Source organism: Trachypithecus francoisi, unplaced genomic scaffold (assembly GCF_009764315.1).
Source record: "Trachypithecus francoisi isolate TF-2019V2 unplaced genomic scaffold, Tfra_2.0 Lachesis_group0, whole genome shotgun sequence".
Lineage (NCBI taxonomy): Eukaryota > Metazoa > Chordata > Mammalia > Primates > Cercopithecidae > Trachypithecus > Trachypithecus francoisi.
Window position 1 is genome coordinate 1,819,282 of NW_022681453.1, and position 72,089 is coordinate 1,891,370.

The 72,089-nt window shown below is 37.6% G+C and overlaps 1 pseudogene across 1 annotated transcript; it reads left to right on the top strand.

Annotated features, from left to right (window-relative positions):
- The first annotated feature begins 19,537 nt into the window (after positions 1-19,537).
- Positions 19,538-38,873, top strand: LOC117084537 (annotated as a pseudogene). The gene is made up of 3 exons (XR_004437486.1): positions 19,538-19,946; positions 20,049-20,561; positions 38,802-38,873. The product of XR_004437486.1 is annotated as an actin, cytoplasmic 1-like (transcript).
- Positions 38,874-72,089: the final 33,216 nt, after the last annotated feature.

A 72,089-nucleotide genomic window follows, 5' to 3' on the forward strand; every position in this document is an offset into this window, starting at 1 on the left:
TTTCGCAATTTAAGCTGTATATTTAAGGAGAAAAAAAAGAAAAAGAAAAAACCAAGTACTGAAAATTGAAATCTTCTCATGAACAGTCATTCTGTTTGAAAAATTAGAGACTTGTCAAAGAACAGCCATAAGATTTACAGAAATGTAGGGACAGAGCAAATTAAATGACAAAACCTGTGAGAAGTTTTTTGGTCCTTCTTACTAAGTGGAATAGACATACAAATTTGCTGTCATATATTTTTTAAATTGAAGACTTGCTTAAAGAGATTTAACTCGAAGTCCAAATATCTGTGTGAATGAATTAATAGGAACTCTCATATAATAGGCTTGTACCATCTTTGGAAATAGGTAACAACAAGAGCATTTATAATCTGTTGATGATTGTACCTTTCCAACCCTTTCTACCTGCATTTGTACTCTCTGTAGAATTAAAAGTGTTTGGCAGTATAACTATATCACAGGCAGTCAGCTGCCAGGTAGTAATATAATGGGAAGAAATTATAAATGAAAGTTCATAAAATACATACACATATACACATATGTATATGTTTAAACCAGATAAACATAAATCTTATTTTAAAACTGATACTTAGCTAAGAACACTAATAGAATTTTAATTGTCCTCATCTACAACCTATTACAAATATGAAATATCAGAGGTTAAAATGACACTGGTGTCAAAAAGTAAAGCAATCAGGTGGCGAATAAAAACAACTTTGTGATGAGTTTCTCCTGTGAAGCAATAAAAAGCCTGTGCAATGGGAGGCTTAAACCTTGGAAAGAAAATGTCAAGTTGAGAAATGCTTTGACATAAAGATAATGCACAAATAAAAGGAAAGAATACTTGAGGAGAGGAAACAATTGAAAGAAAAACAATTTATATGTAATATAGAAGCTTCTGTACACATTTAAGGCATAACAGGGCTGGTAAAAGTTTCAGAAAATGATGAAATATTTTGTTGATTTTATAGAAAAAAAGAAAGTCACGCTAAAAAATCACCATTCAGAATGCCAGATTCAAACCATCTTCAAACTTTTATGTTACACAAAACTTTTTATAAACATTTCAGTCTACAGTGTGATGGGCAGAATGGTGCCCCCAACACACACAGAGAAGGCCATGTTCTAATGCCTAGAACCAGTGAATAGGTTACCTTACATGGTGAAAGGGATTTTGCAGATGGGATTAAAGTAAGGATGTTGATATAGAAAAATAAAAATGATTCTGGATTATCTGAGTAAGCTCAGCTAATCGCGTGGAGGTTTAAAAGTGGAGGACCTTTAACAACTGGAGTCAAATGGGACGTGTGACCCCAGAAGAAGAGTCAGACTCAAATTTCTCAGATTGCTGGCTTTGAGGATGGAGAAAGGGGACTAGGTGCCAAGGAATTTGAGTGTCCTCTGGAAGCTGGAAAAGGCAAGGAAATGAGTTTCTTCTCAAGTCCCTGAAAAGGAGCACGTCCCTGCCAACACCTTGGCCTTTGCCCACCAAAATCTAAGTCAGACTTCTTTTTTTTTTTTTTGAGACAGAGTCTTGCTCTGCCGCCCAGGCTGGAGTGCGGTGGCCGGCTCTCAGCTCACTGCAAGCTCCGCCTCCCGGGTTCACGCCATTCTCCTGTCTCAGCCTCCCGAGTAGCTGGGACTACAGGCGCCCGCCTCGTCGCCCGGCTAGTTTTTTGTATTTTTTAGTAGAGACGGGGTTTCACCGTATTAGCCAGGATGGTCTCGATCTCCTGACCTCGTGATCCGCCCGTCTCGGCCTCCCAAAGTGCTGGGATTACAGGCTTGAGCCACCGCGCCCGGCCCTAAGTCAGACTTCTAACCTACAGAACTGTAAGAGAACAACTATGTGTTAAGCTGCTATGTTTGTGGTAATTTGTCACCACATAAATTGAAAAGTAATACACACAGGAAATCCCAAAACATACATTTTTTGAATCATAGTACTTTCAAATTTTATATTAAAAAACAAGCAAAAAGGATTTTTAAATAACTTTTAATTGCACAGTAGAGTGGTCTATGATATTGCATATAAAATATGGGATAAAAAGCTTTTAAGAATATCTGAGCAAACTTAAACATCTTTGTAAAAGTAGTCTGGCTTCTTATCTCCTCTTTGATGGAAAGCCTGGTAAAAATGCTTTACTATGAAAAAGCTGCCTTAATTTTATTTGATGGCTAAGATATTAAATTTGATTATGTCAGTCCCTACATAAAAGCCTCCATGATGTCTTATTTTATTTGTAATTAAATGCAAACTCCATACCACAGCCTATCAAGCCCTCTATGATCTGACCACTATGATATGATACCTATGATGACAGTTTCTCTTCCTTTCTCACTTCTCACTAAGCCGAACCCACACTGGCATTTTTTACTACCTTTAGACATGAAAATCTTATTCCCAGCCCACTCCAGGGCCTGCAAAGGTTGTTTTTCTCCCTGGAATATGCAGAAAAGCATTTCATGAGGTTCAGGAGTACAGTCTCAACACTCAGAGAGACAAGTACATTAGTTATGCAAAGGGCCAGAAAGAAACTTGCATGATCATCAGAACACCTGGATACTAGCAAAAGTATGCAGACCCCAGCGTTCCAACCAAACCTGCTGAATTAACTTTGTGCAGATTTCAGAGTTGTTGTATTTTAAATATACTCAGGGAAGGGAGACAATAAGCACCATTATCTTTTTGAGATAAGAGCAATGTAAGGAACATTTAGTCAGACCCAGCAAAGACAATTGCACTATAGGATGATGCGATACCTCCTTTTACATCTAACTCCCAAGATGGCATAAGTAATACTAATTGTCAAATGTAATGATAACTCTGAAAAACCATATAGTATAATATAGTAGTTATGAGCAAAGAGTCTGACACCAGACACTGGGATTTATAATCCCATCTCTCCACTCACTATCTGCCACACTTGGGCAAGTGATCTAATCCCACTGAGCCTCAGTATCCTCATTTGTAGACTGACGAGGTTTAATGTTGGGGTCTGCGTGTTTCCTAAACAAAGGAATGAACACACAAGACAACACAAGACAAGACAAACATGGTGGCCGCCTCGAACGACATGCTCCGCTTTATTTTATACAGTCGTTTGTGGAATATTACCAAGTCACAAGACACATTGTTGTTTTTCTGACCTTTCCCGACTTTCTGGATTTTCAAGATGTTTACACATAAACAAGCCCCCAGGGTCTGCCGTTTGCAGCTGGCTCCTTTGTCCTCCCTGCAAACAGGGAAGGAACACCCTGCTTTGTTTACAAGAGCAGGACTGATCGGGAACGCCCTGCTTCCTTTGCAAGAGCAGGACGTCTCGTTTGGGAGCACGTAGTCCTCTACATTTAATAGCAAAGCTACCATACAGAGTTGTGAGGATTAAATCATTTAATAAGCATGAAATACTAAGGACAGTGCTTGTCCAATAATAAATGCTCACTAAATGTAGCCGTGATTTGTAAAAGGCGTCATTCTGCTCAGCCAGCCATCCTTTCATTGAGGTATTGCCATGGTTTGAATGTCTCCCTCAAAGTTCATGTGATGTCAGCTTAATCCCCAATGCAACAGTGTTGGTAGGTGAGGCCTATTAAGAAATGATTAGGTCATAAGGTCTCTGACCCCATGAACGAATTAATGTTGTTAACTCAAGAGTAGGCTTGCTATTGCAAGAGTAGGTTTGTTATAAAACCTAGTTTGGCCCCCTCTTGCTTTCTTGCTCTTGCCCTCTCTTGTCCTCTTTTCACCATGGGATGACACAGCATGAAAAGCCTCACCAGATAATAGCACAGTGCTCTTGGACTGCCCAGCCTCCCAAACTGTGAGCCAAATAATTTTCTGTTAATTATAAAAGACCCTGTCTGTGGCTTTCTGTCATAGCAGCATAAAACAGATGTTGACAGGCATGATCCACTTTTAATGTTGTTTTTGCTAGTGTTTTAAAAATGCTCCCAGATGTCTAAACATACCTATTTTTTACCTTTCAAAGTATTACATGAAATAAAGTGAAAATTTCTACATTCTTTCCATTGGCTTCCAAACTGCTTGATCAATGACTGGTATTAAGTATGCAAACCATAAAGTCTTTACAATTGTCTAAAATGGTTACTGTTTCTCCACCAATACATACTAGGTTATCCAAAGCTGCAGGAAAACAAGAAGACAAAATATCAGTAAAAATCTTATTTTTTATTTTCTTGGGCTCCCTGCTGAGTTCCCCTTTCCTTTGGTGGCAAAACTAAAAGGGCATAGATCACTGTAGAAACTGCTTTCTACAAAACAAAAATGATAATAATAATAACACTTACTCCAAAATACCTAAGTTCAAATAGGACTTTACCATTTGGTGTTAGCCCCTAAATCCAGGAAAGATGTAAATAAATCAGTACTAATCTTTTAGCCTTTGCCAGTCTTTGAGGATTTGCAGATAAATAGATGTTTGAGCCTAGAGTTTGGACAAGGAAGGTGCTTGTCCTCACCCAATATAGGGTGGCAGTCAACTAGTCTAGGCATGAAACTTCAGAGACCTGAAGACCAAGTGTTTGGAAATTTCACTGACCTCTTTGTTCCTATAGGATTTGGCTAAGGAACAGCACCCACAGATGCCCTTTGGTACTGGACACTAAGAAAGGAGAATCCTAGATTAATGGCAGGGTGACATAGTTAAACAGAGAGAGTTAAGAAAATAAAGTATCTCTGCACTGTCTGGTTCTGGTATCTCTCTCTTTCAAGGGTGAAAAGGATTCAGCAGGGTGTGCGTGTGTGTCCAGAGAATCCTCTTCAAAAGGTAACAGGGAGTATGAATGATAGAAGTCCTCAACCCCACAAGATTACAAAAGAATCATAAACATTGGCTGTGGTATGGATATTTTTCTAGAAGCATAAAGAACAAGAGCAGTGAGACATTCCATAATTAATTAATGTGACTAATGAACAGAGTAACCAAAAGACTTAACTTCTAAGACACTGGTGGTAACATATGGTCTGTCCCCGAAATCAAGTCAAGATTTGGACAAGCACATCCAGCCCAATTCTCCACTGCAGGACCCTTACTATAGATATCATTAATGTTATGGGAGAATGAGGAAGGAGGAAGAGAAGCTCAGAGAGACACACAGAGAGAAGGAGGTGGGAGGAAAGAGGCAGGGGGAGACCTCTCAACTAAACAGTGTTGGAAACAAAACAATGACTGAGCCAACTATAAAAAAAAGTACTTGAATCTGAGGGACCTAAGAAAAACTAAGTTTTAAACTGGAAGTGATTGGAATACATACAAATAAAAATCCTTAAATTATCTTCTGATGAGCAATAACGAAGATTCAAAGAGGAAAATAATTTATTAGAAAAGAAATTCTACTTTGTTGAGTTCTATTTTACACATACCTGATATGAAACTATTGAACGCATACGTATCACACCATTAAATTCTAAAGTTGTTTTTTCTCAGGTTAAATCTTCATTTTCCAAACAATAGGCCACAATTTGAAGGAAATTCACATATGATATTTTCATTTTGATCAAATTTAACCATCAGTGTTTTCCACCTGAAATAAGTATCTTCCACTTTATAACCTTGGTCAAGTCATGGCTTCAGTTTTCTCGTGTGTAAAATAAAAAAGGTGGACCTACTTGTCTAGAAACTCTTTCAACTCAATAATTTAACGACAAAGTAGAACGTTTCTCTCAGGTCTTTACTTAGAATCAAGTGCACAATTAAAACACTTAAGAAATATGGGACTAGCTTCCCTCTGGGAAGTTTAACTGTCCCAGGGTCAGAAATGTTCAAACACTTTAATATTTTACTTAAAGGGGTTTGTGGAAAATTATTCCATAAGTTGATATAGGTTTTCCTACCAATTTTTATTTAATCCAGGGTTAATTCATAAATCAGACAATGATAAATCAGCCCTCATCAATGGGCTCTTTTATTAACAAAATAATTAAACCGTAGCATGTCATTAAATAGCTTCTTAAATTGAATGGAATGTTAAAGCAAGTTTTATATCTTACATAATACTTTCCTTCTAGAAGTTAAAGTTTCCCTCTGGAAAGGTAAAAGGTGCCATTTATTTTGCTTAATGAAGACTTTATAGAATAGTAGCATTTCCAGTATTAGCAAATTTGAAAACTCTGTAAATCCCCAGAGCTGCTCAGCTTTAAGTCTTTTAAATCAGGAGATTTTAAGTTTCTTTTAAATCTCACAGAAGGTGATTCCTGGTGATTTACTATTAATCACAATGCAGCTAGAAAGTGTTAATGCATTTTGTTCGATGAGAATTTCTTATGAATGCACAGCTGTCATGTTTTCCGATATATGATTCTGTTCACATCTGCTGTAGGGTTCAGAGGAGTGGCAGGCGTTGGCAATATCGTAAAGTGTTCTTGAAGCAATAGAAAAGCAAAAAAAAAGTCATAATTTTCTATGGGGATAACTTCTATGCCACACTGACACTTTCAAAGGTTTTCAATAGTGTTGATTTATTGGAAAGCTTAGAAAGGTAGTGCTGAGAACCAGCTTTCCCCATAAAATCTCAGTGACAGAGAATAACTTTTACATCTTTCAAACGGTCCATTGTGAAAGATTTTTTCATTACAATGAAGGTGTTTAGAGGTTTTTGATTTAATGTAGAATGATAACTCCCTTGAGTCTCAGAGTTCTGGAAAGAACAAACAATGAAACGTAACCATCCCCGGAGTGAGTTCAATAATGGAATACCTTTGACTATCCATGGCAACAAAGTACTTCCCTGACTTGCTTAAGCTCTGTAATATGAAATTCTGGTTCTCACAAATTAAAATTTATTTATAAATATATTGCTTTGACCTTGTGTTTTCAAAATAAGAGAAGCTGTAGCTTCTATGAATAGAAAATGTGTGGGAAAAAAATCACAATAGATCACTGTTATTGTGATTTATTTGGGCAGTTTCCCCTTTTAATTCTTAGAGTTAGCAAACACAAGGCAGCCCAGGAAGTTTAACAGTCTGTAGGGTGCTTTGATAAACCTAACTTTGGGTTGCTCATCATGTTTTAAAACCATGAAAGTCAAAAGTTGAGGATATACACTAGGAATGCTAGGATACCTTAGAGACGGTTGTTTTAGTTACATATTTTTTACAGTTAAATTAGGGAGTTGCTCAAATATAATTAAAAATAGAGGAGTTTCTTTAAAATACCAATTTATAATTATTTTCCCACCACTCTTACATCCCCTTCTGAGAGAAGCTTCCAGGTACCCTTATCTGAACACCTGCTCCCACAGGCCCTACTGTGTAGAAATTAAACCCAGGATAAGTCGTCAGCTATCTTTGTTTTTTCTGGACTCAGAGGTTTCCTGGGATGCCAGACTTAAAAGTGCTAAAACCAGAAGGGAAACCCAGATGGGCTGGTCACCCTTCAGAGTTTCCCAAGTTTAGTGTGCCTCAGATCTACCTGATGAGCTTATTAAAACTCAGATTTCTGGGCCCCAACTCCATAATTTTTATTCAGAAGATCTGGGGTAAGGCTCAAGAAATTGCATTTCTAACAGATTCCCTGATGCTGCTGATGCTGCTCGTCCAAAAGCCACACTTTGAGAAGCCACTGCCAGACGTCAGCACTCTCCTAGACTTGATTAGCTCAGGGATACAAAGTGGATCCAGACTGATTTTATCAGAATACCTCAATAAAAATTTGACACTGGAGCTCAAGGTCTTATATCAAGTACCTTGGTTGGGTAAAGGGTTTTACATTTGACACCAGGTACATGGAGAAAAGGAGATGTGGGAGGATCGCCTTGGTACTCCATATAGTTACAGTTCCTGATTTCAGTCCTTCAGTGAGGCTCAGCTTCACTCGTGCCCCTCTAGTTCCACGAGCTTCTCTCATTGCCTACTGATAAATTACCATTTTTGACTTCAGGTACTTGGGATGGCATATGTTATGTGAGCCAACATAACTCTGATTAAAACCAAAATGAAATGGTAGCAACAAACAGAGAAAAAAAATCTAAGCCTAATAAAATACTATATTGGTTCTGAGCAATTTTCATCTCTTTTATAACTTTTTAAACTGTCAGAAGGACTATTCTACTTATTCATATTATGACAGAACTTGAAAATTTGATGCATTTTTATATGAATGACTCAATTAAGTAAGGAAAAAGCTGCAAAGAGAAAAGTCAAAGGAAAAATTACCAACTCAGGTTGATTAAGGATATCCAAAGAGGGAATTTTATCACAATGCCCTTTGAAATCTCATGATACCTAGAATTTGTTAGTAAATGGTGGATTAGACTAAATGGATTTGCATTCCATGGAATTTTATAGGCAAATATCACAGAGAAAATTGAGATTTTTATGTTTTTTTAGTCAGAAAGAAAACTATGTTTTAAAGAGAGAATTGAAGATGTACAGAGCCCATTACAGCCTGGGTCATTACTCTACCTCTCTTTAATAACACAACAAAATTACCATCTTGTTTTTAAAGTCACTTAAAGAGGATGATTTCATACTTTTCCCCAGTAAAGCTTTTCTAATACTTACAGAATTTACTGCCTGGAAAATGCCTTTATGACTTTTTTTAAACCTCTTACACTCCATTTCAGTTTGTTTCTTTTAACCTAGGGAACAACTGAGCAGGAGTGGCAGAAACATGTTGAAGACTGTTGTTAATTTTGCCTTTTTTTCACATTCCCTTTGATCCTGAACTATTGCAGTCCTCTGAAACTACCTCAGGTGCTGTGTTTGGTGTTCAATCCAAACCTACCACTTTCTGAATTTCTTCATTTATTAGATAGCACTCAGTGATCTACTCTCCTAAATACAATATTTTCTGTTACAGGCCCCTGATTACTTTTAGTCTCCTTTGCGTATTAAATATCTTTTAAAAAATGCTTCTCCTTTAGTGTGAGCACTGGGTTCATCACTTTTAAACCATTCTACTTGCTGCTAACCACACTCATGGAAGTGTGCACTTTCATTCATCTGAGTGATTTTTGAATCCATATTCTGTCATCTAACTGGCTGCCTACTATCTCCTCATTCTCACTCCTGAGTCATCTAAAAACTTAACAGTTATGTTTTCTTTCTCATATTTTAGGTAAATATAGTCTAATTTTCGAAAGTTCTGGACATAGAATTGGTCCTTAAAATTTGACTTGTGACTCACACACAACGCAGGATGTCAGGGCTCCTAGACAATAGTATGTAAACGCAGTATTTGCTATCAGATACACGTACAGTGCAGAGAATGATTACACTGCTTCACCAGGTAAACTATGCTCTCTGCCTTAGCCCCCCGTTTCACCATTTTAGTAGTATTTATCAGAGTAATCTTCATCCAGTTTCATTATGTTCTCGTTAGTACTGTCTGTTATCTCCTTGCTGCCAAATCAAGAATACAGGTTCTTTTTGTTTGATGATCCCTGTGGGCAAATGTCATTCTTGACTGAACACATCAAGTGCCTATAAGGTTCTAATAGTCGAAGTACTTAAAACACCTGCCATCCATCAAGGTTTATGATGTGGTTACCATAGCTACCAAAACCCCATGCATTCATGATCACATGGGATCCCTCCTGTAAAAAGAGAGAGAAAAACAGAGAGAGAGTGAGAGAGAGATCTGCTAGGAGATTATTCACATGAATTTAGATCTAATTAAACAATTAAAATCCATCAAGAAATTACTTCAAAACATAAGCAAAGCACAACACACCCAGGGCAGTTAAGATGAGCTGAGGCTAAATCAAGGCCATACTTGCCTAAAATAGATGGACAGAAATGAGTCCATATCACTTATCCTTTCTACTGCATCATGCCAGCAGTTGGCAAGGTATACAATTTTCAAGACTTCCTTGGAGATCGCCTTTGGAAAAAAAGTACTGGAGTACATCACTTTTAATCAAAAGTTACTGTGGAAGCCTTTTTTACTTTCCACAAAGAAAGTTTGCTTTTAAATAACAATACTAGAGTTGTTTTTTATACCAATCCTTTCATCCAAGAGTCACATAATGCTATATAAATGTATTAATCCTCACAACCTTCCTGTAAAGCACAGAGGTAGTAGACTCCCCAGATGTGCATATTGAATTTTTAAAAAGCAGTTTAGTTGAATCAATAGTCTATTCAGAAAGGAAGGTTAAAAAGGCAGGCCTTGCATTGTGTCTTAATAATCAAAAGTCCACTAGGAATTTATTAGATTACGATAAAAAGAAAAGAAAGAAAAAAAACCCTAAAGCTTTTATACATTGCCTATTTGGCTTATATTAAATGCTATCTTCTACACTTTCAATGACATTGGAAGATAAAAGGTAATTTAATATTACTAACTTCAGCATGTTGCTGTGTGAGTTTACAAATAGAAACTGAACATTATCCAACCTTAAAATAACTCTCCTATAGGAAAACTGCAAGGAATCTGTGATTTCACTGTTATTGTTTTAAAAACAAAAAATTATAAAAATTTATGTTGGACTATTAGAAACATCAGGAAATATTCTGATATGTATTTGGGCAATATGTAACAGGAATCTTTAAAATGTTTATGCTGTTTATCCCTGTAATTTCACTTCTGAAGATTATTCTTATTTCAGGAAAGAATGCAAGATTCAAATAAAGATTTATGATATGTTTTATAGCATTAGGTATAAACAGTAAATTGGAAATATTTAAAATACTAAACAAAAAGATTAAGTATTATCAGTTCAACCCTTTGTTCATTTATGACTTATTGTATATCAGCTATGTTCCAGGCACAAAAAATACAAAATACAAAAACAAGTAAGTCATATTTTTATAAATATGATTCCTGCTTTATAGTGGGTTATAGTCTAATGCAGAAAAAAATACATGTAACTATATATGAGTATAAGTACCCTGAGAAGGGATGTGCATGGTACAGTGGAGTCACAAGGGAAAGAGTGTTCAACTTTACAATGGGGGGATGAAAGTCAGGAAAGTTTTTATAAGCTTAACTTTTCATCTAAGTCGTACAATTTGAGCACTATTAGGCAGACAGATTGAAGATCACTACCAGCAGTGAATAAGAGGAGCAGAGTAGTGGGAGCCAGTACTCAAGGTAACAATATCATAGGACTGAATTGAGGTAGCAGCTTTGGAGAGGAGAGGAGGCAGCCGTGGGTGGTACAAGAGAGGTTGTCTTTCAGGACTTTTTGACATTCTAACAGAGATGAAGGAATTACGATGAAGCAGTGAAGAGGTTTCTCAAAATTCCGATTTTGGAAAACGGAGAATGAAAGAGGGAATCCAGTAGAAGCAAAGCAGAGAGAAGAAAGAATAGTGGCATTTAGACATAAAGAGTTGGAACTGTCTGAGGAGCATCTAAGGGATCATAGCCAATGGAGAGTTGGGTCTGAAGGGTGTACTTCTGAGTGATGGACACACGGATTGTGGCAGCAGTCACTGGAGAGGATGAGAGTGCAAAGATTGAAAAGAGGAGCAAGGATTGAGTCCTAGAAGACACCAGCACACTAAGCAGTAGGCAGAGAAAATGTAGCCCTCCAAAAACTGGTTACACAGAAATGTCAAAGTAAAACTGCAAAGAGGCCAGTGGATTGAGTGCCCCAGCTGTCATTGGCACCAATATCCAGAGCTCATTGTGCTACAGGTTGTTGGAGGCAGAAGTCTAAATAGAATGGTTTCAAAAGTGAAAGACTGACCTCTTTCAAGAAGGAGGAGAAAGGGCAAGAATTAGAATGAGACATATGGTTAGAAAATATGTTTATAATGAGAGAAACTCCTACATACTTTCAGATGATAGAGACTGAAGTGATTGAGAGGAAAAGATTAAGGTTATAAAAGAGAAAAGGGAATAAATACTAAAACGAGGCAGCAGCCTTTCCTAAGCTTTTGACAAATGATATACTTTTGTGGGGAAAAATAATCTACATGACATTTTAGGGTGTTTATTTGTTTGTTTGTGACGGAGTCTCGCTCTGTCACCCAGGCAGGAGTGCAGTGGTGCAATCTCGGCTCACTGCAACCTCCACTTCCTGGTTTCAAGTGATTCTCCTGCCTCAGCCTCCCAAGTAGCTGTAACTACAGGTGCCCGCAACCACATCTGGCTATTTTGTGTGTGTGTGTATTTTTAGTAAAGATGGGGTTTCAGCGTGTTAAACAGGATGGTCTCTATCTCCTGACCTGGTGATCTGCCTGCCTCGGCCTCCCAAAGTGCTGGGATTACAGGTGTGAGTCACCGCACCTGGCCCATTTTAGAGTTTTTAGTAAGACAATAAGGTACTTAACATAAGTAAAAAGAGAGAAGGATATACAATTGAATGTATATTAGTATGTCAGCTTTGTAAAACAAAATTATTTGCTAAAGGAAAGATTGAAGGGAAATATATAAAATGGCTAATGATGGGTAATTTTGAGGAAAGCAATTTTTATCTAACACTTTTCCATTTTATTTAAATTTCCAAAATAAGCAGGAATTAATTCTGTAAAAATGGGTACAAAAATACAGTTAGATAGAAGAAATACTAAGAAATACTATCTAACTGACCTCTGTAAGTGTAAAAAGGGTTCTTTTAAATGCCCAAAAGAAAGATGTTGCATTGTCACAAGTGATGATACTTAAAACTACCTTGAAAATGTTTACCTTTTATTCAGGGTGATATTATACAATGTGAATGAAAAATTCCACACTCTGGGAAATAATAATAAGAACTTCTATTGTTGGAAAAGAAAAATTTGGACAGTGTAACATTTACAAATAAAAATGCTATTAACTATAAACTTTAGCTGAAGTAAAATGTAATACTCATGAATAAAATAAATTAAAAAACTAAATTGGATTTGGGCATTTTTTCCAGAGACTTTAAAAAAATCTACCAATACATTCATGCAGTTGACATTTGGCAAACCAAGAAAATTAGAAGTCATTGATGCAACCATATCATTACATATTGATCAGCATGTTCTATACCAGAGGTTTCTTAAAAGAAAAAGAAAGAAAGAAAGAAAGAAAGAAAGAAAGAAAGAAAGAAGAAAGAAAGAAAGAAAAGAATTCTTTGACAGAAACACAGCCAAGCCAAATAGTCATTTCCCAAAAGACTTTCCTGTTGAGCCTATAAATAGAAAAAGCATCCCCAACAAACTGTAGCAGAAACAAGGCTTCTTTATATGTGATAGAGCCAATTGCAGCTCTGTTGCACTACTGAGTTATAAAAATATATTTCATTTTTATTATTTAGCTCTGCAGCACAATGGGAACTTGAAACTACAATCAGCATCATTTAATTTTTCTTGAGAACATTTAAAACTGGAATAAGAAAAGCACATTCAACTTAATATTTCAACATTTGCTTCAACTGTTTTCATTTTTCCTTTAGGGAAGAAGAGAAGAAAAGTTATATATTGAATAATTGCAGCAATATCTCTAAAAGTGGAATCATTGAAACAAAGCTGTTTATCATTCTGTTCAATGATTTAAGTTATGAAGCTTTCTTGATATATAGAGGCATGTCTTTTTCTATTAAGCGCTGGACTTGCATGTATGTTCCTAATCAATTTGACCATGTATTAGGTCCTAAGTGGGAAAAATTTTAAAGAAATATACATATGTTTACTGTACGACTGCTGCAGGTAAAAGAACAGCTGAGGTTGAAACTGATTTAATTAGAATAGATTTGGTTTAAACATAAAGCAAGACTACAGAACATTTGTTTACAACCAGACTATTTAAATTTATCTTAGTACTTAAAGAAATCCTCCACAAAAAAATGCCCTGACCTATTGCATTTTAATAAATATTACAGTACAAATTTATTAAGAATTTCAGTTCCACGGTGGAGAAGTTCCGAACTTCTTCAAATTGACATTAAAAAAATAAGAAAATCCTCCTCTTGGGACTTAGACAGGATTTCAACTCACAGTGGAAAAGCCTATAAATAAATGAATAATAAAGTCTGTTGTTAAATCCAGTACCCCATGTAATACTGCTTAATATAAAAAGTGGTTTCTCTATGCAATCAATAAGAAACATAAATCTTTTCAAATTCAGTGCCAGAATTTTGCCCACATCCAAAAAATAAAAAGAAATTTATATCTTAATAACTAAATTGACTTTTATTCTCCAAAAAAAAGTAGGTTTGTAATATATAGAAAATAATTCTAGATATGATTATTTGGGACATGCATTGGATGGGGAGAAAAGAAAAACTGGTTTAAATAAATGAACAGGCCAATAATTATTTTATCTTACTTAAATAAAAACCTGGTATTGTCATCCACTAAATTTTTTTGGAAGCATGGTCAAGCTGGGCCTCCACAGCAAAAATTTTTTCCTGACATAAATTTTCTTAGCAAACTAAAACCAATTTTAAAGTTTACTTTTTCAAGGAAATGTTTAAATTCAAATATCTTGATGATAGATATTTGAATCAGGCACATTTTAGATAATGGAAGAATACCTTCTCTCTCTGATTCCTCATTATACCTTCTGAAACTAGCTGACACTAATTCTAAATGTCTTTCTACTTCTAAAAGGCTCATGCCTTTATTTGTCCTTAAACACCACACTGATGCTTACCTTAACTTAATATAGCATTTTTTTGCATGCTTTTTCTTTCACCTTACCTTATAATCTACAGACACCATTAAGAGCGGCATGTTCTCACTTATAAGTGGGAGCTAAATAATGAGAACACATGGACACAAAGGGAAACAGCAGACACTGGGGCCTACTTAGGAATGGCGGCTAGGAGGAAAGTGAGCATCAGAAAAAATACCTATCAGTCAAACACAGGTGACCAAATAATCTGTACACCAAACACCCATGACACAAGTTTACCTATATAACAGACCTACACATGTACCCCGAACCTAAACTAAAGGTTAAAAGAAAAAAAAAGAGCCAAACTAAGTTTGCTTTCCTTTATACAATTTTCAAGGCAACATTCATTCTCACTTCTCCTGACCTCCTCCAGCAATAATTCTTTTTACCACGTATATTGAGCAATATATTATACTGTCTTACACTCTTCTCTAATTGAAAAGTGAAAACTTTGTCTCCTTAGAAGAGTTTCAGTTTTTTGAAAGCAAATCCTCTCTTATATGTATCTTTTAGAGGTGCATGTTTTGATGCTGCCTTTTGCAAAGTGAAGCATTACAAAGTAAATGATTACAATTTACTTTAAAATAATATATATTTTTTTATTTTAAAGGGGGCACATACTTATAAGAGATTTAGGAAACTTCTAAAGTTTAAAGGAGGAAAATATCCTGTAATCTTATCTCACTGAGTGAACTACATTTTTAAAAAATTGTTTATCTTTTCAGACTCCTTTCCATGTATATTTTTAATGTGACAATATTATATTTGCTGCTTGTTTATTTTTCACTAGATAATAGATCATGGACAAGAACACAAATTCATGTGATAGCACTTCGTTGTATAAATATGCCATTTAATGAATCCCTTCTTGGTGGATAAATAGGTTATTTCCTATTTAGAAAAGCAAAATGTTTCTGTGGGACTTTTACACATTTGTCCACTTATTTTCTTAGAATGAAATCCCAAAAGTAAGCATTAAATATGATGAAGTATATAAATGTCTTATAAAGTACTTGGCATATAGTAAGAGCTCAATAAAGTTTAGCCGGAGTCATATAGCTGAAATTGTTGGACCCAAGCAATTTTATATTTTATTAATTGTTTTAAATTACCATCTATAAAATTGAACCAATTCATACATGCCATCAGTGTACAAAGACTCTTTCCTCACAACTCTGCCAACCTTCTTAATACTTGATAATTGTAAATATTACTATGGCTCGCCAATATTTTCAATTCTCTTCTCCTTTTACGTACAGTGAGGATCACATTTCTCCAATCTCTTGAAGTTAGCTGTAGCCAGGTGACCTGCTTTGGCCAATATCTATAAGCAAAAATGACTTTGACACTTCAGATCAAAGCATTTCAGAGATGGTGCACAACTCTACCCCACTCTCCCCTGCCACACTGTCTAAGGAAGCCACATCTTCCAGATGATACTTCTACAAGATGATGGATTCATTATGTTTCAGCATAAAGAACAGTCACCCCAGAGACTTTTCCAGATCTGCAGAGAACTTCAAGCCAAGAAAAAAAAAATTTGTTGTACTGAGCCTCTAAGATTTAGGGATTATTTGTTGCCTCAGCATAATCTAGCCTATCGTCAATGATAGCATTGTCTTGAAGGTGAGAAGTTTTGCCATCCGACTACTTTAGTTACTAACAATGTTGCACATCCTTTCATATTAATTTAAAGTGGGGAGGGGGACTGTCTATATATGTTTTATGGGAAAGTGTGTGATTTTTAGCCATTAACTTTTAGCAATTGTATATTAACCCATTTCTCACCTCATCCAAGACCCTCAGGAATTTTGTGAAACTTGAGAACAGAAAAAATATCAGGGATCTCTGAGGCATCTATGACTGCTCAAAAATATAAGGACAAAATGCTACATTTTTGTCTTGACATAACTATTTGAATGGCACATAATACGTGCATCTAGGGTGATGGTTAAGAGAAAAAGGAGAGATATTATAGCTTTATGATGTGGTCTTCTGCAAAGTCTCCCAGTGAGTCCCTCTGGCTCACTTCCAGTCCAATCAGCAGCTAGGGGACACTTTTAAAAACATGTATCTGACTGTCATGTGTCTGCAGAGTATCCAGGAGGCTGTATGGAGACAGTACTTTTAGGCTACTAAGATTCTCAGGGTTGGGGGACCCAGGTGCAGCAGGTGAGGAGTTAGAAGTCATCATAGAGAGGCAAGGTCCACGAAAAAGCTGTTTCTCAGAGAAATGAGTGGCAACCAGAGAAAATAGCTCCCCTTGGGACTGAAAGTAGCTGGAAGGTAGGACAGGAGACAGAAGAAGCAAGAGTCCAGGAAGTACCTGCCTAAAAGGGATTGCCCAGAACTTAAGAATTGATTGCAGCCTGGAGCAGCACTCAAAGAGACGCTTTGATGTCAGCCTTGACCTGGGTTTCTAGCTGAGCTCCTCCATTCCCAAGGAAGCCACTTTCCTCATCTGTCAACTCAGGTGATTAAATGAGGAGTCAAAGAGATGGCATTTGCAAAAAATCCTGATATGATCCATAAATGATTTTAAACTATAAAAAAATGCATGCATATATGTTCTCCATAGCATTTAGCACATGATGTATTAACTAATGGTTACTCAGTAACAGTTAAAACAAGATTTTTGGTAAGCTGAAAACTAAAAGAGGCCTTACAGATTTTGAACTTCACTTGTCTTATTTTACAGGTTAGAAAACTGAAATGCCAATGGTGAGAATAGCATGACCCCCATAAGAATGGAGCCATCACAAATCACCCACAACACTGCAAGGGAAATGTTCCAAAAGCAAGCTCTGATGTTAGTATGAGCAAATTACATAATGAGCTCAAAATGCTGTGTTTGTTAGACCATCCTTGAATACTTCAATACAATTGTACAGTTTACTATTTTTAAAATGAAAGCAAGAATGAAAAACTCAAACTCACTTTTGTTCTCTAGCCAGCAAGCCTTCCATGGGATTACAGAATTACTGGGCAGACTACACCAAATCATCTTATTTCAGAAGAGATGATTAATCACAAACAGCAAGAGTTAAGCCAATTACAAGTACTTCCCCCTAAGGTGATTGCCTTACCGTAACTACAGATAAAACCCACCAGCTTCAGGCGCATTTTATGAGGCCAGTTCTCATCTAGGTGTGACAGAGTGAATCTTTGAACATCATCATTAAAATCAATGGGAGCTGTAACAGAGGCAGAAGTGTGGAATTGGGTGCACTAGCTCTGAAACTGCTGATGTTCATTTAAGCCCACTGCTCATTTTGCAAGCAAAAAGATTTATCCTATCTGACAGAGCAATCCAAAGAATCCCTCCAGTCCATACTACAAGGCACTGAGCTGAAAATTACAAAAGGCTGATAACTGCATGTTAAATTACGTTTTCCCGCACTTGTCTACTACCTTCTATGTGAGAGTCGCTAGTCTTAGCCATATTGGGGAATAGGGATTCATTATCAAGAAATAACCCCAGTGTATCCTGAATATGGGTTCCTACAGAAGGAGAAAGCACTTATTGGTTACAGAAAGAGCAGATAACCACATGGATTAGATTGTTGCTGAACTGCCCACTCTGAATTGCCCCAGCAGCTAAAGAAGATGCCACAGTCAGTCTGAAACAGCAAGCTGCTTGCTGTTCTATCCCAGTCTTTTGGAGAATCACATTGCAGGATTAAGATTAGCCAACAGGTGGACAGAGAATGTACTTGTGGACCAGAGAAGCAGAGAAATAACAAACCATCTGGAAATAATTTTGTGTTATTTCAAAACAATGTATTTTAAAATTCAAAGAGATTTTTTTAATTGTGAATACTGTGAATAATAGTATTAATGTTTTCAGAGCTTGAGTCCTCTAAGGCAGTGATTCTCAACAACCAGTGATGAAGAAAGAGCTTTGTTATTATTTTTCCTATCCATCAGGACAGATATCATTGTAAATTCAGTACAAATTACTAAAAAAAAAATATTTAAAATAGAGACATATAAAATACAAGCCCCAATTTTTGTTTCATTATTAGATTCAAGAAACGTAAAATTGCTCAGCTAAACCACTACAAATGTTTCCAAACTGATTCTCACTGCATACCAGTGCTGGCTGCTGAGGGCCACCCTTCGAATAAGATAGCTCTAAAGAACTTCACTGGGCTTTGGCCCAGAATGATTACAGCAAGGTGTTTAAAAAAAAAAAAAAATACTTTATTAACCTGATTTCCCTACTAGTAGGATTTAAATCCCAAATCACTAACTTTAGTTTTATTTTTCCCAGAATACACTCGAATAGCAAAGTGTCTTTGCTAAACATGCTTGGTGCCTCATTTACCTAGTAATTCTTCCCTTCATTCAACAAACATTTATAGAACAGTTCTTTGATGGTTCAAAATTCTATCTTCAAAGCTCTAGAAACTGAGCCCTGAAAACACAGGGTTAAGAAAGGCTTCTAACCATACTATCATTTTAAAGTTTGTTTTTGCAAGAGAAGAACCGAGTAAAATCCTAAAAGTAGTCTTTATTTTTAAGTCCAGTATATTGTCTAAAGCCTAAAATACAAGCACTAACACACTGGCTTTTTATACCTAATTAACAGAAGAATAAAATAGAGAGTAAAAAGCTAAATTGTACCCCTACAAAATCAGAAAGTCTCCAGATAATTTTATTTCTACCATAAATTTATCTTCAACATAGATCATTTCAGGAACTTATTTTTCCTTTAATTCCGTTTTAATTGTGGCTCGCTTTAATCTCCATTCAAATAGCTATCCTGACTGCTTTTATGCTACAAATAAATCCAACCATAAATAATCATTCCTGCATCAACTGATAATGCATTATTCCCAAAAATGCTAGTGACCTCATTAATGTCCCATTCATGATTTGCATTACTTCATTTAACTTAAAACAAGCTCACGACCGCCGAGACCGCGTCCACCCCGCGAGCACAGAGCCTCGCCTTCGCCACTCCGCCGCGCGTTCACATCCGCCGCCAGCTCACCATGAATGATGATATCGCCGTGCTCGTTGTGGACAAAGGCTCCGGCATGTGCAAGGCCGGCTTCGCGGGCAACGATGCCCCCCGGGCCGTCTTCCCCTCTGTCGTGTCGTGGGGCGCCCCAGGCACCAGGGAGTGATGGTGGGCATGGGTCAGAAGGATTCATATCTGGGCCAGAGCAAGAGAGGCATCCTCACCCTGAAGTACCCCATCGAGCATGGCATCGTCACCAGCTGGGACGACATGGAGAAGATCTGGCACCACACCTTCTACAATGAGCTGCGTGTGGCTCTTGAGGAGCACCCCGTGCTGCTGACTGAGGCCCCCCAAACCCCAAGGCCAACCACAAGAAGATGACCCCGATCATGTGTGAGACCTTCAACACCCCAGCCATGTACGTGGCCATCCAGGCTGTGCTGTCCCTGTACGCCTCTGGCCGTACCACTGGCATCGTGATGGACTCCGGTGACGGGGTCACCCACACTGTGCTCATCTACGAGGGGTATGCCCTCCCCCACGCTATCCTGCGTCTGGACCTGGCTGGCCGGGACCTGACTGACTACCTCATGAAGATCCTCACTGAGCGCGGCTACAGCTTCACCACTACGGCCAAGCGGGAAATCGTGCGTGACATCAAGGAGAAGCTGTGCTATGTCGCCCTGGACTTCCAGCAGGAGATGGCCACAGTGGCTTCCAGCTCCTCCCTGGAGAAGAGCTAGGAGCTGCCCGATGGCCAGGTCATCACCATTGGCAACGAGCAGTTCCGCTGCCCTGAGGCTCTCTTCCAGCCTTCCTTCCTGGGCATGGAGTCCTGTGGCATCCACGAAACTACTTTCAACTCCATCATGAAGTGTGACGTGGACATCCGTAAAGACCTGTACGCCAACACAGTGCTGTCTGGTGGCACCACCATGTACCCTGGCATTGCCGACAGGATGCAGAAGGAGATTACTGCCCTGGCGCCCAGCACGATGAAGATCAAGATCATTGCTCCAGCTGAGCGCAAGTACTCTGTGTGGATGGGTGGCTGGCTCCATCCTGGCCTCGCTGTCCAGCTTCCAGCAGATGTGGATCATCAAGCAGGCGTGTGACGAGTCTGGCCCCTCCATCGTCCACTGCAAATGCTTCTGGGGGACTGTGACTTAGTTGCGTTACACCCTTTCTTGACAAAACCTAACTTGCGCAGAAAACAAGATGAGATTGGCATGGCTTTATTTGTTTTGTTTTGTTTTGTTTTGTTTTGTTTTGTTTTGTTTTGTTTTGGCTTGACTCAGGATTTAAAAACCGGAATGGTGAAGGTGACAGCAGTAGGTTGGAGCAAGCATCCCCCAAAGTTCCACAATGTGGCCGAGGACTTTGATTGTATATTGTTCTTTTTTTAATAGTCATTCCAAATATGAGATGCATTGTTACAGGAAGTCCCTCGCCCTCCTAAAAGCCACCCCACTTCTCTCTAAGGAGAATGGCCCAGTCCTCTCCCGAGTCCACACAGGGGAGGTGATAGCATTGCTTTCGTGTAAATTATGTAATGCAAATTTTTTTAATCTTCACCTTAATACTTTTTTATTTTGTTTTATTTTGAATGATGAGCCTTCGTGCCCCCCCTTTTTTGTCCCCCAACTTGAGATATCTGAAGGCTTTTGGTCTCCCTGGGAGTGGGTGGAGGCAGCCAGGGCTTACCTGTACACTGACTTGAGACCAGTTGAATAAAAGTGCACACCTTACAAATGAGGAAAAAAAAAAAAAAAAGCAAGCTCACAAATATTTTTCTTTGTTGAAGTTACATATACATAGCATATATTTCATCAAGTTTAGTCACAAGTCTAATGAGATGCCCAAGATTTATAAGAAGTGAAATGTGATGATCAAATCATTGCAAATTTGCTACTTCTCTATAAGTCCAATAAGTCATTCAGTATTTTGAAATGAATCTAAGCAGAAATCTTGTATGTTAACATTTTACGGTCATGTAGATCTGGAAGTTCAGAGTGTCTGCAACAAATAGGCCTACAGAATGCTTGTTTCCCTTTCACAAGGAAAGCAGAAGGGCCCTTATATTTTCATTTATTTTTTTCTTCACACTGACACTTTATGAAAATATCTTTTATCATCTCCAAACCCAAAAACATCCTTTGTATTGCATACTATGACAAACTACATCTGCCAAAATATACACACCCTCTATGTTTTTTTGTTATAAATTAAAAATTAAAAGATAGATGGGATCACAAATTTCTCTCTATTTTCTCTTTCTGACATTGTAGTTCCATTTTAAATTTTCTTATTATGCTTGGGCTACAACCATGAGGAATATTTCCTACTGCTTCTCCAGATCTAATTAATCTATATCACCTTTTTATTTACTAGTTTTTATTAATTAAACTAAGCCTGGAATCTTCTGTTGAGAAAACTTGACATAGCTCAGGTTAAAATTAAAATTCAAGATCTAGTACCACTTCTACTAAACCAGACTATATTTAATAATACCTGTGGCTGATTACATTAGTCTATCCTCACATTGCTGCAAAGATACTACCTTACTGGGCAATTTATAAAGGAAAGAGGTTTAATGGACTCACAGTTCCACATGGCTGGGGAGGTCTTGCGATCATGGCAGAAGACAAAGGAAGAACAAAGACACTTCCTACATGGTGGCAAGCAGGAGAGCTTGTGAAGGGGAAATCCTATTTATAAAACCATCAGATCTCGTGAGACTTATTCACCATCATGAGAACAGCACTGGAAAGACCCACCCCCATGATTAAATTACCTCCTACTGGGTCCCTCCCACAGCATGTGGGAATTATTCCAATTTAAGGTGAAATTTTAGTGGGGACACAGAGCCAAACCACGTCACTGATATTTATTGGAGAATAACCGAATGCATCCAAAAAGACCTAAACTGTTTTCGGGTAGAGATCTGCTCCTAGAGTAAAACTATATTATTGACAATAATTATGATTGCTTATACGAGACAGATATTCTTTCAAGACAGTTTGGTTTCAAGGGGGATAGTTTTTCTCATGTTTTATGACTCAGAATTTTGTGTCTATTAACGCTTATGTTGTAGTACCCTGTCTTTGTCTCACTGTGTTCAGCCATGAGTTAGCAGACATCTTCTTTATTGTATACCATATAGTGAATTTTAGGAAAAGAAAAACACACAGTAAACATTCCTTATGGAAAAAAAAAAAAAAAACTAAATTTGCTCTTATGGTTAGCTTAGAGCAGACAATCTCAAATGTGGTTATTCAGATAGTGCTATATGATTCTTAGCCACTTCCACAAACCATCATCATATCTCCAGTGGGGAGTTCTCATTATGTCAAGGTAGTAAAGTTTACAGGAATTCTAGGGCACTCATTTTTTCTTCCCTTCATTGAAAAAACACACCAAATCAGTTTTTTGTCTCATAAGTTAATAGTTATATGAGATGGCATGGCGTGGCATGGCATTGGAAATAATACTGATCTTTCAATGTGACCACAGACACATTGCCTGCTTTGAAAAGTTAGTAAATAAATTTGCTATCCCTTCAGTATATATTTTAAAAGTTACATTTTATATATTTTTTGTTTATAAATTCAAGGAAACAACATATACAAATACATTCCTTTAACTATGACAAAGAAATAAATACCCCTATCTGAATATTTAGCATAGCAAAGCCAACATATCAGGGCTACCAGCAATCAGAGATCTTTTCCTCATTGGCTATTATCTTTTGCAATAAAATGTCTTATTATGATTTTCATATTCCCATCACATTTTCAGGAAGAAAAAGTTTAACATCATATTTTCTCCTGTTCCTAATTTTACATATAAATATGCAAATCCTTCAGAGAAATCAAGAGCATTATTCCAGAATGTCAAGAAGTATGTCACCACCATATCTTTGGCCTTATTTTTGTGGTGTCTGTCTGTACCCAACAGGCCACCAGGCACTTTCCACAGCTACTCTTTTATCTTTTTGAAGGTGCTCATCAGAGCATCACCTATACAGTCCACGTGGACTCACAAAACTCTTCCCATGTACAGAGCAAGAATTATATTCCAGGGCCTTAGAAATATATTCAGGAGCCTAGAGTTACTTTCTAAGCTTCATCAGTGTGATCACAGACTGAGAAAATACCAGTTTTCCCCAGGCAAAATCCTAATCCTCTTTTTGAGGAAATCCTATTCATTTTTATATCAAACCTTAAATTGTCAACTCTAAAACCACTGTCATGTCCTAATGCAACTTGCAGTCATTCTGATGTGAAAATTAGCCATGATGCAAATAAACAATTAAGAAGTAAATAAAACTAGAAATAAAAATGGAAAATTAAGCAGAGCATTATTTAATTAGCTCTTCGCTTCTTTGGGTCATTGGTGTTCACTATTATTTCATGAACATCTGGAATATAAAAATAAAAGTTATAGTGTACATGAAAGCATTTTATACATTGCAAAATCATCATCTGGGGCTTTGTAAAGTGCCTTGGACTTACTTGAACTAATAAATTTGTGGTTTATAAAAGAAGGAAAAAGTAAAACTAAGATTTCTTTTATATTTTACATATAACAATCAAAAGCTGCAATAAAGCATCTATTCCTAGTCATCACAGAGCCTCATTTTTAAGTTAGCCACCATTTTGTTTAAACACAAAAATAGGAATATCTAGAGCACCATTTTGGCAATCTATTTACTTTGATAAAGTATGAGGACACTCAGGCCAACCTTAGGAGCCAGTCCAAGATTTCACTGTTATATAATAGATCCAGTATAAATTTTACTTGCCAAGCTTAATATTAATTTCTGGGCTTATTTCAGAGAAAAACTGTCAAAGGTATCGAGTGAAAAAGGCATTGTCAAAGTATTGGGTAAAAAAAGGCCACCAAAATTCAACTGTCATGCAAATGGGAAGTAGTTTTCCTGATAACAGTATAACTAGGCAACAATTTTTTCTACAGAATATTTGCATATTTTTTAACATTACAAAGATATTGATTACATGATTTTTTCCTTCTCAGAGACACTCATTGCTGTTTTATGTAACTCAAGAACTCAAAAATGTATTATTCTAGTGAAGTATAGGTTTATAAGGTGAGTTTTAGAAACTAGGATATTTTGTATATCACTGAAGTTTTGTGGAGTAACTTAAAAATTCTTTTTAGGATACTCAACAAATGCACTTTATTTGCCAATCATGAGATTTGTTGTACATCAAAGAACATGGATGGATATATGGAATATTAGAAGACAAGTATGAATTCACCAGCCATTGTTAATACAACTTTACTATTCTTGCTCTTCTGTTCTTCCATGGTTATCAGATAAAGAGCAGAAGTAAGCAGACCCCATTCAGGCACAGTTTCATTTTAGTTCACTGTAATTCTTACAAAGCTCATCTCTATTTAATTGCTACTTCTAATTATAAAGTAAACCCTGGGTTGACTCTTATTTTCCCTACTACCAACATTCTGTCTACATTTAATTTTTTCCTCTTTTAAGTGCAATTTACCTTTAAACTTTCATTTTTAAATTAAAAAAAATAATGCCCTGGAAACCTCTTTAAGACTGCATATATGACATATTATAGTCAAGCTCAAATGTCATCTATCTAGCTACCTCACTTTTTCTACAATGAGGACTTTACTCAGAAGATCAGTCTTTGTCTTCACGGATTAACCAAATGTCAATGGCCCAGCAGTGTTCTTTAACAATTGAAGAACAAGGAAGTTCATGCATCATAAGAATGTTAAGATAACCAAATCTTGAACAAGTGAGACATCCAGGGCTGCTGCTCCTTCTCAAACATGCTGGTGTCTGCAATACTGTGCCCTAGTCTCTGAAAATTAGCAGATTTACAAATGTTAATAAAATGAAGGTGGATGGAGATGCGAAGGAACAGTCTTATTACCTAGTTTGGTGTCCCTCCACTGCTGCATTCATAAAATGAATACCAATGCTTCAGTAGACGTGGAGAACAGATCAGCCTACCTCCCACCCATGTACCAAAGGTCCCTGTGGGGATACTTGTATTTGGAAGCTGCAGGAACATCCACGTTAGAATTCCACAGAATTGAATTTAAATCCTGTCTCTGAGATGAAACTTTTCTTATCCTCAATAAAATGTCACTAGTGTATCTACTTCACAGTGTTGTGAAGATTAAATGAAGTAAAGCATCTGCAAGCACTTAACACATGGCAAATGTTTGATTAGATAGACGGATAGATAGACAGATAGATTTTTTTCAAGTGCAAAAGGCTCAGCTTACTTCTAGGGGATAGCTATTATGTAGGTCAACAGGAGCGCACAGCAGGACACTTGAGTCTTATGGGATAACTTGGCTTGTCCTATCTGCAAGAACTCTCACCACGGAAGTGTAGAGAACTTAACTGGAAGAAAGCAAAATCAAGCAATTAATATTTTCTGTAGTAGACATTTCATAATCATAGTGTAGCATAAAAATCTGTAGTGAACATTTCAGCAAAAGAACCACAACACTCCCAGCATCTCTCAAAATTTTACAAAACCATTAGCTGCCTTGTCAGAAACTATCTGCTGCCATTATAGCACTGGAAAACTGATTTTACCTTCAAGCTCTGAGTTCATGGGTCTTTGAGGCTGCTCCAAAAATTACCGTAAAGTCCAGTCCTATCGCCTAGAAGTTATACACTGCTTCCAGGCACACAGAGAGGAAGGCCTCAGCATCCCTTTTCATACCACCTCCCATTTCGGCTCTCCTCAGTAATTTCTAATGGCTCTTCCTTCTCTGAGGCAGACATGAAAACAGATTGGAACAGACTCCAAAACTCAGGCTGCCTTTCCTGCTACTCACCATATAGCTGTGTGGGCAATACTGACAGCACAGAGAGCCAGGCCCACTGTGGACCCTTACTGTTTGTTGAATGAATGTGCATCACTATGGTCACTGGGACCAGACCCAACCAGTTGTGAATCATGGCCTAGCCCTTTACCTTCTTGGAATTCTGTCAAAGAGGGACTCTAATCTAATTAGGGAATCAATACCTAGAAAATATCAGAGCTGTTTCAGCCATGCTTTTTTGTTCAAGGTTATTATTCTGTGGCATTTTAATGCCTTCAAATGACATATAAACAATAGTAATGTAATGAAACAACCTAAAATTAATGAACAGATTGATGTGACTTAATACATGATACACAGACTCAGAAAGTAACATAAGACAAATTTGGAAAGTTACTAGTGTTTTTTGTTTTTTGATTTTTTTCAAACAATAAACTAACATAAAAGAGACAGAAAGACCTTTAGAAAGGACAAGTACATTTAATATAATTTTGAAAATCTTCTTTCTGAGACACTTATTTTTAAAATAATAAAGTTTAAGTTAAATATAACAACATCAAAACAACTTGCAAAGTTAATGTCTTAATTGGGGCAAAATCAAATTTAGTTATCTTGGACCCTGATGGGCTCCTCCATCTCTCCCTGTAGGGAGTGGAGAATGAAATGATGCATGCCAAATCAATCTCCCTAATTGCTTTGGTCACTATCACATGCAATTTGGACAAGTCTTGCTAAATAACATCCAAAGGCCAAAAAAGATATGACATTGAGAGTAACCCAGCTCCATGGCTTCCCTCATGCTAGTGTGATTTGAAGGACAATGGTCTGTTTCGCAAATGCTGAAGGTGTAGAAGTACCACAATGTATGAAAATATTCACAAACGTCTGGAATGTCAGAGCTGGAAGCGACCTTAGAAGATTAATAATCCTATCTTCCTTCTGTAGACAAGGAAAGTATTCGGTTTGACTCCCTCTCTGTGTACCTGTAACAAGAGATTTTTATCTTTGTAGCAGTAATCATTGACTTACTGTGATATATATATGTAATGTAGATAGTGTAAATTAATGAGATGTGTGTATCTATATGCTGCATATTATAGTATCATCAACACCTCTTTTCTGTCCTTTTCTCTGCCTCCCCTGACTCACAAACACAATCAACCCTTGTTTGAAATTTTTGACCATTTTATTCAGATATGTGATTCTGAACTTGTCAGGAGCTCAATCTGACTTCATTGAATTAAATTACAGAAGAAGGTTCAAATAATCCCCATATTTTGAATTCACAGCAGTCTCAGTGATTCTTTGGAATTCTGCTTGGACTCTTCATTCGGTCTGTGTCCAGGCTCTAATTTTAGGGGTGCGGATCTTGTAGCGCTGCCTGGAGAGCATGTGTAGGAATTTTCGTTGTCTCCACCAGGCTGGCTCAGTAGCATCTGCAGAGCAACACTGCCATCTGCTGTGAAAACCTTCAAAGCAACTAAGAAAAATCTGCCAAGTACTTGTATTTGCGATGCCTTTGTTCTTCAAAACGCAAATCAAACTGCAATTAATCAACATTTATTAAAATTAACACATTCATTCACTTTTAAGGGAATTACAAGGCATGTGGCATCACTGAATGTCTACATGAAGTGTTCTCTCCAGGAGAGAGAACAACACTAATAGGATGGGAGGCTCTGAATCGGGGGACCCCAGATGCTAAAGTGCTGGGTTGCTTACACACACAAAAAAATTCTTAATGTGCCTTTTAGTGAGGTCTGTAGAAGCCTTAGACTGAAACCACACATTATGTGTCAAATGTGCTTATCCTACCGCAGTCTACAAATCGTGTTACCCCAACCTTTCCCGGAAAAAGACATTCTGACCAAGACTCATAATTTAAGAGATCTGAGATGTCATTGAAGAATGTGTCCTCAGAGAGCAGGAAGTCAGAGTATTGATGAGTTATGTCTCTGTGCCAGCTTAATCTTATCTATTGAAAAACTGATAAATATATGTTTAAACTTCCTCAAGGGATTAACCTCCATAGTATCCTCAATACCTTATGAAACAAGAACCAAACTTCAGACTTTCTCCCTCCCACATATGGAAATCTATTTTTGTAGACCTACAGAAAGATTTGTATTTCTCTTTCTTCTACGAAGTAAAATATTCAAAGATCTGAACATAAAAGAATAAACTGCTGGAGGTGGACAGAGCAGGAATAGGAAGAACAAGGTGGCTTTTCACTGGTTTGGGGTTTTTTATTTGGCTTTTGCAAGCATCAGAAGTTATACAACAGCGCCACTCTAGGGTTTTATGTGGAATAACAGGCAGCTTTCGCCAGTGCGATTTTCCTCTTGGGGCCTGTTTTTTAACAGAAAATTATGCAAAAAGTTAACCTGGCACAAAATGTAATAGCATTTTTGGTTTTGCCTGTTTCATTTCGTTTTTAAGGTGCAAAGAGTCTTAAAACCTTATGTTGAGATATCAGAACTTACTATTTTATGAGTCAGAAGATGATGACTAATCTTTTAGATGGCCTGAGTCAACTACTAATCATGCCTGTGTTCTTGGGCAAATTCCAGTAGCCTCCCTGGGTCTCACTTTCCCATCTGTAAAATGAATGGGTTGGTCTATAAATCTGCACCATTCCATATGGTGGCCAGTTGTCGCAAGTGGCTATTTAAAATTAAATTTAGTTTAATTAAAAGTAAATAAGATGAAAAATTCACTTCCTAAGTCACATTAGTCAAATTTCAAATGCTCAATAGCCCCATGTAGCTAGTGGCTACTGAATTGGACAGCACAGATGCAGAATATTTGCATCACAGCTGAAAGTTCTATTAGCACTGACATAGCTAAAATGTATGTTTCTTACCAAACATCATTTACATGCTTATATCAAAAATATTTTAGGAACCAATTTAATCAAGGTGAACCATACAAACAACAACCATTTGAAAAGCAAAATAGAAGAGAAAGAAAGGGACAGAGAAAGAAAATGAAGTCCGGATTCTAGGCTTCCTGCCACATTCATTGCTGCTATCTGATAAGCGATTCGTGTTTTAATTCCAGTCTTCAAACCAACTCATCTGCAAAATGAGGAGAAATCAAGTGCCTGCATTCATAGTCAGCATTACAAACAAGGGAGGACCTAATGTGCAGCATAAATTTTCAATGGTGACATCTCAGGAAAGAATTTGCTGACAATTCTGTGTTCGCTTGTGGAGCACAGCCCACACAGCAGGCTGCCTGGTTTTCTTAAGGGCATTTAGGTGATTTTCTACCATTATACACTGAAGGTGCTCCTAACACATCAGTTATGGCTTGGATATTACAGCAACTCCAGCACAACCTGGACTGTCACAGTGGACCTTGGCCACACTCCAGAGAGCAATGTACTTGGGAACTGACAGCACGCTGCAGAGGTCTTGCTGATGGTATGTGCATATCCTCTGATTGGAGCCACAGCATGACACCTGGGTTGCACAAGTCTGCATCACAAAACCACTCTGCTGGTTCTAGAGCCACAAATGCTTGGCTCCATCCAGCACATGTCTCTGCCAAGGATCTGGCCAGCAGTCAAATCTGCGGCAGTTAGCTTTCTCCAATGTTCTCTTCTGTAAGAGCAGGAGGTGTGGGAAGGGGGCAATCATGAGTGTGATATGATGAAAATCTGGGGCTCATTCCTCAGTATTCAATACCCTGAGGGAAGCCTGATGTAGATGTCTAGATCATTTCTAGTTCCCTGCTGAAAATGCCATAAGGACTCCCATGGCTTTGAGCATGATGGCCTTAAAAGGATGGGGTGAAGTCAATATTATTCACTTTCTCCATGCCATCAAGCCATCATCTGTAACGTGATATAGAATGCAGACATCAACAAGGTGTTGTCCCCCTTGCCCCTTCCCCAGGAAATCCCTCTTAACCTTTCTGGATTACAGCCAGGCTGAACACGATGTTTCCTACAACCCAGCAGGGCTGAATTTGGCAAGTGTGAAGAATGGGGCCTTGCCAGGGGTCAGGTGAGGTGAGTGGAGCAGGGGCAGATGGGAGGAAAGAAGATGTGCTTTAAGGACCCTTGAGACACAACATCAATAACGTTGGGTAGAACAACCCTGTGAGGAAGAATCGAAGGGAGTAGGGGAGAGAGAGGCTCTTTCTGAGCAAAGGGAGCTGGCAAATTATATTTGCATACACAAGGAGAACACAGACATGACCACACTCCGTGAATAATAGCTCCCTTACACTGGGCTCTGCTCTGGGTGGAGTGTACCTGTCAGTCTCCTTAGACACACAAACACAGCAGAGAGTGATTGGGTCTATTTGCATTGTCTCAAACACAAAAGACAACGATAACCATTTAGACCTTTAAAATTCTTTTCCTTCTGACATTTTCTTTTTGGCATAGCTGAAAAAAACAAACCACTGAATCTGACAGCAAGTTCTTTGCAGGTTTGATGCTCATCCCTTATGTTACCCAGATATTCTAAATTATCCTCATAGCAAAAATGACAACAGTACCCTGTTCCCTGTAGAAGAGATGGGGAGAGCAGAGAATTGCAAAGAAAAAATACATAAATGAACTCTGCAGACTGTTAGGGTTCACAGGACCAGGGAAAGGATGAATGTATTCCTTAAGGTTGGAGATCAAGTGGATGTTCCATCCAGAGCTGTGCTTTCTTCACAGCCACAAGCTGATCTACCTTTTCCTGCCCCACAAAGGAAGGTACATGGCCATAGTACTAGGATAGATAGAAACACAGCTATGTCACAGATTCTGAAGCAAAGGCTATCCACAGCATTTTTTCATATCCTGTCATCAAGGACTCAGTGTTTCAGTTTTTAAAAAACAAACAAAAAAAAAGGTGGAGTGTGAGTTAGGAGAATGCATACAGAGACAAACATGCACAAAATCGCACGCGCTCTTAATGACAAGAATGACGCCCTGCCTCAGAGGCGATATGAGTATGGGGATTAAAGCAGTGCAAGTCATGGCCAAGGATCAAGAGATAAAGGCCTAACGACCACATTTGTCCAGACCACAAATGAATTTCTCTGCCATGCCTGGGCCTTGACATAGTGGGCAACGTAGACATCGCACTGCTGAAAGGTCATACAAATAGCCTTTGCCCACGGCTCTGTTTTCTAATTCAGTGAGAGGAAGATAATACAGGGATGTTTCAAAAGGCTTCATCACTCACTTCTACAACTACTTTTGACAGAAAATTCTCCTGCAGCCCACCAGATCATTGAACTCGATGAGATTAAAACAGAACAGATAAACATTGATTTTATATAGCCATCAATCATCTGCTTTTGCTGCTCTTTTTTTTTGGTTGCCATGGCCATAGCATTCCTTTCTTCAGCTCTCTTCCTGTTTTCCTTTCAAAAATGCTAAAATTGCATTGGAAAACACCCTTAACACTGTTCTCTTCAAGGAAAAAACAAGTCAGTCTTATGTTGTTAAAAAGTACCTGTTGGAACTAGAAGGTTGGATAGGAAATAGTCTTTTATTTCTAACACCATCTTCTTCATCTCTAAGTCTACCCCTAGTCAGTTGAGTATCCACCTGGAATAAATACCATTATTAGGGGTGATATTCAGCTACATGATATCTCTGCTAAAAATCATCTAAAGTTGAGTTAAGGGTGAGAAGATGGATAATGTGTACAAGACGATTTAGTGCAGGAGGGAATCAAATGCAGTATTCAAGCAGACATCTTTCAACCTCTCTGGTTAAAATAGATTAGCAGTATGAGAAGGGCATTTTAAACAATGGGACTGGGGAGAGTCGATTCTGATTCCTTAAACAAACAGAGATTCTGGGTTTGGGATGATGTACCAACAGGTGAACACCTTATTATTTACCAAAAGTAAGCAATAATAAAAGTATTCTTCACCCTGGCTTCTATCAGATTCACTCATAAGGAGAAAACTTTCAAATAAAGATCCCTGGCTTCTCCCTTAGACTGCTGAATGAGATGGCTCAAGACCTCCATTACAGACCCTGTTCTAGATGGTAAAGAGAAAAGGGCATTTATCTTCCTCAAATAAATCTCTAGGCTTGTGACAGTGACAATCTGGAACTGTTGCTATTCAAGTAAAGATCATTTTGGCAAAATGCTATGTTTCTCTTCAAAATATATTTAGGTGCTAATCTGACATTTTTCTGCCTGTCCCCTTTTTATACTCTTCTTTATCCAAGTGTAACACACACTCTTTGATGTAGTCCTTTCAAGTCAGTCTTCATTTCTCAGCTGTTTATCCCTTCATTTTCCTTAGGCAGATAATCAGAGTACCTGTCAATCCTCCAAGCGGGAAATCATTCTGAAGAAACATTGAAAATAGAGGTGTTGTCTGCTCTCCCCAGGGATGTGAAGAACAAAGGTTAAACAATGCCTCCCCTACCGTCCAAGTGTCCTGTGCTCATCTGTCTCCAGTATAAGTACTGTGGCTTTGAATGGCATTTGTGGGGACTTAAATTGTGGAGTAGCACTGCCCTTGACATCGCAAATCCAGAGGCCTTTTTTTTTTCTTTTTAACCACAGGGAATCTGTGCTTCTTCACATCTTAAAAGCTCTCCTCTTCTATATACGGTGAATACTTAGGACTAATGTAATCTTTTTCATTAGAATATGTACCAGCAGAGATTTACACATCTGTTTTATTCTACAAAGAATGTTATTTACGTGCATGTCTTTTTATTTCTGCAGCTCATTTCTTTATGAATAAATGTGGTAGGCGGACTGGAGTGGGTGGTTGAAAGGGTACAGAAAAGCTGAGAAGCACTTAATGGAATGTATTACTTTCCAATTTGAGATGTCCTTTGTGGGTTTAAAATCTGACTTTACATCTGCAGGGAGGATATAGGTGCATTAACTGTGCCTGTGCAAACCGCTGAATCTTGCCTTTTCTTCTTGCTGGATCTTCCCGAGGAGCTAAAGTAGGGCAGCAGCCCAGGAGGAATAGTGTAAATTCCCCTCCATTGCAAGTTGTTGCTATACCCTTGCCATTTTCCTCTGCTTTTGGGGACCATGTAAAGACAAAGCATCCTGTCACTGTCAGTTGTTTCATCCCACAATATGGGGCCCCGTATTCTATGGGGGCCCAGTCATTTGTCTGGATGCTTCCACAGAGGAGGCAGCTGTGCATTGTCTGCAGCTAACTAGAGAATGGGAGTGGGAAAATTCAGCTGGGAGATTGCTGTGAAACTGCCAAGAACTCTCTTGAGCTCATTATTTGGCTAAGAACCAGAGTGAAGTGAATAAAGACCAAGGAAAACATCTCCTATATCTTTATGGTGGCTTCCCTGTACCTTGTCCTCCGCAGGTGGCACGCTTTAACAATTGACACCGCAGCACCATTTCTCTCTCCTTCCTTTAGGATTAGGTTACAAGGATTTTTATTGTTGGGTTTTTTCCCCCTGAATAGAGGTTGTTCAGAGAACTTACATTAAAGCAACATTCTCCATTCTTTTCTTGACTTTACTGGTCTTGTTCTAATAAAAATTATTTCACACAAATATTATGATAATAATATGTGTGTTAAAACACAAAACATAAATCCAGCATTTTCAAATTCTAATCGGTTCCTTCACCCATTTCTTAGCCAAGATAATTTTTCCAATCAGTTCTATGGAACTGCATTAGTCTCTTCTCATACTGCTAATGATAATTAAATGAAAATAAAGCTAGATTTCTCTCTTTCCCTTTGACAGACTTGTTTATGTCTCAATGAAGATTTGGGTAATCACACAATTTATTGATCCCATACTATGGACCAACATGATAGCAGACAACAAAAATTTGCCATGTTGATATTCGTAACTACATAAGATGACTAATCACTCCAACTCCATAGATGAAGAAATAGAAGATTCTAGAACTCAAGTTAAGTGTTTAAGGGCTCAGAACTTACGTAGTGGTTCTGGAAATTAAACCCAGGACATCTTATCTCAATGTATGTAGCACATCCACTACACAATAAAATATTGCTAAAATAGGAACAAGAAACCCTTAGGAAGTTTTTTCCTAATGTACATCCACCTAGATTTTCTTTTCCTATTCATCTCACAGAATGACTAGCTGTCTAAAAGATTCTTCACTCAAAAAATTCAGAGAAAAGATAAATAGATCAATATTTCCCATAAAAGAATATACTCTCTGCCATCAAGAAAAAGTGTATGTGTGTGTGTGTGTGTATGTGCATGTATTACATAGTCACATGATGATACGCACTGATTATATTCTTTCCCTCCGTGTCCCTGAGGTGCCCAACCAAGAACCATCCAGGCGCTGTTATTTTCCATTCCTTAAATTCCAGTTGAAGAGCAAAAACTTACTGCAAAGTGCCAGAAGTGGGTAGATTGCACACAATTCAACCCTAAGAGTCTGTCTAATCAATGTACTGGCCCGCATTTTTCACATTTTATGGGACAGCAGGGAAAATTGTTGAGAAGAGCCAATTTGCAGCTGTGTTCTTAATTACGCCTTCTACGTGAAAGGATGCGAATTTTTCAGCAAGAGACTGCAGCTGCATTCATAAGGCAGGAAGACCCAGTGTTTATAGCAGATAATTGAATGCCATAGAGGTCCCAGATCCCAAGGTGGACTGAGCAGCCACCTCTCTGTGTGGCCCGGTCAAGCTACTTGACTCCTTTGTGCCTCAGTCAAGCCTGCTGCCAAAGTGTATTCAAACAGCAGGAACTGACTGCAAAACAGATGCTACATATGGGTAAAACTGTCTAGGATAATTATATTTCCCCAAGTCACTGTCACTTGCAAAATAGTAGAGTTCAAAAGTTTCTTCCTGCATTGAGTATCTTTGAGCTGTTAGCACTGCTGAGTCAGAATTGTCTCTTTCACACACGGGCAGTTTACTTTGGGCCATCTTGGAAAGAAGAGCATAAAATCCTGATGTATCTATATTGATTAGTACCAGGTGTAGTGAGAAAGAATATCAGCCCAACAACCTAGGTGTGCAAGAAATGTAATTTTATTTTTCTGTAACTGAGCTCAATTGCTATTAAAATTCCTGATTCCCTAAAGAAAGAGAGAAGAGAGTTCAGAGATCATCCCCATTTTCCTTGCGATTGCATTTAATTAGCAGATTGTATATATTGTTTGCCACAAGGCACTGGAATAGTCATTGTTTCTGAGTCATCATCTATACTCTTTGGCATCCCCTAAGACATTTTCCTCCCTATTATGTGCCATGGTGGTCACTGTTGAGTTGTCCCTTGTTCCCTTATGTATTGCTTTGTGCATCAGTTGTTGCCATTCCCTCTCTGAAGCACGAAAATGATATTGCTATTATAGGCATTGCAATGGGGCTGTCTGAGGCTATTCATCTTTCCCAGGCTTCTTTTGGGAACAAGAAAATTATTCTATGCCTCACCGTCACAGAGGCATGAGGGAAAACTCTTCTCAGGGTTCCCGAATCTTACCTGAACTTCTGTTCTCTACTCTACCCTGCGTTTAAGGAGGGATGGCAAAGGGCACAGAACTCATCTTTCATAAACACACTGAATTTAATCTCTTGTTATTTACCCTCCAATTCTCTGACTCTCTCTTTAATTCAGGAAAACTTCATCTGGGCTTAGGAGGAAGAAAACTTTCAACCGGATTTCTTTTTACACTCAGAGACCCTGAGGTCTCTCTGCTTCTGTTACAACGTTTCTAACAGAGGTAATGGGTGGTTCCTAGTTAAGATAAGAAGAAACAAGGAGCAACAGAAACCATACGAGTTAATATTTCAAACATGTCATTTCGGTGTCAAGTTTATTGGTTTTACCCTCAGTGTACTCTTGGAGAGTTTGTGTATTTCTTTCCTTTTTCATTCCTGCCAAGTGAAAAGATGCATATTGATGTCTGCCTGATTTCCATCCATTCAACCACTCGAAAGGCACACTAATTATGTAAATATTGACATTGTTCCATACTGGTTAGTAAATAGCGTTGTTCAAGACCACAAGTATTACCACTGCTATTCTGTCAGCCCCTGACCCTCCTAATGACTAAAATCTGCCACATTTCAGGGCTACAAGATTCTTCCCCCACACTATATCCAACATCCACTCTTATTGGCCCATCCCTTAGACTTACTAGTTGTTGAACTTTCTGAATGTCACTCCTGGCTATGTTGTTGAGACTTAGAGGGAGAAAAGTCTAGGTGAGTGCTCCTGAGGTACTCCTGGCACTTGGAAGTGCATATCCATCCTTCAGGCCCCTTGCCTGGGCCCATGAGCTACTGTTGAACTTCCAGAAAGGAACCACTAATGATAAAACTGGAGACTCCCATTTAGATATTGTGGTTAATCCTAACTTAAAAGACACTGGAGGTGATATCTAGAACAACCTAAGTTTATCTTGCACTCCCACTGGCTACTGGTTCTACAGACTTGAGCAAAGGCTTAATCTTTTTGTGTCCTAATCTCTGTAAGAGGTGGTAATAACTCCTGTATCTTAGGAATAAAATGTATGAATATCAAAAGAATGTAATAACTACCTGCCTACCTGCCTTCCTAACTTCCTTCTTTCTTTTCTTCCTGAATATTTCAATTAAAAAACAACTAGGTGGGCCAGAACAGGGGTGCAGTGGGAGACAAGAAGGGTAGAATAGGGATAGGCACAGCTCTATTCATCTACTCAGAAGGTCAAAGACTAAGTGGTTAGGTAGGCAGTCATGTGGCCAGGTAGAGGGTGGATGAATGCTCCTGTAGGTGAATGCAGAGGCCCACTAAGAAGTTTGGAGCCTGAGTGGAGTAAGAAATATATTTATACAGTTGCAATGAGTCAGGGGAGCAATTATATATAGGAAGATTGGCTAAATAAAAAACATACAATGAGAATAATGAAAGCCAAGTTTTTCACTGTTGGAGAAAAGAGTTGCAAATATAGAAAGGCAAAACTAGAATATACTTTGTAAAGTTAGATTAGAATTGGAAGTGTTAGTATAATTCAGTTTCCAATTATATTGATAGATACAAAAGTAAATATACTTGTAAATATGTGTATATATATTCTCTCTCACTCACAAATACACATTTCGTAGTTCCACACATTGAGAAGGTCTGTGAGCAGGGACACTTCAAAAGCAATGAGTATACCTGGCACCAGATCTTGGTTTCTAAATACCATTTTCCACTAAAAGGAAACAGTAACCCTTGGAGAAATAGCTGAAGCAGTAAAAGTACAACATAATTCTGAAATCCTATGCCAAAAAATACAAAAGGCTAAAAATGACAGAGATGTTAAAAGAACAAAGAAGCCAACTTGAAGGAGTTTCACTGGCCAAATCTGGGTCAGTTTGAGTTTGACATGAAAATACGTAATGATAAAAATAGATTATAACCCATTAAATAACAGGAATCCAGCAGATTCTACTAATGTAAGTAAATAGATACTTTAATTAATTGATAAGGGGAAGCTTTTTATTACAATAGAATATCAACTAATAAACAGAGAAGAAACAATAGAATTAGAAAAATCATTTTTAACAACTGTCAAATGTCAATGAATGCTAAATTACTGGGTGAAATTTAATAAGGAATGGGATATTTATAAAGCCTCAAAGTACCACAAAATACATAGTAACTATAAAGAAAAAAAAGAGCAACTCTTCAGTGGATAAACTGGACAAACATCACTTCAAAGGTGTTTTGGGAATGACTAAATTTAACATCATTAATATAGGAGTAAACAGATGTTTTGTCACACTTGACAGGATCCAATGAAAATAACATAGAGGTACTTCTGCAATATTTTTACCAAAAATACATAATCTGAATTTTTTCATAAATATCAGAAAAGTCCAAATGAGGGATAGTCTAAAACACAGCCTGCATGTAATCTTGCAAAGTATCAAGGTCAGGGACAGACTGAGGATTCCAGATGAAAGGAGGCAAAAATCATGACAACTAAATGTAATATAGCATTCTAAACTAGATCCTCTGTCATAAAGGACATTATTAGGACAATTGGCAAAACCTTGAATGGGGTCAGAGGATCAGATGGGAATAATATATCAATGTCTGTTTCCTGACTTGATGATTATATTATGGTTGTGTAGCAGAATATCCTTCTTGTAGGGAATACAAACTAAAGTATATTAGAATGGTGAAGCATTGTGTCAGCAACTTACTCTAAAAGGGTTCAGGAAAAAAAAATTCTTTGATTGTTGCAGTTTTTATTATAAGTTTAAAACTGTTTTAAAAGATTTTTAAAGTAAAAGAGGAGAGAAAGGGGAAAATACAATATATATAGCTATGAGAAATTCCCTTTGCATAGAAAAAGGATTGGAAGAAACTACAACTGGCTGAAGCATGTGGGAATGCAGCATGTATGGATGGCCAAGCACAAATATGTGATGAGTCATCAGTCTCATTGCCCTGTCAGGGTGAAAGAACCTCTTGAGAATATTGCCTTACCCAAACACACATTTTAAAGAAAAAGAGATCTGAAGAACCGAGGACCAAAAAAGAGTTATTTATAGTGCTTATAGGATGCACCATTGTATTATTTTAAATGGTTCTAATGAACTTGACCAGCACTGTGTAATAGAAACCAAAAGCATGGAAAAGTATCTTTAGGCCAGGCACAGTGGCTCATGCCTGTAATCTCAGCATTTTGGGAGGCCAAGGTGGGTGGGTCACTGGAGGACAGGAGTTTGAGACCAGCCTGGCCGACATGGTGAAACTCTGTCTCTACTAAAAATACAAAAATAAAAGTAAATTAACTGAGCATGATGGTGCACACCTGTAATGCCAGCTACTTGGGAGGCTGAGGCAAGAGAATCACTTGAACCTGGGAAGCGGAGGCTGCAGTGAGCCAAGATCATGCCATTGCACTACAGCCTGGGCAACAGAATGAGATTCCACTTAAAAAGCAAACAACAAAAAAAGTATAGTTAATAGAATATTAAAGTGTGCTCTAATAATGGCTTAAATTGTTACCACTGTTAGTTCTTGACCAGAAACGAAATCAATTAAAATTATTTTAATATCTCTCATTCTTTTAGCCAAATAAAAGTAGCAAAACTGGTTATAATGGAGTTAATTGTCTTTTCATTGAAGTACTGGCAATGACAATCTGACTTCTACTTACTCGTAGAACCCTTATATCTGAAAAATTCCTTAATTACACACGTAGCTTATGCAAGGCAAAATCCAGCCGAATCTTCACATCTATTGCCACAGAAAGAACTTCAAATTACTTTCCATGGCTGAATAGAAAAACTGCCTGAAAATGCTGACCAAGAAGTTTCTTTGCTAATGGTAAAGAAATTGAAACAGATCTAGTAAAGTTGTCAAGGAGACAGGAAAATAAATTAAAAAAACAAAGTATGGTACAGTGGTTAAGAGCACAAAGCCTAGAGCCAGACTTCCTGCCTACAAATCTTAGCTCTACCACTGTAGTGCTGCATGATCTTTGGCACTTTACTTAACCTCTCTGTGCTTCAGGTTTCCCAATTGTAAAATGAGGATAATGACAGTATCTACTCCATAGAGCTGTTGCAAGATTTCATGGGTTGTTTTATGGCAGGTGATTTAAATAGTAATTAGTCTATGATAAGTGATCAGTGAGTGCCAGCTGTTATTTAAGTTTTTATTATTTATCACTTTTGTATATAGTAGAACTGTTGACCCCAAAACAGAGTCCTAAAGCTATTTCTCTAGGGACAGCACACAAACCACCACTCTACATTCTAAAGTATTTTTGTTAGTCTTTTGAAAATGCTAAATCCTGCTGACTCAAAATGATTATTTTCCATACAAATGTTAAAAATGAATTCTAATTTGGGAGGAATGCAGGAGAAACTAAAGCCAACATATTTTAAATTTTTGTGCAGAAAAAGCAGTTAAATAATTAATTCAGAAAACTCAAATAAGATTCTTGTAAGTACTCTTTATAAAGCAATCTTGCATTCACTTTCCATTGTATCTTTATACTAACCCTGTAAGACAGGGTAGGCAGATCAAGTAATAACATTTTTTTTAATAGCTGAAGAAACCGAGGTTAAAAAAACAGTTAAGTGAATTTCCCACAACTACAAGGAACAGATGTAATCCAGTATTATCTGTAATTTGAATCAGAATCTAAATCCGAATCAAAGCACTGTGAATTGGAAAATGTATGTCATAAAGATTTGGTGTTTAGCACAACTGAGCACAGTTTAAGTCTGTTTCTAGACCACTGTTTGTTCAAGAGACATTTTTTTCTTAACAGAGGCTTCATCCAATCCTAGTGATAATACTATCTTTAGAAAGACACCAACCAGTGTTTGCATTAAAGAGTTATTCAGATTCTTCCATGCTTCATAGCCAAATATTCCAACAGATACAGTAAAACCAAATTTTACCCAAAGTAGGTCAATTTCATTGCTCCAAATGACTTGACTAGTTGTGTCAAACCAAAGAAACCAAGTTAGTTTAGTGAAAAAGTTATACCAATAGTTAGACTGAACTGACCAATTTATGTTGTGTGTTCCTAGCTAATCCGGCTAGCATCTGACCAGTTTGGCCAACAAAGCCACTAAAAATGGATGATTCTATTCGTATGTAAAGAAAAATAGCAATAGTCTTAAGTTCCTCAGAATACTTTAACATCGATCTCAGACACTTGTAGGAACAATCATTTAAAATCAGATATGCTCTCCCGCAACTGCAAAACCTGAATAGAACATCAAGAGAGACTGAAAATAACGAAAGAAGTTTACTGTTTATATTAACAAAAGACTTCTCTAACAGCAATGTTGCCCCTACTTTTTTATAACTAAGAATGATTCTTAATATAAATAAGATTATGTATGGTGGCTCAACTTTGGAAGATTGAGGCGGGAGGATCACTTGAGACCAGGAGTTTGCAACCAGCTTGGACATCATAGTGAGACCCCATTTCTACAAAAAAATTAAAACTTTGCCAAGCATGGTGGTGAGAGCCTGTAATCCTAGCCACTTTGGAGACTGAGACAGGAGCATCACTTCAGTTCAAGAGTTAGAGGTTCCAGTGAGTTAGGATCATGCTACTGCACTAACCTGGGCAATAGAGCGAGATCATCTCTGGAAAAAAACGAAAAAGATAAATGGGTTTCTTCTATGTAAAAGTAGGAACAGAACAGAAGACCAGAAGACCAAAAAATCATTTAAAAAAATGTGTTTTGATTATATAAAAATCAAAATAATTTCTAGAAAAAACATCAAAAACAGTATTAGGAGAAATATTCAGAAAAAAAATACTTGCAACTCATATAATACATTAAGGGGTATCTATGAAGTTCAAGGAATTTCTACCAATTTACAAGAAAAGGACAACTTAGTAAAAAAAATACAAATGGGCGAACATTAGGAATAGTCAATTAGAGGAAATTCACATGACCTGTAAACATTGAAAAAGACGCTCAGTTTCACTAGCCATCAAGGACATGCAAATGAAAACTAAGTTGAGGTACTATTTTTCATCTGTCACACTAGAAAAAAATTAAGAAAATATTAATATCTAATTCCTGTGTATGACATTTTAGTGGAAGTATGAATTGCTATATCAATTTTAGAAAGTGATTTGGAAATACTAATTAACATTATAAATATACACTCTCTTTGCTCTGGAAATTTCACCTCTACAAAAATAAAAACTCTAATGAGTAGATAGATAGATAGATTAGTTTTTTATTGCTGCAACAAATTACCAAAAATTTAGTTGATTAGAACAATACAAACTTATTAGAACAACACAAATACAATTCTGGAGGTCAAAAGTCCTAAAATCAAGATTTCAGCAAAGCTGCATTCCTACTGGAGTTTCTCTTCCAACTTCCAGAGTGCATTTCTTTACCTTTTCCAGTTTCTGGAGACTACCTGCATTCTCTGGCTCATGACCAGTTCCTCCTGTCAATAAGACCTCTGCTTCTGTCCTGATAGCTACCTCCTACATTCCTCTTATGAGAACCCCTGTGATTACCCTGAGCCTACCTGAATAGTCTCTCCAACTCAAGGCCTTAACTTAGTCATGTTTGCAAAGTTCATTTTGCCATATAAGATAAAATAAGGCTTAAGAGTTCCAAGGGTTAGGATGTGAATATCTGTGCGAGGCCTGTATTCACCCTACTATATTTATATATCCATGTCCACATACACACACACACACATTTACTATTCAAAAAGCATATTGGGACATTCAGCTTTCCATGGCAAAGATATTAATGTTAGATCGCCACCACATACTATCACTCAAATTCTGAAGATATTGAATACTGGAATGAGAAAACAAAACTTTAAATCTGTTAGGGAAAAAAGGAGAAATACCTTAATAAGAACTTTAACCCGAGTGTATTAACACATGCCTAGAGTTCCAACTACTTGAAGTGAGAGAATTGCTTGAGCCCAAGAGTTCAAGGTCAGCCTAGGCAACATAGTGGGACCCTGTCACTTAAAAAACATATATATATTTTAAAATTTTAGAAAAGTGATCTTTAAAACAGACACAAAATGACCCAGTGTTTGCACTTTTGAGACTACATCCTAAAGGAACTCTGACACATGTATAAGGAGATATTTACCATTATCTTATTAGCAAGATCTGTGGTGGCCAAAAATTAAAAAGTGTAGATATTCATTAGGGCTATGGATGAATCAAATGTAATATATTGTATTATGAAATATTCTGCAGCAATTAAATAGAAAAATAAAACTCTTTGTAACTAATTCTCCAAAACAACTTTGAATGAAAAAATAATTTTATTCTTCTGTTCAAAACCCAGAAAATCGTGTTTCACTCAAAACGGCTACAGACCCTGAATGGCCTAGCATCCCTACAAGAACTGGTATTATTGCTTCTCTGACTTTACTCATTATGCAGTATGCACCAGCCACACTGGCCTCCTGGATGCCCCTAAATACACCATGCGCACTTCCACCTTACATCTTTTGCACTGGCTGTTGCCTTTGCCTGGAATGCTCTTCCCAGCTACTTCCCTCATCTTCCTCAAACCTTTACTCAAATTCCTCCTAATCAATGAGGCCTGTCATAACCACTCAAATTAAAATTGCAACTCAACTTCACTCCAGCCTTTGAGAGTCCCAAATTCTGTTCCCCATTTCATTTTATTCTTCATAGCACTTACTTTCAAACACATTCTATAATCCCATTCTTTGGTTGTGTTTACTGTTTGCTGGCTGTCTCCTCTGGCTACAGCATAAACCCTGTGAGGGCTAGGATTTTGTTCATCCCCAGAAGTTTCCTAAAACCTAAAATAGCACCTGACACATAGTAGGTCACTTAACATGTAGAGCATATAGGAGAGAAACATTGAATGTGAACACTAGGGAAGTGATAGAATACATTCCTTATTACAGAACATCATGAAAATTTTAAAAGCATGAGTAAAATCTGTATCTAGTGTTTTCCAGAGGTTCATGATGGAGAAGAGATAAAGTGATATGTACCAGGCTGCTTATACTAGTTACCTTGAGGAAGGGAAGAAAACGTTGTAAAAATAATAAAAATATTATAAAATGGAAAAGACAGTATAATATTAAGTAAAAATATGGACTACAAAGATATATGTAAACACATGTGTACATATGTATTATTACTATACTATGTAAAAGTTTTAAATGGGTATCACTAATGATTAGTAAAACGACTTGAACATAAAAATATTGATCAGGGTTCTTCTGTGGGCAAGCTTTGTCTCAGAATTCTTATTGTTTTAATGGGCTTTGTAATAAAGTAACATTTATAAAAGAAATAAAATAGAGAAATCTTGACCTTTTATACTTTCACAAATAACTTCTAAAAGGAATATTTTCATTAATTTTTGAAGTACAAAAGACTTTCTGCTAAATAAATCTTTTTCCACTACAAATACACTCATTTCTAGAATATATCTCATTGTCTTTCCTGAGCATTATTAAAGAAATGAATATTTCCCAAAATAAACTTCTAATGTGCAATATAAATCTGCCACTTGAGCTTATTAAGCATTGGTAACAGTAAAGGTAGATTCACCAAGTTTCCTCTCAATAATATTATTATATTATATTTTATACAAGTAAGATACTTTATAATTAATTTCCAAATTGATTTCTGTAGCTTTTTTTTTTTTTTATTTCAATAAGTTTTTGGGGAACATGTAGTGTTTGGTTACCTGAATATGTTCTTCAGCAGTGATTTTTGGGTGTAGATTTTTCTTATGATTCTTTTGTAAAATAAAATCTTAAGACACTGGTGGAGCAAGAAGTTTTAGCCTCATCTTATAAGTGAAAAGGAGAGAGAAACTCTGAATGATTCCCCAAGGTCACTCAGGTAGTTAAATAGGAGCTATGCCTAGCTACCCTGACTTCTACTTCAGTTCTTCCATTTTTGTCTATAAAAATCTAGCAGTCACATTCTTATAGCAGCTTTAAAAAGTACTAATGAAATATTTTATTAAGACTCTCCTGTCTTCAGCTGAAGAGATCATTCACCTATTGCTTTTCCTCTGGGTTGGAAGAAACATTGGACTTTATAAACTGCCAGATTATAGTCACCTCCCGACAGTCACTGATGGTACTAAATATCAGTGTTACAGACTATGTTCTTTCAAAATTTGTTTGTTGAAATCCTAACTCATATTGGAATAATCCTAATTCCAATATGATGGAATTAGGAGATGGGGACCTTTGGGAGATGATCAGGTGATGAGAGTGGAGCCTTCATGAATGAGATTGGTACCTTTCTTAAAAAAAAAAAAAAAAAAAAAAGGCCCAAGAAAGCATTTTTGCCCCTTTCATTACGTGAGGTTACATCCAAAGGACAGCAGTCTATGAACAAGGAAGGGGGTCTCCACCACTGAAAATGTTGGCACCTTGATATTGAACTCCCCAAATTCCAGAAGAATAAAAATTAAATATTTATTGCTTAAGCAACTCTATGGAATTTTTGTTACAGTAGACTGAACTAAGACAATCAAGTTATTTTAAAGGCATCTACATCACTGCTTGTAATTCATAATCACCAGTAGAATGCAAGTTGATAGCAAACTAAGTTGATAACACAATACATGTTATCAATAAGTATGCCAAAATTGTTCTTATGGTATTAAGTAAAAGTTTTCACCAGTTTATGTCAAAGATGCCCAATTGCTTTTTCATTTATTTTTCTGTTTCAATGAATAAATATAACCACAAAATTTTCCTATTTTTTTAGAAGAAACTTACAGAGACAAAAGGTCACTGTGAAAGGTTAGAAATAAAAGAATAAAAAAACACAAAAGGAATGAGAAAGTGTAATTAGAAAAGTTGTACTCATAATGTTGTTTTGTATTTAGTAAGAAACTGATCCACCTAACCCAGACATTTTTGTTACTTTTCCCTTTAGATGCGCTTGTCTTGTGCTAATTCTTTATATTCTCATTTTCTACGGGGGAAGAACAGTCTGCGTTCTCAAGACGAATGACTTGTCATAGTAACTGTCTGTGGCCATGTAAAGAGTGAAGAAGCTTCTTCCTTCAGTGATAAAACTGTCACTACCAATTGACTGCATCACTACCACATGCACCTGTGCCCCACACACTAAGAAAGAGAACAGAGATGGAGAAGCAAGTGGGTTGAAGACAAGAAGAGAGCCATGGAATGCAATTTTCTGGCATAGTCAACAAATAGTACCCAGGACTTCTCTTATAATCTTCTACTAAAACCAAATAGACTTTTGGTTTCCCAATGTATTTAGCTGATATTTTTGGCTTTTGACAGCTAGATCACATTCCCAGGACTTACCTACAGCACCACACTCTCAACAAAAAACAGAAAACTTTTCTTTCTGGGAAGTTAGGTTAAGGGAGTTTGTGCTAATCCTATGAAATAAAAGACATGTGAAAGCAAGAGGCCTGAGGGCTCCTGCAAATCAAGAACGATGAAGTGTCAGCTTTTAGCCCCAAGAAAATGTCATAGAAAGAACTTCTACCAAACTTAGACTTTTCAAAATGGCTGTAAAATTGCACTTTCTTGCCTACTTAACAACTCCCCTTGTACCACCCCCAGACACACACATACATTCTAAAAAGTTGGCAGCTGCTGTGGGTGGTGGTGGTGATCCTAGTGGTTGTTTTAGTGGAGTTGGTTTGTTCTGCTTTTGCTTTCATTTTATATCAAAAGCTGGACCTTTAAAACACATTGATTTTGTCCCTTACATTTTTACAAACAACATATATAAGTGTATATGTTATAAAATTATACATTCTGTGGCCATTAAAAGCAAAATTTGTGGATTCCTGAGATGTATACTGACAGCAATAAATAATTTAACATTAACTATTTTAAGATATGGCAAAAATTCTGTGAAAAGTAGTTAAGTAAAATACGGAGTCCTATAAGGGACAGTTAGAAATTTTTCTGACAATTCATATAAATAAAACCAAAATACAAACTTAATAAGATCAAGGAGATAAAGTTACTTCTTTGGAAAATGGCACATATGGAACTGCATGTGCTGAGGCTGAGGGGTTAGAGGAGCTGGCTCAGCCTGGGGCTGCCTCTGCCTGGCTCTATCCCCACATACACACAAGATGCTCTCTTATCTGAATGTTGGTTTCTTCATTTATATGCTGAGAGAACAATGGATATAACTCCTGCAATTGTTGTAAGGCAAAAATAAAATAAAGTTTGGTACATGGTGTTTACAAATTTATAAATCACTACATATTAGTTAATAAAATTATCAAAGGACAAATTCCTAAACTATGCAGGTAATTAAACACTGGATAGGAAAATTTAAAAAAAGATTAAAGTTAGAGGCTGTGTATTATCATTTCTAAAAATTAAGACAAAGCACTAAACTAAGAGTGTTTCAGGGAACATGATAATAACAATAGTAATAATAATAATGTGTCTTGCATCTATATGCTAACTTACAACTTAAAACTCATTTAACCTTCTCAATGTGGACATTACAGTTTCTGTTTTATAACTAAGAAAATCATGAAGTGACTTGGCCAGAGTAGCCCAGCTCTATACTGCAAAGTCAAAACTGAAATTCAGTCTTTATATGTGCTTTTCAAGAAGTGCTATTTATCAAACAAATTAGCTAATGAATCCAGATGCTTCTATTATATGACCAAATTCAAATAAAAAGTTATTAAGAGAAAATAACAAGAGTAGGAACCCTTGTGAATCACTGGTGGGAATGTAAAATGGCACAGCCATTGTAGAAAATAGTATGATGGTTCCTCAGAAATTACATATAGAACTACTGTATAATCCAGTGATGCCACTTCTGGGTATATACACAGAGATTTAAAAGCAAGGACTCAAACAGATATTCATACACACATGTTCACAGCAACATCACTCACAATAGTCACATGGTAAAAGCAACTCAGTGTCCATCAGCAGATGAATGGACAGGCAAAATGTGGTATATACACATAATGGAATATTATTTAGCCTTAAAACAGAAGGAAATTCTGAGACATGCTATAGTGTGGACCAGTCTAGACATTATCCTAAGTGGAATAAGCTAGTCACAAAATGATAAGTACCTGTAATAGTGATATTCATGGAGACAGACAGTAGAATGGTGGTTGCCAGAGTCTGTTGAGAGGGGAAAATGAGACGTTATTTAATGGATACAGAGTTTTAGTTTTGCAAGATGTAAAAGTCTAAAGATGGATGATGGCTATGGTTGCACAATAATGTGAATGTACTTAATGCTACTGAACTGTACACTTAAAAATGATTAAAATCACGAATTTTGTTATGTGTATTTTACCACAATTTTTGAAATAAATTAAATTAAATAATTTTAAAACAAATAACACACACATTTGATGAGAAGTATCAGTGATGGTTAATTTTATCTGTCAAGTTGACTAAACAACAGCGATCAGTGTTTGGTCAAAAATTAGTCTTGATATTACTGCAAAGATATTTGTTTAGATTTAATAAACAGTTAAAATCAGTTGACTTTGAGTAAAGCAGCTCACCCTCCATAATGTGGATGGGCCTCATCCAATCAGTTGAAGACCATAAGAGCAAACACAGAGTTCCTGAAGACAAAATTCTGCATTCAGACTGCGCAAAGAGGTTTTGCCTAAGTTTTCAGGTCTTAGACTTAAGACTGCAACATCAACTCTTACCTCACTCTCCAGCCCACACTTTGCCAGCTCCCACAATTGCATAAGCCAGATCCTTAAAATAAGGATCTCTTTGTTTCTCTTTCTCTCTCTCTGTGTGTGTGTGTGTGTGTGTGGTGTGTGTGAGAGAGAGAGAGAGAGAGAGAGAGAGAGAGAGAGAGAGCCAGAGAGAGACAGAGAGTGAAGGATCTCTTTGTTTCTCTGTGTGTGTGTGTGTGTGTGTGTATGTGAGAGAGAGAGAGAGTGAGAGAGAGCCAGAGAGAGACAGAGAGTGAAGGATTTCTTTGTTTCTCTCTCTCTCTGTGTGTGTGTGTGTGTGTGTGTGTGTGAGAGAGAGAGAGAGAGAGACAGAGAGACAGAGAGAGAGAGAGAGAGAGCGCCAGAGACAGAGAGTGTATATGTAATATGATATTGTACTGGTTCTATTTTGCTGGAAATCCCTTGAATATAAACTTAGAATTTTTGGCAAGGTGTGGTTGCTTACGCCTGTAATCTCAGCCCTTTGGGAGGCTGAGGAGGGTGGATTGTTTGAGGTCAGGAGTTCAAGACCAGTCTGGCCAACATGATGAAACCCAGTTGCTACTAAAAATGCAAAAAAACATAAATAAATAGCCAGGCATGGTAGCTGTGCCTGTAATCCCAGCTACTCAGGAGACTGAAGCAGGGGAATTGATTGAACCAGGGAGGTGGAGGTTGCAGTGAGCCGAGAGCATGCCACTCCACTCCAGCCTGGGCAACAGAGCGAGACTCAATCAAAAAAAAAAAACCTTAAAATTTTTAAAGAAAAGTGAAAAATCCTAATGCATTCAACAATATTAACCAGTAGAGAAATGTAAATTAAAACCACAGTAAGATACTATTGCACATCTATTAGAATAACTAAAATTAAAAATGATGGTAACACCAAATGCTGGCAAAAATGCAGAGAAACTGGATCACTCATACATTGCTGGTAGGATGTAAGATTTTACAACCACTCTGCATGGTTTGACAATTGCTTCAGTTGCTTTCAAAACTACAAACGCATTAACTACATGACCCAGCAATTACACTCTTGAGCATTTATCCCAGAGAAATACTTATTTTCACAGAGGTGCTTATACACAAATGTTCATAGCCAATTCATTCATATTAGCCCCAAACTGGAAACCACACAAATGTCCTTCAAAGGGTGAATGATTCAGCAAAGGTACATTTATACCATGGAATACTATTCAGCCATGAAAGGTAATGAACTGTTAATACATGAGACAACTTGAACTAACCTTAACAAATTATTCTGCATTACACATGGACACAAGGAGGGGAACAACACACACCAGGGCCTGTTGGAGGGTGGGGGCAAGGGGAGGGAGAGCATTAGGACAAATACCTAATGCATGTGGGTCTTAAAACCTAGATGAGTTGTTGGTAGATGCAACAAACCACCATGGCACATGTATAACTATGCAACAAACCTGCATGTCCTGCACATGTATCCCATGTAAAATTTTACTTAAAGTAAAAATTAAAAAAAAAAAAACTGCATGAAGAAAGCAAATCTGAAAATGACTCTTATTGCAAGATTCCATCTCTGTAACAATCATGAAATAACATAATTATAGAAATGGAGAACAAATTAGTGATTGCCAGTAGTTAGGAAAAGGAAGGGAGATGGATATGGCCAGAAAGAGGGACACAGGGAGTCATGTAGTGACGGCTCAGCTGAGTATCTTGATTGTGGTGATGGTTACACAAAGCTACGCATGTGACAAAATTACATAGAGCTACACACACATACCCAGCGATGATGCATGTATAATTGGTGAATTCTGAATAAACTCTGGACTGTGCCAATGTTCTGTTCTTAATGTTGATATTGCCCTGTGGTTTTGTGGAATGTTGGCAGGACTTCTTGGTACATTTCTTTGAATCCATAATTATTTCAAATGAAAGTTTTTAAAAACTAATGAAGCACCTTTGTTTCTAAATTATTAATATAAACTTGCTTCCTATGGGAAAGTAGACTCTTCAGAATAAATTCTTCATTCTACAGTTTCCTCAGTAAACATGTATTTTTCTTGATCCATCTTATGACCAATTTTTGTCCATATAATTTGCCAACAATGTATTTTCCAAACAATAAATGTCTGTGTAGTGAAATAAAATTATCAGGAGGAAAATTTACTTTCATAATGACTGTTTGCAGGTTTCTGAAATGTAGCTACACAAAAGTTATCAAGCCTAACGAACATAATAGTCATTCCACTCATACAAATAACGTGACTCTATTTTTTTTAATGGTTTATAGCCCCCTTACAGGAACCACACATTGCGATTAGGAATGCCACAGACCATTCCACCACCAGACATTTTTATCGACTAGGTGGTGCCCTTTCAATACCAAATTGATGAGCAATCATGGCAAACAATATTATTAAGCTAGTTTGCATATTTATGAAGACTCTGTAGCTTAATAAACTGTTATAGGGCAATGAAAGTTTATGGAGATCACTAGAAATGTCAGAATAGTACTCCAAAGACACAGTAAAACTTAGTAATTTTCTTTTAAATCCCAACCCACCTAAAATAAAAACCAGGGGATTTTTTAGTATCCCTGGCTCACTCATAACAAAATTCAATTTTCTAATGTAGCGTCCTGTTTACCTAATATTGAGTTGTCTATATTGAAATCTTGCCATGGGCAAAGGTATCAGTAACACATTTAAGGGATTTAAGTTTAATTTCATGAAAGTTGACTTCTACTATCTTTAACTATACATATAAAAGTTGATGAATAGTTAGGCATAGAGAGAAAGGGGAAAGGGTAGCTAAGATTATAAACAATACACCATAGCAATAAAACTGTAACAATACTACTCCTAAAGCTAAAATATTACCACACTGTTGTTTGGAACTAGATAATAAATCAGATCCTCTTATTTTAAGCAGATCATTTGTCAGCTTAGAGTTTATCTCTACAGTGATGACTATTATTGCTCCAACCAAAATTGTAGTAAAACTTGTAAGTGTATATCAACTAAAAGCAACTGATACATTTATAATGCTAATAGCCTTTAAAAGCAAAATTCTGTAAGTTACTTATGGATCTCCAGTTATAGCCTAATCTTTTTTCTTCCAGTGATGGCATTCACCAACTTCTCCCCATTCCTGATTATGTTAGTCTCCTTCCTCTGTGAAGCATGGAACGCTGGGACAGCCTGGACCCATTTTTATGACTGAGAAAGGGTGGAAAAGAAAAATACCTAAAACTATACTGTAATTCCAGCCCATCACAGCATATAGAGTTATTAAAGTGATTTCTGCTAAAATCAAATTTTAAAATGTTTCTAAAACGCATTTTTCGTCCTTTTAAGTAACTGACAAACATATAGGTTGCCCTTGAGAAAATTACGGTAGAATTAAAAATCCTTCACTAGCCAACAAGTTTAGGTAAATAAATTTATATTTATTTATTTTCTCTTTTATATCAAGCTTGCTTCACCAAATCATGCCACCATGCCAGACTGATCTTTCAATGTATCAGATTCAGAAGGATTATAATTCACTTTACATTCTTGCTTTTTAACTTCAATCAAAATATTTCTTCTTTCTTCTTCAATCATTTAAAATCAAGTAAGCACATTTAACACCTTATAAAGTTAAATGTATTGTAAGAATAATACGTTCCATTTGGAGCCTATTTAAATGATTTAGGCCCTTTTGACTTCATGAAATCCCTTAAAAATAATTGTTATTACACCCTTATAAGCTACACAATCCCAACATCATTGTCTCCGTTTTACAGATGAAGAAACAGAGGCTCACAGAAATTAAGTGATTTGCCAAAATAACATAACTTATTAATGAACAATCACAATAAAAGCTTAGTATACAGTTTTTTACACCTTCAGAGTGCTTACTGAAATATACAGTTTATAAATGCAGTGTTAAAGTTTACCCTAACCTGAAGAAAGCTTTTAGATTAAAACACAGAAATCAATGGCATACATTACTTGTTTCCCTTTTAAACTCAGTTTGATAACCCCATATGCTGTTATTACTGTCAGTAACTGCAATATACTCTTAAATTTATCTTTAGTTAATTCAAAGTAGGAAATCTTTGAACAGACACCTTTTTAATGACTTTAATTGATTCCGAAGTCAATTATGTCTTATTTTTAGTCTCCCACAGGGTCCAATTCTCAATAATCTTTTCGTGCAACTTATTCATTTCGTGCAACTTAACCATTTGCATGAATCTTCTCTGACTTTTTAGAAACTAGGTGTGTATGCCCTGTGAAGGAAGTTTACACGCATAACCTTAGATGACACATCTACAGAGGTACCATCCATATACAAAAATTGTAGAGTTGTGTATTTATTAAGAAATATTTCTAAAAGATGGTAGTCAAGTGGCTTGCTCTAACAAAATCATTATGATTTGACAATTTTCTAACATATGGAAATAAAATGTCTCATGGAAGAGATGGCTTTTTCTGTTTCAGACAAAAGTGTCTTACGGACTAGCAGCAGTCCTCTAGAAACCAACTCTCTGTGGAATGATTAGCCAAATAAGAAAACTGTATACAAAATTTTAAATACCTCTAAAATGAGAATTTCCAAAACTAAAAGGAAAAATTGAAACAGGCAATAGATATGACAAAGAGAGTTAATATCATTTTATAGAGTTTTTTTTAAGTGTAGAAGAATATAATTTAAAAAGAAAAAGAAGAATATAAATGGAAATATTTCAGGAAAAGTTATTAAGGAGCATATGGAAAATGTTCAATCTCATTAGTATTCAAAGAATGTCGATGAAGGTGTGGTAAAGTGTGATAAAGGGCTACTGCTAATGGCATTATGAACTGGAAAAAATCCTTTTGAAAAACAACATGTACCTGGACCTGATCAGTTCACTCTTGGGACTATATCTTAGATATGGCAGACATGTGAGGTCACTGGCTCATCCCCCAGTCCAATCCTTTCCTCCAGTGCTATCTTCTGGTGAGGTGTGGTCAGATGTCATAGTTTTGGTTAAGAAATGAAAGGGTAAGTCTGCTAGGTTTACTTTTCATGCTTCCTTTTCCCTGCTTTGAATGGAAAAAAAAAAAAAAATGGTAGTTGTAGCTATAGCATTCACCTTTTGAACATAAGAGAAAGCCCAAAAATACTGTAGAGATACTGGCCTTGAAATCAGTGAATCACTAAATCAATGCCAATGGCCACCACATAACCTCCAAACTTGCTATATGTGAAAAACAATCTCTGGCAGGTTTCAACCACTTACTGAAACAAAAAAAGAATAAGAGAAAAAAAGCGATGTGCTTAAGCCTATTTATAGCAGAAATGTTTTACCAAAATGAAAAAACTAAAGCAACCCTACTAATTGGGAAATGTTTAGGACATAACAATAGACACAAATCTGTCAGAGTGTGCAGGCTCAAGTCTGTAATCTCAGCACTATGGGAGGCCGAGGTGGGTGGATAGTTTGAGGCCAAGAGTTTAAGACCAGCTTGGCCAACATGGCAAAACCCCATCTCTATTAAAAACTAACCACAGGTGGTGGCATGTGCCTATAATCCCAGCTACTCAAGAGGCTGAGGCATGAGAATCACTCAAACCCAGAAGGCAGTAGGCAGAGGTTGCAGTGAGCTGAGGTTGTGCCACTGTACTTCATCCTGGGTGGCAAAGCAGGATTCTGTCTCAAAAAAAAAAAGAAAAGAAAAGAAAAGAAAAACAGCTGGGCGCAGTGGTTCACACCTGTAATCCATCACTTTGGGAGGCCGAAGTGGGAGGATCACCTGAGGTTAGGAGTTTGAGACCAGCCTGGCCAACATGGTGAAACCCCCGCCTCTACTAAAAATACAAAAATTAGCCAGGCATGGTGGCGGGAGCCTGTAATCCCAGCTACTCAGGAGGCTGAGGCAGGGAGAATCACTTGAACCCAGGAGGCAGAGGTTGCAGTGAGCAGAGATCACACCATTGTACTCCAGGCTGGGTGACAGAGTAAGATTCTGTCTAAAAAATATATTGAAAAAAGGAAATATTAATGGACACAAACCAGATTTAAATAATCAATCTGAAGATCATGTGTATAGTAACTTGATTGTATTCATGACCCCAATTTTTTTAATCCTTTCCTGTATTCACTTTCTTTGCCATAAAACTTTGCAGTTACTCTCAACAAAGAGGCAAACCTATTTCCCTGCCCCTTGATACTGCATTCAGACATGGGCCTCATCTTGGACAACGAGATGCCAGTTAGCATAACACAAGAAGTCCTGAAAAGTATTCTTCCAATTGTACTTTTTCTCACATTACCATTTTGGCCACTCCATTAGAATAATTCAAGGCTAGCCTGCTGGAGCTGAGACATGCAGAGTGGAGTGGAGCCAAGTCTTCCCAGTCGTCTAAGCTGAGGCCATTCTAAACCACCTGACTAAAAGGCAATTCCCAGATTCATGAAGCAGCCCAGGCAAGATCAGCAGACTTGCCTAGATGGCCCAAGGCTAACACCAGAGAAAGCCCAGAGAAATCAATTGAACCCACTTCAGAGTAGCTAACTCTATGGACTTGTAAGGTTTACTGTTGCATGCCACAGAGTTTTTGTGGTTGTTTGCTACACAGTCCTTTGTGGCTGTAGATAACTGATATAATGTAAAAAAAAATAATTGTTTTAACATATGCATTCATCTATTTAATATTCATTGAGTACTCACAATGTACCAGGCATTATAGTCAGTGAAAAAAGGCAGGATACGGAATCATTTTATTCTATGAGTATAAGTTGTAAATAATACACGTGTATATAGGGAAAGGCTTGGAAGGATGCAAAGGCCATTGGTTATTCTTATTTGTTTGGTTTTTGCCTTCCTTTAAAATGACCTCTCAAATGCATGTTTGCAGGTTGGTGGTATGAAAAAAAAAAAAAAAGGAAAGGTAAATATGAACTGGAGTGAAGGGACTGAGTGACAAGAATGGTGTCAAAGTGGATAGGGAGATGTGACAATGACTCCTTTTTTGTATGAAGAATACAAGGCCATGATTTTAGGCTCCAGCAAAAACAGTGGAAAACATGGAGCGTTCAAAAATTTGAGAGACGGGGAAAGTGAGGTGTGAAGTCAGCAAGGCGAAGCAGGAGGAGACAGAATGCCAAGAGCAAGTCAGCTGGAAGGCGAAGAGTCCACCTCCCCCTCTAAAACAGGGAGAAAGAATGGGGGCAGTTTATGTGTGTTTTTTTTTCTTTTTCTTTTTTTTTTTTTTATTCATTATACTTTAAGTTCTAGGGTACATGTGCATAACACGCAGGTTTGTTACATATGTATACTTCTGCCATGTTGGTGTGCTGCACCCATCAACTCGTCAGCACCCATCAATTCATCATTTATATCATGTATAACTCCCCAGTGCAATCCCTCCCCCCTCCGCCCCCCTCCCCATGATAGGCCCCAGTGTGTGATGTTCCCCTTCCCGAGTCCAAGTGATCTCATTGTTCAGTTCCCACCTATGAGTGAGAACATGTGGTGTTTGGTGTTTTTAACTGTAGAAGGGAAGAAAGGTAATAAAGTGGCTGCCTAAAGGTTTCTATTTTCTTAAGCCCCAGTGCAGCAAAATTATTTACTAAGCGTGAAGAAAACGAAGTGAGGAGGGGGCAAAAGAGTTTGAAAGAAATAATAAAGGGCCGTGAAAGAAAACTGTGGATAACCTGAAAAGTTACTGAGTTGTGTTGAAATTTACTTTATCAAAGGAGAAGTTATGTTTTAGAAGAATTTTGAATAGCACTTTGAAGTAACAGCCAGCACAGAAAAGCCTGTATAAAAGTAATGCCTTTATTATTATCTTGATTATGGTATTTCTAAAAGGCTTCATTTTTAAAACTCCTTGTTAATTTATTTAGGGTTTGACATAGATTCATCAAGACATGGAGATTTAAGTATCAGGTATAAAGAAATGAAACACAGATCAAAAAATGCCCAGATGAGAAAAATTTTTAAGTTAGCTTTATGCACTTAATTTACAATTATAACTTTAATTAGAACATCTTAACTGCTCCATTACTTGATGTGGGTTTTTTTCTTTGTCCTAATTCTGTTTTTGCCACCTTAATAGTTTCTGCTCTAAATTGCATTAAAAGATTCTATAGTTGTAAATTCTTTAGTAGCACTTTGAGAACAAAGTAACCAAAAGAGGAGAGCTAATCCATAACATATATAGAAGAGATCATGGCATTTTGAGTCAAAAATATGATTTAACTTCCCTACTGTGCCACTGCCATCTTGTTTGTGGAACTACATAGTGATTTTTTTTAAGTGTACTGAGAATGAGGCATATATAAATGATGTAAGAACTAGTTTAACTTTGACAATCAGAGAATTAAGTCTTAAGTTTTGAGGACAACAATGGAATAAGGTCCAAATTTATTGACATCCACAGTTTCCTTGACTTTTTCAAGGCAAAGCATAACTTGACTTGTTTTCATGCTTGTGGATAGCTGTATCCTCAACATTTTAGAGGTTTCAAACTCTTGGCATGCATGTCTGATAGGGCTAGGAGATGAGTTTATTTAGCTGCCAAATAGTTTTTGTTTATTTAATTTGAATACTTTTAGGCAAAATACACACCCTCTAGTTCAACCTCTACATGACTTATATTCTCTGCCACCTACCTCTCAAAGTCATGCATTGACGTTCCTGCTTAGTTGTGAAGGTCTTTGAGGTTGAGGGGGGAAGGCCTCCACCTTATAGTAACAGCGATGGATTCTATTGTATTCAGGAAACTCTAAGACAAACTCCTGGCTCCAGTATATACCTGCTTAGTGTCCATGAACAAGGATATTTCTGAACCTCAGAAAGGTATTATCTCTAAATTAATTTAATATAATGTCTATCTCGCCAGGTTAGTTAGAAGTTAAATAAGATTCTGTGTATAAGACACCCAGCACAGAGTGTTGCTCCAGTGAATATTAGCTCCTTTCCTCCCCTTTATTTTTTTTATTTTATTATTATTTGTTTTTTGGACAGTTTCCTTTTTGTTGCCCAGGCTGGAGTGCAGTGGTGTGATCTTGGCTCACTGCAACCTCCGCCTTCCGGATTCAAGTGAATCTCCTGTCTTAGCCTCCCAACTAGCTGGGATTATAGGCACCCACCAGCATACCTGACTAATTTTTGTATTTTTAGTACAGACAGGTTTCATTATGTTGGCCAAGCTGGTCTCGAATTCCTGACTTCAGGTGATACACCCACCTCAGCCTCCCAAAGGGTTCCATTTATTTTTTATTGCTAAGTTCATTAGATGAGAAAATAGAGTTGTATAAACTCATTGCATATACCGCTAGCTTTTCTTTTGGGTGTTTTGAAGGCTCCAGCAAAATTACATTAAGGGAAAATTCTACCTAATTATAAATAATAACCAATAAGTGAATTGGCCTCAATTAAAACAATTTCATCCAAGACTCTTCAAAACATTAAAGTTAAAATATGTGGCAACAGTATAATTAGAAAGTCAAAAATCTTGCAATTGCCTTGTTTTTGTAGTGAGTAAAGGTAAATGCCTGCATTTTTAAAATTCTCTCCAAAGGACTGTGTTTACCTTTCAGTTGACCTCATCAATTTTTATTTATTTATTTATATTTTCACTGTCATACTAAGATTCTTTTCAATGACTTCTTCAATAACTGTAGTTTGAGAACAATTAAGCTTTCTCCTTGAAGGAGTAGCTCTAATGACCGGCCTTTCCAAGCAATGACACATTCTGATTGGCTTTGGCAATTCACCAAGTGAAGAGTTACAATGGTTTGTTACAGTTTATTAATAGATCAAATACCAAATGAAGGTCCTGTTTATGTTGACAAGAATAGGAGTTAAAGACACAGTCAAATCATCTCACAAGTAGATGTAAGACAAGCAGTTACTCAGTCCAATCATGCATTCCATGTGTGAACTTCTCAATCATATCCCTGATAAATGACTGTGCATCTTCTACTTGTAAACCTCCAATGAGTTGTGCTCAACACAACTATGAGCATCTAATTAAATTTTCAGACAGGTGTAGTTTTTAGAGAGTGTTTCCTTATATTGAACTGAAATCAACTGGCTCGTTAACAGATCTCCCTCCAGTCCCTGCCATCTAATGCCTGTAGAGAAAGCCATTGCTATTTCATCTTCTCAGAGACCTTGGCTAAAATGTCATTTAGATGCACGCTGCCCAGCTGGTGGCATCCTGCAGTTAAGCCATAATCACCTGAGAATTGATCTTTACCTCTGTGAAAGTAGTGGCTTGAAACAATTTAATGCAGAGTTCCTGGCCTTTTTCTGTGTTTTCTTCTTCTTCAGAGATTTCCTATGCAGTCAACAGTCTACTTAAGTTGCTGAACCTTGTCTTTCATGAGCTATGCAAATTTTAAGGTCTTGGTCAGGCAAATATGACACTCAGGAAAGTTGATCAAGAAGGCTTTCAATAGTATAGATAGTCCAGACACCAGGTAAAATTGCAAAATACATCCCTCCTATCCATCTAGATAATATCCTTCTCCATCTTGCCTTCAAACACAAGTATTAGTTAAGAGTGCTAGGCTGGGTGCAATGGCTCATGCCTGTAATCCCAGCACTTTGGGAGGCCGAGGTGGGTAGATCACCTGAAGTCGGGAGTTCAAGATCAGCCTGGCCAACCTGGCAAAACCTCATCTCTCCTAAAAGTACGAAAATTAGCCAAGCATGGTGGCGACACCTGTAATCGCAGCTACTCAGGAAGCTAAGGCAGGAGAAGCTTGACCCTGGGCAGCAGAGGTTTGCAGTGAGCCAAGATCACGCCACTGCATACCAGCCTGGGCGACAAGAGCGAGACTTTATCAAAAAAAAAAAAAAAAAAAAAAAAAAAAAACCACAGTGGTAGTAGATAGTCAAGCAGTTCTTGGGCTCTTGAAATATTTAGGCTGTCATTAGACTAATAATCTGTTAGAGATGACTTGTTTTATGTTCCTGAAGCCTGGTGAAAACAATTATACCTAACCTTTAGCTAATAGTCAAGCAAGGCTTTCTGAAGTGGCAAGACGTAGAGAAAAGAAAATCTTGCCTAGCCTCGACACAGCAACATGGATCACTCCCTCAACACCCATATGCAAATATGTATTCACTCATACATATTAACAAATGAAAACAAAACATGCTAAATCTGAAATAACACCCACCATTTAGGCTATACCCTCCAGCCCAGGCAACCTGAGAAGCAAAGTTGACTGAACTCATTAACTTTTATTTTCTCAGCCCTCAGTTTGTTAGATACTCTGAAGAAAGACATGCTTCTAATGAACTTTTTGGATTAACCATTTATTGTTTCCTCCAAATAGAACCCGTCAACATGACGCAAACCTTGCTGACTCCAGTGGGTCCCTGTTCTAGGAGTGGGTCCTGTTTAATCTTAACAAATCATTGTATTGTCAGTGATTGATTCAGAAACCCTCTTGCCAGTGATTGGTCCAAGAATCTAGGCTTGAGCCAATCAACACACTCTCTGGAGGGGTCACCCTTAGAGTCTATTTCTGACCCAAGAATGAGTACATCACCTAAAGTGATACAGAAAGCCTGAAAGCTGGGGACCCCAGTTGAGAAGTCTTACTTTAGGCCAATATCCCTGATGAACAAAAATCCTCAACAAAATACTAGTAAACCAAATCCAGCAGCACATCAAAAAGTTTATCCACCAAAATCAAGTAAGCTTTAGGCCCAAGATGCAAGGTTGGTTCAACATATACAAATAAATAAATGTGATTAATCACATAAATAAAACTAAAGATGAAAACACATGATTATGTCAATCGATGCAGAAAAGGCTTTCAAAAAATTCAACATTCCTTCATGTTAAAAAAATTTTCAATAAACTAGGTAAAGAAACATATCAAAATAATAAGAGCCATTTATGATGACAAACCCATAGCCAATATCATACTGAATGGACAAAAGCTGGAAGCATTCCCCTTGAAAACCAGCACAAGACAAGGATACCCTCTCTCACCACCCCCATTCAACATAGTGTTAGAAGTTCTGGCCAGCGCAATCCAGCAAGAGAAAGAAATAAAAAGTATTCAAATAGGAAGAGAGTAAGTCAGACTATCCCTGTTATCTGATGATGACATGATCCTATATCTAGAAAACCCCATTGTCTCAGTACCAAACCTTCTTAAGCTGATAAACAACTTCGGCAAAGTCTCACGATACAATATCAATGTGCAAAAACCACTAACATTCCTATACATCAACAGTAGTCAAGCCAAGAGCCAAATCATGAATGAATTGCCATTCATAACTGCCACAAAAAGAATAAAATACCTAGGAATACAGCTAACAAGGGAAGTGAAGGATCTGTACAAGGAGAACTACAAATCACTGCTCAAAGAAATCAGAGATGACACAAATAAATGGAAAACTTCCATGCTCAAGGACAGAAAAAATCGATATCATGAAAATGGCCATACATCCCAAAGCAATTGGTAGATTCAGTGCTATTCCCATTAAACTACCACTGACATTCTTCACACAACTAGAAAACATTATTTAAAAATTCATATGGAACAAAAAAAGAGCCCAAATAGCCAAGACAATACTAAGCAAAAAGAACAAATCTGGAGGAATCACACTACCTGACTTCAACCTACATACAGGACTGCAGTAACCAAAACAGCATGGTACTAGTACAAGAACAGATACATAGATCAATGGAAAAGAATAGAGAACTCAGAAATAAAACCACCTACAACTATCTTATCTTTAACAAACCTGACAAAAACAAGCAATCGGGAAAAAATCCCCTGTTTAATAAATGGTGCAGGAATAATGGGCTAGCCATATGCAGAAGACTGAAACTGAACCCCTTCCTTACATAATATATGTGGAAGAGATTCTCCTTCCATTTCAGGATGTAACCAAAAGTTGACCCCATTTCTTTCATCACCTGCCGTTAGCAAGAATTCAAATCTCCTGACTATACCCAAATAGAACAGAGGCTGGAAAAATGTCATCTACAGTGGGAAAGCCATGCTTCCAGCAAAATCTTCTATTAGTATGTAATGAGGAAGAATGAATATTGGGTAACAACTAATATTTCTGAAACACTAGGGGAGAATTATCTTCTTCTGGACAGGATCAAGAAAGCATCTTTCCTTGGCCGTTGCTTGCAGCCATCTTAATACAATGAGAGAAGTCAGCCTAAGAGTAAAGACAAAACAGAGCTAAGCAAAGAACCTAAAGAATAGCAGAGAAATAGAGCTATAACCTTCCCATCCTCATGACAGGCCCCTCCATACCACCTCTTGACCACCTGTTATGGGAGATAATATATTTTCTTGCTGGCTGAATTAGGTTTCTCATTAATTGCAGCTGAAAGGACCCTAACTACTACAAAAGCCATAATCCAAAAAAGGAGGATGGATAAAGAGATACAGCTGGGCCCCAAAGACCTCGTAATAATTTCTTAATGAGAGCTTTAATTTCGTTCATTAGATAGAAGATCAAACTTATTTTCTCTTTTTTATTCGATCCCCTCACCAACTTCATAGTTGCTCCAAGAATACTGAAAAGCACTTTTCTCCAGGAATATTTTATATCATCTGTACTTAAAAACAGAATTAATCTAACCCTGTAACAGGATGAACTGCCATGTGCTGAATTGCAGGTCTGTCTCAGCATGGTACACAGTAATACTTCTTAATTAGAGAAGTACACTGTGATCTCGAAGTCCATTGAAATTGCTCGATGGCTTGGTTTTAAGTAGTGTTCACTGGAGCTGCAGAAGTGTGAATAATAATATGAAATAATCATCATTGCACACTCAGAGCAACACCTAATATTGACATAAAGCATAAAAGTACAAAAGGAAGAGAAAACATGATGTTTTCATCATGCCATGTAATGTCCTACAGTCACTCAAATATCCACACAAAATACACTGCCTTTAAATTGTTCTAAGTTTAACTCATAATTCTATAACCAAGTTTAACTTAGATGTTCATATATCAGACAGTTCCATTGCAAGGCCTGATTTATGCTTTTCACACACACAAGGAAAATGACTACTTCTGTCATTTGTTGGAGTACAAATCACGGCAATATGCCACCTGAATTTGCAGGGGGAAAGCCCTTGTAAGAAACACACATTGTTCAGTCAAACAGAACATAAAGATTGTGTCAGTAACATAGCAATTAGATGTATCTACATTATAAAACATTTACTATCTCCCCCACCCCATCCCAACTCCCCAACAAATCATGTATTTCCACGTGTAAAGATGCATGGGTCACTATAATACCTGAGCGATTAATATTGTCACACCAATTCTAAATTAATGAATAACTGCATAAACAGTTCTCACAAATAGATATTCCTACATTTTCATAGCCTGAATTTGACTTTCATCCTGTAGCAATCTTACTGCAAGTCAAGCATTTCAGATCAATATTAAGTATCAAATTCTGCTATCAACTCTTCTAGTGTAACATGAAAGAAAATCTTAGAAAGAACATTTCCTTTGAAATGTAGTGTTCTCTAATAGCTTTTGATCACAACGCTTCTGAGAGATATTCTAGTTTATTTGTAGAAGTTATTTTTACAAACAAGTGCATAAATACATGCTTCATGGTAGATTGTACTGACTGGCAAACATTTATGCTACTTTCTCTTGCCCTTGCCCCATGAAAAGAGGTGTACCTTTCAGCTCAGTTATGATTTGGTCATAAGACTTGTTTTGGAAATAGAATATGAGTGAATATGATTTATATCATGTCCAAGCAGAAACTCCCAGAGGCTTTTGCAAGTTTCTGCCATTTGCTTAAGCTTCAGCCCGCTGCCATGAAGAAAATCTTCCTAGATAATATCTGTTCTTCCACCTAGGTCCCAGAATTAAAGGATACACGGAACAGATCTGACCCCACTTCACATCCCAGAGCCCAGTCCAGGAGAGCCAAGCAGAGCTGAACAAAACTATAACCAACTCGTAAACAAATAAGTGAGAAAGAATGTCTCTCATTGTCAGCCATTGAAATTTAAAGTTTGTTTGCTACTACAGAAGGAGCTAATATATACTCAATGCTTCTGAAAGGCATTTAAGAGGGTATAATAAATGTAACCCTACATTGGCTCTTTTGAACCTAACGCATAAAGGTTATTTGACCAGAAGACAGTCCATTGGAAACCCAAAGAGCCATTTTGTTCTTGACACATTAACAGGCTTGTCTTTTTTCTGCTCCAACACTTTTTGGTAGAGCTGAACAGCCCAAAACTGTTGTTGAACACCTGAGGATAAGGGAAGGGAAATCTCTATTAAAAGTTCAAGATCCTATTTTCATAATGTCATACAGCCAAATTGAACCCTGAACTTAGCTCCTTCCATTTTAATCCATCTCCCAGCTTCTTTCACCCTAATCATTTGGATATGAGGTTTCTACATTCTATTATATGCACCTTTAAGGATAGAGGCCCTGTCACATTCCTCTCTCTATGAATTCCCCCAGTGTTTATCAGTATCATGCACGGAACAGGTGAGATAGATGATGGATGGATGGATGGATGGATGGATGGATGGATGGATGGATAGATAGACAGACAGACAGACAGACAGACTGACAGCTCTAGCTAGCCTAGCTAGTAGTAGATTTTAGATGCAACATTTTTGGAAGAATCTACTCTACTTGCTCTTTGTCCTAATTCCAGCCGTATCTCACTATTTGTAGTTTTCCAAATGTATCAACCTCTTTCCAGATTCTGTAATTCTACCTATAGGAACCTCTGCTAGCAATGACACTTCTTGCTTTTTAGCATAAGGACTTAATGGATCCTTCAAGGCCTACTTTAATGTCATAGTCTCTCTTTCTCACTGGGATTGCAGCTCCATTAAGGCAAAGACGTATCTGTCTTGTTCAAAGTGGTATCTTCAGCATCTAGCATGATTGGCATGAGGTAGGCACTCAATAAATTTTTAATATATAGATAAATAAATGATTACAAAAGCTCCCCAATACTCCTAGACTGCTTTCAACCTCTCTTCTTTTCTCATATTATAATTAATAAATATCTCAATTGATGATTTTACAAAATCATACGATCTGTCACAACACCTGACAGAAATTGACCAATAAATATTGGAGACATAAAATATTTGTGGCAGAAACAGACTGAGATTCACGAGCCTGAGAGCTGGATTTAGAGTGTGGACTAAATACCCCGTTTTCTAAGGCTGGACTCAGAACCATGTTTTATTTTCAAGCATGGTCTCAGCTTTAAGATGAGCAGAAACTGCTTGGATTTGGCCAATCCACATGACCAATTAGATGTTCAACATGTTATGTACTGCTGATCTACACAACAACATGTAACTTCTCTTAAACAGAATGTTGAGGAAAGAGGCTAGACATGAAAGAGACTGCATGATTCCATTTATAAAAACTTCAGGAACGTGGAAAATTAATCTATGGTAATAGAAATCAGAGCGGTGGCTATGTTTGTGGGGTGAGGTGATTTAAGTGGAAGTGAGCACAAGAAGCCTTCCAGGTACTTGTGGAAGCACCTGGAAGGTACTGGACATTTTCCCTTTCTTTCCCACTAATTTAACTCCCTCTTGTCACATAAATTGCCTTTGCTGATGTTTTTCCTTATTCTTTCTGTGGTTTCTTACCCTCATTTTCAAGGGCATCTTAAATAATTCTCGTGCCCAGAAGATACTAGGCTCCACTTGCCAATTTAATATTATTCGCTAACTTTTTAGATATGCTTTGTGATTTTCTAGCAAATCATTATTGCAATATTAGCACCTGTTTCTAAAGTAACAAGTCTCCCTAGAATATTGCACCATGAGATTCCCAGACTGGCGATAAGACACTAATGGTCAGTCATTTGAAATAGTCCTGAAACCATTGGTGTGTGAGATGGTTCGTAATATCCAGAGGGGGAGAAAGTGATATTACTCCTCATATCGTAGGGGGTTTACCCCCCTTGTGATATGGTTCATAATATCCAGTGGGGAGAAGGTGATATTTCTCCCTGTATCTCTGAGGGTGTACAACCATCTGGATATGGTTCATAATATCGGGGGGTGAGAGGGTGATATTATTCCCCATAACGCAGGTATTGTACAATCCTTTGTAATATCTACTTTGCAATTAGGAGTAACATTTCTCTTAGAATATTTCGAATAATTTCACAAAGTGTACACCCACTGTGACATTAGGTGTAACATCTCAGTAGAATATTACCAATAATATAACTGGGAATACACCCCATGTGATATTGGGAGTAACATCTCCCTAGGATATTATGAATTATATCATATAATTAATGATATAGTTCATTAATAAGAATTATATGATATTATATAATTGATATAATTAATAAATTATATTAGTTACATAATAATATAAATTTGCTAATATGAATTGTATATGAATTAATATAACATTATTCTGATAATAATTATTAATATGATGTTCATAATATCCTATGGAGATGTTACTCCTAGTGCCACAGTGTGTGTATAACGTGTGTGTACACCCTGCGGTATTAATTGTAGTATCCTTGAAAAATGTTATTCCCATATCCCTAAAGGTGTACACCCACTCTGTTGCATGGTTCCTAATATCCAGAACGCAAGAAGGTGTTATTACTCCCAATATCACAGGGGATGTAGACCCCCCCTGGTGTGATGTTTTTCCTAATATTCAGGGAGAAAGAGGATGATATTACTCTCAATATTTCAGGAGGTGTACATGCCTCCATGATATTGTTCCAGATATCCAGAGGGAGAGAGAATGATATTACTCCCAATATTGCAGGTAGGTGCATTCCCCCCCCGCCCCATGATATCATTCCTAATATTCAGGGGTGAGAGAATGATATTACTCCCCATATAGCAGGGGGTGTACAACCCCCCTGTGATACAGTTCCTAATGTCCATGGTGGAAAAGGATGATATTATTTTCAATATCACAGAGGGTGTATACCTTCCTGTAATATTGTTTTCAATATTTAGAAAGAGAGAGGATGATATAACTCCCAATATTTCAGTGGGTGTACACCCCTTCCATGATATTGTTCTTAATTTTCAGGGGCAGAGAGGGTGACATTACTCCCTGTATTGCAGGGGGTGTACAGCCTTCTGTAATATTTTTATTAATATTCAAAGTGGAGAGTATGATATTACTCCCAATATCTCCAGGGGTGTACACACCCCTGTGATATTTTTCTAATATGCAGGGAAGGAGAGAATGAAATTACTCCCAATATCGCAGTGGTGGGTACAACCCCTGTGATTTCTAATATCTAAGTGGAGAAAGAATGATGCTATTACTCAAAATATCACAAGATGTGTACACACCTCCTGAAATATTGTTCCTAATGTCCAATTTGAGAGACGATGATATTGTTCCCAATATCGCACTGGGTAGACACTCCCCCCCATGATATTGTTCCTAATATCCAGGGGAGGAGAAGATTATATTACCCCCAATATATCAGGGAGTGTACACACCCCCTTTGATATTGTCACTAATATCCTGGGGGAAAGAAAATGATATTACTCCCAATGTCGCATGGGGGGTACAGCTCCCCTGTGATATTGCTCCTAATCAGGAGGGGAGAAGATGAAATTACACCAAATTTCACAGGAAGTGTACAATCCCATAGTGATATTGTTCCTAATCTTCAGGGGGAGAGGATGATATTACTCCCAATATCACAGAGGGTGTACACCCACAATTTGATCTTGTTCCTGATATCCAGTGGTAAAGAGAATAATATCACACCCAATATCCCCAGGGGTGGGCACCCTTTTCCTCGTGATATTGTTCCTAATATCAAGGTGGGTGCAGGATGATATTATTCCCAATATTGCAGAGGGTGTACACCCCCTCTGTGATCTTGTTTTCAATTTCCAAGGGGAGAGAGAATGATGTTACTCCCAATATCACAGGGGGTGTACACCCCCCAAGTGATATAGTTCCTAATATCTAGGGGGTCAGAAAATGATATTACTCCCAATATCGCAGCAGGTGTACACCCCCCTGTGATTTTTTTCCGAATATCCAAGGACAGAGAGGATATTACTCCCAATATCCCTGCAAGTGTACATACCCTCTGTGATATTCTTTCTAATATCCAGAGCCTGAGAGGATGATATTATCCCCAATATTGCACTGGGTGTATACCCCCTGTGATATTGTTCCTGATATCCAAGGGGAGAGAAGATAATATCACTCCCAATATCGCGGGGAGTGTACACTTCCCCTGAGATGTTGTTCCTAATATGCAGGGAGGGGAAGGATTTTGTTACATACAATATCTCAGGGGGTGGACGCCCCCCGTGTGATATTGCTCCTAACATCCAGGGGGGTCAGGATGACATTACTTTCAATATTGCAGGGACTGTACAGCCCACCTGCAGTATTGTTTCTAATATCCAAGGGGAGAGAGGATGATATTACTCCCAATATCGCAGGGAGTGCACACCCCCTCTGTGTTATTGTTTCTAAAATTCAGGCAGGGAGAGTATGATATTACTTCAAATATCTTAAAGTTGTACACGTTCTGAGTGATATTGTTTCTAATATTCAGAAGGGGAGAGGATAATATTACTCCCAATATCGAAGGGGGTGTACCCCCACCCTGTAATATTGTTTTTAATATCCTGGAGTAGAAAGGATGATATTACTCCCAATATCGAAGGACGTGTACACCCACCCTATAATATTATTTTTAATATCCTGGGGTAGAAATGATGACATTACTCACAATATCGCAGGCAGTGTATACCCCGCCTGTGATATTGTTCCTAATATTCAACTGGAGAGAGTATAATATTGATCCCAATATCGCAAGGGGTGTACACTTTCCCTATGATATTGTTCCTTATATCCCAAAAGGAGAGGATTATATTACTCTCAAAATCGCAGGGGGTATATAACCCCTCTATGATATTGTTCCTAATATCCAAGGGGGTAGAAGATGATGTTACTCACAATGTCACAAAGGATGTACAACACCCCCCACCGTGATATTGTTCCTAATATCCAGGGTGGGAGAGGATGATATTACTCCCAAAACCGCTGGAGATGTACACACCCTCTGTGATATTTTTCCTAATATCCAGGTGGGGGAGAGGATGATAGTAGTCCCAATATCGCAGGAGGTGTAGACCTCCCCTGTGACATTGTTTCTAATATCCAAGGGGGGAGAGGATGATATTACTCCGAATATCCCAGTGGGTGTGCACCCTCCCCCTGTAATTTTTTTTAATATCCAGGAGAAGAGAGGATATTACTCCAAATATCTCATGAATTGTACACCGCCCCCCCGCCCCGTATATTGTTTGTAATATCCAGCGGGGGAGGGGATGATATTACTTCCAATGTCGCAGAGGGTGTACACCACCTCTGTGATATTGTTCCTAATTTTCAGGAAGGAAAAGGATGATATTACTTGAAATATCGCAGGGGGTGTACATCCCCTTGTGATATTGTTTCTAATATTCAGGGGGAAAGACGATGATGTTACTCCCAGTATGACAGGGGTTGTACACCCCCACTGTGATATTGTTCCTAATATCCAGGAGGGGAAAGGTGATATTACTCCCCATATCGCGGAAAGTGTTCACCCCGGTTATCTGATTCGTAATATGCAGGAGGAGTAGGAGTGACATTACTCCCCATATCTCCCATATCGTGAGGTGTGTACACCCCCTCATATGTTTCATAATATCCAAGTGGGGAGAGGATGATATTGCACCCAATATCGCAGGGCATGCACACCTTTTTTGTGATACTGTTCGTAATGTCCAGGAAGGGAGAGGATTATATTATTCTCAATATCGTAGGAAGAGTACAACCCCTCCTGTGATATTGTTCCTAATATAAAGGTGGGGGGTGTGATATTACTCCCAATATCACAGGGGGTGTACAATCCCCTGATGTATTATTCCTAATATCCAAGTGGGGAGATGATTATATTACTTTCAATATCGCAGTGGGTTTATACCTCCCCTGTGATTTTGTTTCTAATACCCAGGGAGAAAGAGGGTGATATGACTCCAAATATCGCAGGTGCTGTACACCAGCCATGTGATATTGCACCTAACATCCATGGGAAATAGCATGATATCGCAGAAAGTGTACACCCCCTCTGTGATATTGTTCCTAATATTTAGTGGGGGAGAGTATAATATAATATAATTCTCATTATCGCAGGGGGTGTTCACCTCCCATGTGATACTGTTCCTAATATCCAGGGAAAAGAGGATTACATTACTCCCGATATCGGAGGGGATCTATACCCCTTCTATGATATTGTTTTTAATATCCAGGGGGAGATTATGATACTACACCCAATATCACAGGAAGTGAACACATCCCCTGCTATGCTGTTCCTAATATCAAGGGGGGAGAGGACATTATCCCCAATATCACAGGAAGTGTTCACCCACCTTGAGATATTGTTCCTAATACATAAGGAGAGAGAGGATGACATTACTCCCAATCTCACAGGGGGTGTACAACCAACCACCCTATGATATTGTTTTTCAATATCCAGACCGGGAGAAGACAATATTACTTTTAATATTGCAGGGGATGTACCTCTCCCTTATGACATTGTTCCTAATATTCAGGGAGGGAGAAGACATAACCCCCAATAACTCAGCGGGTGTACACTCCTTCTGTGATATTGTTTCTAATATCCAAGCCAGAGGAAGGGGATCTTATTCCCAATATCTCAGGGGGATGTACAACACCCCTCTGTTAATATTCCTAATATCCAAGGGGTAGAGTATAATATTACTCCAAATAACACAGGGGGTTGTTCAGCCCCCCTATTGTTCCCAATATCCGGGGGTGAGGGGATGATATTGTTCCTAATATCCAGGAGTGAGGGGAATATCGCGGGGTTGTTCACCCCCCTAAATTGTTCCTAATATCAAGGGGTGAGGGGATGATATTACTCCCAATATAGCAGTGGATGTAACCCTCCCCCTGTGATATTTTTCCCAAAATCCAGGGGTGAAAAAGATGATATTACTACCAATATCGTAGGGACTGTATACCCCTCATGTGATATTGTTCCTTATGTCCAGTGGGGGAAAGGATGGTATTACTCCTAGTATTGCAGGTGATGTACATCCTCGCTGTGATTTTTTTCTAATATTCAGTGTGCGAGAGGATAATATTACTCCCAATATTGCTGGGAGTGTACACCTTCCCTGTGATATTGTTCCTAATATCCAGAGGGGAAGAGGATAATATTACTCCCAATATGGTAGCAGCTGTACACACCCCCTGTGATATTGTTACTAATATTTAGTAAGGGAAAATTTGATATTACTCACAATATCGCGGGGGAGGTACACCCCCAATGTGATATTGTTTATAATATCCAGGGGAAGAGAGGATGATATTGCTCCCAGTATCACAGGGGCTGTTCACCCCTTCTGTGATATTGTTTCTAATATTCAGGGGAGAGAGGGTGATTTTACTCACAATACAACAGGGTGTTTACACCCCCACTGTGATATTGTTCCTAATATCAAGAGGGGGAGAGGATTATATTTCTCCCAATAGCCCAGCAAGTGTACACCCCCCATGTAATAGTGTTTCTAAATCCAGGGGGTGAGAAGATGATATTACTCCCAATATCTCACAGGGTATATACCCCACCTGTGTTATTGTTTCTAATATTTAGTGAGGGAATGGATGACGTTACTCCCAATATGACACGAGGCATACACATCCACTGTGGCATTGTTCCTAAAATTCTGGGGGGCAGAGGATTATATTACTCCCATTTTGCAGGGGTTGTACAACCCTGGATATTAGGAACAATATCACAGGGTGTACTGCCCCCCCCATGATAATGTTTTTAATATTCAGAAGAGTAGAGGTTGATATTAGTCCCAACATCGCGATGGGTGTATACCCACTCTGCGATATTGTTCCTAATATCCAGAGGGGGAGAGGATGATGTTACTCCCAATATCGCAGGAAGTGTACACTCCCCCATGATAGCGTTCCTAATATCCAGAGGGAGAGAAGAATATATTACTTCCAATATCGCAGCGGGTGTACACTTTCTCTGTAATATTCCTAGTATTCGGGGGGGAGAAAATGACATTACTCCCAATATTAAAGAGGGTGTGCCCTCCCCCTATGATATTGTTGCTAATATCCGGGGGGGAAACGATGTTATTACTCCCAAGCAGGGGGTGTACATCCATCCTGTGACATGGTTTCTAATATCCAGGTGAAGAGAGGATGATACTACTGTCAATTTTGCAGGGGGTGTACACCCCACCTGTGATATTGTTCCTAATATTCAGAGGAAGAGAGGTTGACATTACTTTCAATATCGCAGTCGGTGTACACCCTAATTCTGATATTGTTTTTCATATCGAAGGAGAGAGAGGATGATATTACTCCCAATATCGCAGGGTGTGTACACCCCGCCCCCCGTGATATTGTTCCTAATATCAAGGGAGGGAGAGGATGATATTACTCCCGATATCCCAGGGGGTGTACAACCCCTCGTGATATTGTTTTTAATATCTAGAAGAGGAGAGATAGATATTACTGCCCATATCGCAGTGGGTGTATACTCACCCTGTGATATTATTTCTAATATCCAGAGGGGGA